Source organism: Poecilia reticulata, unplaced genomic scaffold (assembly GCF_904066995.2).
Source record: "Poecilia reticulata unplaced genomic scaffold, P_reticulata-male-v2 Scaffold_30, whole genome shotgun sequence".
Classification (NCBI taxonomy): Eukaryota; Metazoa; Chordata; class Actinopteri; order Cyprinodontiformes; family Poeciliidae; genus Poecilia; species Poecilia reticulata.
This window is the reverse complement of record NW_027675128.1, coordinates 245,682-317,770: the sequence shown is the minus strand read 5'-3', so window position 1 is coordinate 317,770 and position 72,089 is coordinate 245,682. Positions and strand designations below refer to the sequence as shown.

General features: G+C 40.0%; 1 protein-coding gene, 2 long non-coding RNA genes and 2 pseudogenes across 6 annotated transcripts; all 5 read left to right on the top strand.

The window, feature by feature from the left end:
* The first annotated feature begins 521 nt into the window (after positions 1 to 521).
* Positions 522 to 2,374, top strand: LOC145550272 (NACHT, LRR and PYD domains-containing protein 3-like). The gene is made up of 3 exons (XM_081604325.1): positions 522 to 549; positions 1,227 to 1,508; positions 1,932 to 2,374. Exons 1-3 carry the CDS (start codon positions 522 to 524, stop codon positions 2,330 to 2,332), a joined length of 711 nt encoding a protein of 236 aa, XP_081460451.1. The 3' UTR covers positions 2,333 to 2,374.
* A 1,024-nt stretch (positions 2,375 to 3,398) lies between these two features.
* On the top strand, positions 3,399 to 6,647 carry LOC145550269 (NLR family CARD domain-containing protein 3-like; annotated as a pseudogene). Its single transcript, XR_014086178.1, has 2 exons — positions 3,399 to 4,230; positions 6,572 to 6,647. The product of XR_014086178.1 is annotated as an NLR family CARD domain-containing protein 3-like (transcript).
* Positions 6,648 to 29,399: 22,752 nt separating this feature from the next.
* Positions 29,400 to 65,050, top strand: LOC145550271 (NACHT, LRR and PYD domains-containing protein 3-like; annotated as a pseudogene). Its single transcript, XR_014086180.1, has 8 exons — positions 29,400 to 29,442; positions 30,112 to 30,393; positions 30,824 to 32,639; positions 59,747 to 59,926; positions 60,872 to 61,045; positions 62,810 to 62,979; positions 63,489 to 63,641; positions 64,139 to 65,050. The product of XR_014086180.1 is annotated as an NACHT, LRR and PYD domains-containing protein 3-like (transcript).
* On the top strand, positions 33,938 to 40,219 carry LOC145550280 (uncharacterized). 2 transcript variants are annotated; one of them, XR_014086189.1, is made up of 3 exons: positions 37,300 to 39,034; positions 39,527 to 39,641; positions 39,736 to 40,219. It is a non-coding gene; the product is annotated as an uncharacterized LOC145550280 (long non-coding RNA). The 2 variants fall into 2 exon arrangements; XR_014086187.1 differs by having other exon boundaries at positions 33,938 to 39,641.
* Positions 65,051 to 65,977: 927 nt separating the features above from the next.
* LOC145550288 (uncharacterized) lies at positions 65,978 to 67,348 on the top strand. The gene is made up of 2 exons (XR_014086195.1): positions 65,978 to 66,203; positions 66,972 to 67,348. It is a non-coding gene; the product is annotated as an uncharacterized LOC145550288 (long non-coding RNA).
* The last annotated feature ends 4,741 nt before the right edge of the window (positions 67,349 to 72,089 follow it).

Genomic DNA, 72,089 nt, shown 5'->3' with positions numbered 1-72,089 from the left:
TTACAAATAAAAAGTTAACTAAAACTCTGAGATTTGGTTGTGAAAGCTCAGATGTTTAAGTTTCTTTTATACCAAGAAAACTTTCCTCCACTCCAACCATCGCTCTAGTTTTTAAAATAATTTAGCAATATTTGTGTAATTATTGGTTCAATCACAGTAATAATTTACGCTTAATAGTAACTCTATTTACATGTTTTATATTTTAATCACAGAAATCTTTCACTGATATTTCCAGCCTTCATTTTCCCCTTTAGTCTGAACTTGTTTTAATGAACAAATCAAAGTTCCTGGTGAAGTAAATAAATCTACTTGTTGTTAAATCTTTAGCTATTTTTGGTTCAGTGCTTAAAGTCTGTCTTTGTTCATATAATATAAATGAAATGAGAGTTTCTTTAGAATCACTGCAGCTTTTCCTTTTGGGTTGGTGGCAGGATTTTGACCTTTGACCCAAATGGCTTTTGTGAGTCTTTTCATGAAATAAAGTCTGACACATAATGAATCTTCATTTTTTCCAGGAAAAGATGGCAGAGAAACAGGAAGAGGATTTCGGTAAGTGATCAGAAGCAGAAATGAAGAATCTTAAAGGAACAAACTGACCAATCACAGCCTGTGTTGCTGCCATGTGATGAAGCTCAGCCTCGGTGTCTTTATTGTTTTCATGCTTCCTGTTCAGTGAAGCTCTGGTGAAACTAAAAGGAACCGAAGTGAAGAACAGGCCAGCAGCTCTGATACTTCAGGAATATTTACTATATACACTGATTAACTTATCCAGTAATCACATCATTTATTAATAATATATCTCAGACATTCTGTGTCTTTTATTCCAACACTTGGTGTCAGAGATGCTAAAGTTTAGAGATGGAGATGAAGAAAGAAAAGTGATGAAAATGTTAATCAGTCAATATTTTCATCACAATATTCACCAATAATATAATTGTATTTTTCCTAAAATAGTGCAGCTCCATATTTAGAAGGTGTTTCTTTTATTGTTCTTCCTGCAGCGAGGAAAGAAAGTGATGAACCAGAAACTTCATTTGGTCTCATGTAGACAGAATCAGTGGTCGTCACTCAGCTATGAGGCAGAAACACAACAACAGGTTTAGACCTGAGGAGCTGATCAACAGACTCTGAATCTCTGGATGGAGCAACATGAATAGTTGATCTTCATCACGTTTTTCTCTCAGACATCAGTTTGAATTAATTATGTTTCTGATTTCTGCCTGTAGAGAAAATACTTTTCAAGGTTCGCAATGAGTTTGTGGAAAGAGTTTCTGAGGAAATCCTGAATCAGCTCCTTGATGGCCTTGAGGCAGATGGCATCTTTAAACGTTCAAAGAAAGAAGAATTTCTTCAAAAGGACCAAACCAGAGCAAACAAGGCCCGGGACACCATCGATGCTGTGATGAAGGAAGGACAGAGAGCCAGTAGATTGATGATCAAACGTCTTCTCAACATAGATCCTACCCTGTCCAACCCGCTGAGTTTGTCCTCCGACTCCTCTGATTTAGGTTAGTCCCTTCACCAATCCTGACTGGGTGGAAGTGAACTCATCCAACAGTGACTAATTATAACAAAATAAATGGAGCATTATGGTTGCACTCCACCTGCTGGGCTGTAGGTCAGAAACTATAGAAAAGATTTCCTGTAGATTGGCAGGAGGTGACTCTTAGTGTGAAAACACTTTGAATGTTCAGCATGATGTTTGTAGTCCAGTCAATTTATTAACAAGCAATTATTAACCATAAAGCTCCATGAGTCGTTTTCTTCATGATTTGAATGTTTCATGTTTCTTCTGAATGAAATCCTCCTCATGGTCTATAATTTGAATGAGTTCTTTGTTTAAACATCCTGATAAAGAAACAATCAAATTCAATAAATTTAGTCTTCATTTGTTCAAGTGTTTCATCTTGTGTTTTTATCTCTTTGTTCAGATTTTGATGATCGATGTCAACATGACCTCAAAAAGTCTCTTCTGGACACGTTCCAATCTATCTGTGAAGGCGTTGCAATACGTGGAGAGAAAACCTCTCTGAATGATATTTACACAGAGCTCTACATCTTAGAAGGAGGAACTGCAGGGGTCAACCAGGAACATGAGGTCAGACAGATTGAAACAGCATCCAGTAATCAAGGATCAAAAATAAACCTGGAAGACGTCATTAAACCCAACCCTGGTAGAAAGCAACGGATCAGAACAGTGCTGACCATGGGAGTGGCTGGCATTGGCAAAACACTGTTAACACAGAAGTTCACTCTGGACTGGGCTGAAGGCAGAACCAACCAGAACATCGACTTCATATTTCCATTCACTTTCAGAGAGCTGAATAATTGAGAGAAGAAACTTTTAGCTTGGTGGAACTGATTCATCACTTCTTTGATCAAATTAAAGACGCAGAAATCCGCAGATTTAAAAAGTTTCAGGTTCTGTTCATCTTTGATGGTCTGGATGAAAGTCGACTTCGTCTGGATTTCCAGAAGAATCCAGTCCTGACTAACCCTTCAAAGTCCACCTCACTGGATGTTCTGCTGACAAACCTCATCACTGGGAAACTGCTTCCCTCTGCTCTCCTCTGGATAACCACACAACCTGCAGCAGCCAGTTTGATCCCAGATAAACCTATTGACAGGGTCATAGAGGTCAGAGGGTTCACTGACCCCAGAAGGAGGTGTACTTCAGGAAGAGATTCAGAGATGAAGAGGAGAAGGCCAGCAGGGTCATCTCCCACATCCAGAAATAAAAAGTCTCCACATCATGTGTCACATCCCAGTTTTCTGCTGGATCACTGCTAAAGTTCTGGAGGAAATGATGAAGACCAGAGAGGGAGGAGAGCTGCCCAAGACCCTGTGTAGCTGCTCCCCAGCATTCGAATGAATTGCGCGGTCTCGACGGGTGAATTTTCCAGGTTTGTTTATTTTCTTTGACTGGATCATCAGACGTCAGTCATCACAATCACCTCAGACATCATCACCGGACATCACCACCGGACATCACCACCGGACATCACCGTGAAAACTAAAAACATATACAATTATTAGAATATAAACATAAACTTACAACACAAACAACAAAATAAAACGTACCTCGCTGCTTTCACAGGGGAACACTAAGTGTTGATTGTGCCAAGCACATCTTTGACAGTTCATTCAAGTCATTCATTGGTACAATGATTTGCCAGCTTTTATAGGGTGCCCTCATTAGCTATGGCAGCCCGTGAGGTACAAAAAAAAACTTTACAAAGTGCAATCCAAATAAACAAAATACAAACCATCAGTGGTAATCAAACAGACAAATATCATTAAACAATCTGCAACATACTTAAATAATTTACAATGAATAATTACAAATTTGAATAATTTAGGAAACTTAATTAAAACGATTCACTATCCATTACACCCTGACTGAGATGTATATAGAGTTCCTGCTGCTTCAGTTCACAATCAAGGAGGAAAAGTATGAAGAAGGAGCTGAAGAAGCTCTAGAGAACAAGAAGCTGATTGAGTCTCTAGGTAGTCTGGCTTTAGATCAGCTGCTGGAGGGAAACCTGATCTTCTATGACAAAGAACTCAAACGGTGCGGCATCAACATCAAAGATGCTGCGTTGTTCTCAGGAGTTTTCACTCAGATGTTTAAAAGGAGAGAGGAACGCGCAACATCTCCGTCTACTCCTTTGTTCATCTGAGCATCCGGGAGTTTCTGGCTGCCGTCTACATGCTCCACTGCTTCACCAGCAGGAGGTCAGAGGTGATCAAGATGTTCCTGGGAGAAAAATACAAAAACACTTCTCTAGATGAGTTCATGAAGAAAGTGATGAAGAAATCGCTCCGCAATAAAAATGGCCACCTGGACCTGTTTGTCCGCTTCCTTCATGGTCTCACTGTGGAGTCGAACCAGAGACTCTTAGAACATCTGCTGGGTCAGACAGAGAACCGTCCAGAAACCATCCAGAGAATCATCACCAACCTGAAGGAGATGAACACTGATAGAATCTCTGCTGACAGAAGAATCAACATCTTCCACTGTCTGGTGGAGATGAACGACGTCTCATTTTATCAGGAGATCCAACGGCTGCTGGATTTAGGGAAGGAGCTCTCAGAGACTGACTGTTCAGCTCTGGCCTTCATGCTGCAGATGTCAGAGGTTCTGGATGAGTTGGACCTGGAGAAGTACAACACATCATCAGGTGGACGACAGAGACTGGTTCCAGCTGTGAGGAACTGCAGAAAGGCTCGGTGAGTCCAGATGTTTTCATTGTGTGAATGCCACCTCAGCACTATTATCCTCCTGTTTCTTCTTCTTTCTTCAAGTTGATTCTGGATGTTTTTGACCTTTAACCACTTCCTTCATCCTCTGGATGATTTTAGCAATTCAAACATCTAAACATTCAGTTCATCCAGGACAGCTGCAGCTTCTGGTTTTTAGACATTTTGATCTTTTTAAAATATTTAACTTTTTATCAGTTTTCAGGTTGAAATGAATAGAAAACCCTGAACTCTAGAAAATGTTTGTTTTCTCTAAGATCCAATCAGCCAGAGAGACTTTTTAAACTTTAAACTTCTCTTCACTCATTGAGCTGCTGCTCCATAATTCACCTTTTAGGATCTTTGACTGAATTGTTTAGATTTGATGGAAATTTGGACCATTAAAATAAACCATTGCATTAATTATAAACTTTGTGAACAGTGTTGATCATCTTCATCCCGTCATCATCCTCACCTCTTCCTCCTCCCACTAGTTTCCTCTGAGTTTGTAACCGAGACCAAAATGTGGTGATTGTTGTCTGGTTCCAGAAAAAGTCCTGGTTTCTGTCAGATCCTCCCAAAGCTCTGAGCATCTGCTTCCAGAGCTGGAACCATTTCAACTCTTCATCTGACGCCTTTGTTGAAGCTGTTAGCTGTCCTCCATGAAGACCTGCAGAGACATGAGCTTCACCTCTTTAGACATCCCAGCCTCTTTAATTCCTGGAGATCTTTCACTGCTTCACCATGAAGTTGCTGCTGGACCCAAACGCTCCGTCTCCTCCAGGGGTTTTGCTCTTCAGCTCTTTAGGAGTTTATCAACAATTTCTTCTGACGTCCAAACCTTTGTTCCTCTGAGACGATGGACAGACCACTGCAGAGACATGAGCTTCACCTCTTTAGACATCCCAGCCTCTTTAGTTCCTGGAGAACTTTCACTGCTTCACACACAACTGGGAGCATCATGTGTCTGGTCTGCTCCCAGTTTCCTCTATGGCATTGTGATGGACTGAGTTAAAACAGGAGGAGTCACAGGATATTAATTAGAAAAATAGGGTTTTTTATTTTAACCCAAAGATTATAAAAGGACAAAAAGATGAACTGAGCTCATAAAAGAGGTCAAAGAAACAAAACTGAACTCTGGCAAAAATGTAAACAAACTGGCTGCACAAACAAACATAACTGACCTAACAAAGAAATGACACACAGGGTTTATATACTGGCTGATCAGACCAATTAAGACACAATAGGGGCAACTAAACAGAATACAATTACAAACAAAAACAAATAACAGTACAGCTAAGTTTGGCTAAACTAAAGACTCTCAAATGAAAATCAAAAATATTAAAGTTTAAATACTAATATTTACTTAAATACAAAACTTATCTAAACAAAGAAACTACAAATTTCCCCTGCCAGCAGGAACTAGTGGTGTAGTCCAATCAGCACTTAAGCCTGCTGAGCCTTGGCCTCCATCTTTTGTCTGGCCACTCCAAGGCAGGTAAGTACCGGCAAAACACAAACAAAAGGTCAGTCTCAAGCAAACAAATTAAACTTAAGTTGATATAAATACACATGCTAACTAAATGTGCGCGCCAACATAAAGAACAAATGTATCCAAATCAACTAATAAATGTTTTACTGAAGCTAAAGTGTTGTGTTTGAATGAAAAACAAATTGTGCATAAAAGTTACCGACTTCAAAGTGTGGCCATGGATTTGGCCATCACAGGCATCATTTAATCATCTGCTGCTGGGAGCCGCGTTTCTATAGAATATGCTACTATTATTACTGATGAGGAGGATTCTAGATGCTGCAGCAGCAGATATGGGCTAAACAAACCCAGAGAGGCCAGAGGTCCACAGCAGGCTGGACTTCCTGCTCTGCTCACTTCATTTATAACTCACTTCCTGCTTGGTGGAAGATCTCAAGGAGCCAAACGGTCTAGTCCAAGTCAGAGCTGTGAGCAGCTCCTCCTCCTCTCCATCATCTCCAGTAGTTTCCTTCATCCAGCTCAGTCAGCCTCTGCATCAGCTGCTGCAGCTCCTTTGAGGCTCTGATGCTGCAGAGAAACTGAACTTTCCTTCACAGATGATAGAAGATCTTCAACATCTGACTGAGCTGAAGGTCTGAGGACATGAAGCCTGGACCAGAACCAGAACCTGGACTGTAGTCAGGAGCTGCACAGACTCTCTGTCGGGTCAAACTCAGGAAACTGAAGATCAGATGTTGATCAGATGATGACATCATGATGACATCACTGTTATCATATTTTATCTGTTTATGATCCAGATTGATTTCATTAGAACTGAATTTATTTCTTCTCTCATCACAGACTTGGTGGCTGTTTGATCCAAAAGGCTGAATGTGAAGTTGGCTTCAGCTCTGAAGTCCAACCAACATCTGACTGAACTGGAATAAATCAGATCACATAATGGAGGTGGAGATTCTGATATGAAGAATGTGTCTGAGAGCCTGGAGAGTTCAGTCAGTAAAGGGAAGAATCTGAGGTTTGTTTTCTCTATTTATACAATAAAATCATTCATTGATACTTTAATCCTTAGTTTAATTAATATTTAGTTGTAATATTTTAAAAACATTGTTTAAATGTCAGATTTAATTCAAACAGTTTACCTTATAAATAATTATTTCCTTATTTCAGACTTTGAGATTATTGAACTTTGTTTCAGTTTTTAAAATGTTTCTGACTGATGAACAAACTGAGTAAAATAATCCAAATGAAGTTAATTAATGATGGAGATGTTTCAGTTTGGTTGGTAAAGATTCAGATGGTTTTATTTCTGATTCTCATCTTTACATCCAGAATGAAATGTTGATCCTCCAGTCGAGCCACAAACACTGACCAGTTCAGATCACCATTAATGAAACATCTAAGAAGTGACTGATTGTAGAAAAGCAAATCTAGATGAGCTGCATGACAGTGAGGTTTGCAGCAGCAGATTCCTCCCTGTCCTGAAGCTGTGGTTCTGTTGGGCCGGGTCAGAGAGGAACCGTCCTCTTCAGTCGGTTGGAGCCTCGTCTCTGTGATGAAGCTTCATCAGGTCTCGTCTCCTGAGGAAATAATGGCCTCCATTGATTTCAGCAGCTTTAAGAAGAACCCAAAGCCATTCATGGATAAACTGAGTGGTTCTGATCCGGTTACCAAGTCGGGTCTCCAGCTGATGATCAGAACCAGCAGAAATAGCTCAGCTCATCCAGGCTGCTGCTCAGAGAAAACTGAGTTTCTTTGTTGATCAAATGTTCTGGTTCTGCTGGTTTGGACTCTTTAACCCAGTTTGACTGGATCAGATGTTAGAATCAGTTCATCAAGTTTCTTTTACATTCAGGGAAATTAATTTTCTACATTTATTATTTATTTGTTCATATTTCAGTTTTAACTGCATCCTGTTGGCTTGAGCTCATCTTTTATTCTTTATTCAGATTGATGAGCTGCAGTTTGTCAGAGACCAGCTGGACGTCTCTGTTCTCAACTCTGAAGTCCAACCCGACCCATCTGACATATCTGGACCTGATGAACACCAACCTGGAAGGTTCTGGACTGAAGGAGCTCTGTGGTTTTCTACAGACTGAAGGCTGCAGACTGGAAACATTGGAGTATGTAATTATATAATTATTGATATTTCAGTGAATAATTATCTATAATTGATCATAAATCAAAGTTCATTTCTTCTGATCTAATAAATATTTTCTGAGTTTGTTCCTGGATCCAGAGTTTAATTTAGTCCCTCTGAGTTGGACCTGCTGATCTGAGGTCAGAACAGGACAGCATTCGGACCCCCAGTGTGTAGAAATCCCCCTCAGGTCAAGCAGGTCAAAGGTCATTCAACCCAGTCTAGAAAAGTGAATTCCTGGAATCTGACAGGAACAAATCAATAATCAATGATTGATGCTTCAACACTTTGATCAGAACCTGGAATGATTTTACTGACTAAAATCCTCCAACACATCATGACCCAGTACCAGGTTCTGGTTCTGGTTCTGAAGTCAGCAGGTCTTTATTGAAGCAGCAGCTTGTTGGCTTTAATATTCATGAGAATCTTTAACTGGTTCTGTTGGACTGGTTCACCTGCATCCTGTTGGCTTCAGCTCATCTTTTATTCTTTATTCAGGTTGATCAGCTGCAGGTTGTCAAAGATCAGCTGTGATTTTCTGGCCTCAGCTCTGAAGTCCAACAGCCTCCGTCTGACAGAACTGAACCTGGAGGAAACAACCTGAAGGATTCAGATGTTCAGCAGCTGAAACGTTTTGTAGACTTTACGGTAAGTAAATGTTTGTAGTGAGTCCAGCTGCTGTCAGCATGTTGAGCTAAACCCAGTTAGCATCAGAGCAAAGCTCCAGTGTTCCCAGTAAAGCTGCAGCTTCTCAGTGGGAGGAGAATGGTTCAGGCTTCCTGATTGGACACAGAGACAGCAACCAGCCAATCAGAGCAGCAGCAGCTTGCTGTGTTTGTGTTGTGTGAAGATGAGTGTTGTTGCTGTGTCCATGTCTCCAGGACGTCCAGCTGGACTCCAGCGTCCAGCCGTCCAGCATGTCTAGAGACAGTGGTCCTCATTCATCAGACTGTGGCAGCAGCAGATCTGATCTCAGATCTGCTTGTTCTCTCAGTTCAACAGGAAACAAGTGATCAGGTTCATCTTGGTCACAGCTCTGAGATCAGTCTGACTGCAGCCTGGAAACCGTCTACTGGATGTGCTGCGTCACTGACTGCTGCAGGAGAGGCTGGAAACACTCACTGATCTGATCCTTCTTCTCTCTGCAGGTCTGATCTCTGTAAAGTAGAGAACGGTCTCTGTGTCCTGCTGATCCTCAGAGGTTGAAGCTGCAGCAGTTTGAGTCTAAAGAGACTCTGACTGGATCCTGATGATGACCTCTGACCTCCAAGATGTCTGTCATTTAGTGTCTGATGTTGTTTGTCTCTTTGGATCAATAAAGATCCGATTCAAACTGGGCTCCATTTAGAGGCTTCATGGAGTTTTGATCTGAACTGGATTCAACTGGAAAGTTGATCTTTTTTCTCTCTGGTTCATTTTCATCCTGGAACCAGAAATGGTCTGAGATGGAAACATGGGAATCATTTCAGTTCAGCTCTGAATCATGAAAGACATTCAAACCTCTTTTCTCTGCTGCTTCTTCTTCTGCTGACAGGAAAATGTTCCTCAAAGCTCCACAGATAAAAAGATGCTTTACTGGAAACTGCAGAGAAACTTCAGCTTCCATCACAGAAACCAGTTGAACCAGTTTAGAACTGGATGTCCCACAGAAACTCTGATTGTTTTTGTGTTTACTTTTTTACCCTGGTTTGATGTTCAATGATCAAACTTAATGAGACATTTTACATGTAATACAGTTTTTAAATAGTTAATATTTACTAGCAAAGTTTAAACAAAGTTGTAAAACAAATTATGTGACTGCAGCCTCGGATCACGTCATCGGGGCGGGGCCAATGGAAGCAGCTTTATGTACGTCCAGCCGCACCAATGCCCGCTAGCATCACAGCTAACATAATCATTTAGTAATACATTACGTGGGAGTTCTGGGCTTTAATATCAGCATTTGCTTTTATAAAAGTACTGTAAAAAAGTCACTCAGATTTAAAGACTGTAAATCAATTTAATTAAAAAACAAGAGCGATCCAGAGAAGTCCTGTCAATTTTCACTTCCATGCTTGTTTGATATCTTGCTGACTAGAAAGATACCAAGCTGGCAAACTATTGCTTAATAAAATGTATAAATCCTGAATCACTAAGATAAACTACAGAAATTAAGACTAAATTATAAAAGATATAACACTGTTCTGTTCACATTGTTACATTAGTGATTTGTAAAACTTGAGGGCAGAAGAGGAATTGATGTTTGAACTGAAATAAATATAAATCTGCTTCTGGTTTGTTCATTTGCATGAGAAATTAAAATAATTAATAAAAATAAATATATTCTTTGAGAGAACAAATCAGCTTCCAGTTCAAACCGAATACTTTAAAAAATATATAGGAAAATGTGTATAAAACAGTGATTAAATAGTAGCTTCATAAATGTTTATATCTCAAATTAAGGTAGTAAATCAGATAAAACAGAACCTGAGTTCTGTTTAACACTGCAGTACTGCGTGTCGCCGCTGGGTGTCGCTCTATCTCCATTTTATTCCTGCCTGTCTAACGGAGCAGATTAAGATCAACCTGATTGATCTACAGGGAGTCAATCATTGGTTGGTTCTCATCCTGTTTGTTGTCCTTCATCTTCTGAAAACATCTGTATGGTTTTGGTTTTTATTAAACTGAAGAACATCGATTTGTTTCAGCCTCATCATGTTCTGGTTGGTTTTTATTCTTCTAAATATCATCTAACAAATAAATACTTTTCATAAAGACACAATTAATAGAATAGAAATTAAAACTGAGAATGAGAGATTCTAATGTTTTATATTAATGGCAGTGAAGTGTTTGTATTGGTGTTGGAATCAGAAACAAATAAAATATTAATATTATAATTATTTCAACAAGTTTTGCTTAAATAATCCAAAACTTCACGTTTTTTAAAATTCTTTATCATGTGTCTGAAAGTTAAACTCCAAACTTTTATTCTTCTTTTTAAAAGGAATTATTAAAAAATAAGAAATGAACTTTTAAATATTTTATTGGTAAATTTAACATATTAAAACTTTGTAGCATATAAAACAGATTCATTCTGGACATTTTGCAAACATTTTTCATCTAAATATTCATGAATTAGCAGTGAAACCTGGGCTTGTATTTTAAAGATAATCTCAAATTTCTGGCCATAAAGAGAAAATAAAGTAAAACTTTAAAATAACTACAACCTTTAGCTTTCAGTGACATTAAACTTTAGTTAAGTTTCAATCCACATGCAGAATGACCTGCTTTAATGTCCACCAGGGGGCAGAGTTCTCCACACAAACAGTGTTTCTATCACGCTTCATAGATTCCAACAGGGATGCTCAAGTGGGGGTCGGGGGCCAATTGTGGCCCTCGATGGACTTTGTTTGGCCCCAGGCTGTATTGTATAGGATGCCAATTTGTCTATCAGATGGTCCATAAAGAGAAAATAAAGTAAAAACTTTAAAATAACTACAACCTTTGGCTTTCAGTGACATTAAACTTTAGTTCAGTTTAAATCCACCTGCTTTAATGTCCACCAGGGGGCAGAGTTCTCCACACAAACAGTGTTTATATCACGCTTCATAGATTCCAACAGGGATGCTCAAAGTGGGGGTCGGGGACCAATTGTGGCCCTCTAATGGACTTTGTTTGGCCCCAGGCTGTAATTGTAAAGTGATGCCAATTTGTCTATCAGATGGTCGTCAATTGAGTCACATTTGATTGTCCAAAATTACTGAAACTCATTTTGTCAAAAGTCCAAGAGCATTCAAAAGAAATGTCCTTTCACAAGGATTTAGAAACACACTCAGATGCGCTACTTATATTTCCGTTGAAAACTCAGATGACACAGTGGGGCTCCAGTGACGTGAGAATCAGAAGTCACCAGCCCGGTCCGATGTAGTTCTGGACAAGTCATGGCACCAATGTGGCCTATGTGGTTCTGGTGGCTTCTATCGGTGTGGCAATGAATGACAATGAGCTGCTCAAGTTGGCATCAGCGGTTTCTTTAATTCTCCATCTGCATTTTACAGAACGGGCATGGAGGTAAAGTCAGTCTCTGGCATAAAACAAGCTCCTCGTCGGTGATCCTCATGGCTCTGAGGATTACCCATAATAAGGTAACCACAATAAAATCATTACAAATTGCAGTGATCGCATAGTGGGTTTTGTTTTACAGTAAAAGAACAACCAGTGAGTGTCTTATAGAGAAAATAAAGTAACTAATTAAAATATTCTGAAAAATAAAATAAAATGCTGACATTTTATTTACTGGAAGCCATTTTTATGTTTTAGTTTATATAAACTTGCATTTTAGAACAATGCAGAAACATAAATGAACCGTATCTTTATATAAAACTGTTAATATAAAACTCAGCCTCATGTTAACCATCTGCTACAGGAGATTTGGTAAAACATCCCTGCATTTCACAAAACGGGCATGGAGGTAAAGTCAGTCTCTGGCATAAAACAAGCTCCTGCAAGGAGAAGCCATAGTTTGCAGTAATAACCTGATGAGCAATTAACCCAAGGGCTTCAACATATAAACTATAAATTTCTCCAGCAGCAATGTGTATATCATCTACAACTAAACGGTGAATTTCAAAGGTTGTAGTGAAATTTATATTTTCCCTGTTTCTCCTTTTACCGTTTCAGAATAGAGTTTTACCATAGGACACTCCCAAAATATGTGGGAAAAATCCTCCATGTGTCCACATTTCTCCCAGCAGAGGGCGCTAGCATTACTATCATAACTGGGTGTTACCTTTGGGGTTTTAAAAAATCTCATTCTTAGTTTCCAGCTAAACTCTCCCCAGTTTGGACTCGGGCTGAAACGATTCCTCTAATACTTCAACTACCTCGATTACTGAAAATCCTCGAGGTAAATTAATTTGCCTCGAAGCTTTGTTAATTAAATTGTAAAAATAATACTGTTAAACTATCCAGCGCACTGCGGTCTAGCCAGAAGGTTTTGTGTTGCACAATGCAAACTTTTGACGTGTTTGTGCCATAGTTTGTAACTACGGAGGGAAACGGAGATGCTTAGAAGAAGGAATGAAAGCAACAAAAACTGTCAAAGTTTGGGAACATTTTAGTCTTAAGAGAAAAGACAACACATGATAGGTATTTTTCCTTTTGAACCTTTATTAAAAGAATCACAGACAACGTATGTGAATTTTATGACCAAGCTTTTGCAAAAGGAGAAGACTCAGCAAACTGCTCCTCTGAGTCGTTCACAGAGCGTTCTGCCTCACTCTGCTTGAGCAGGCCTTTTGTTTGGGAAAACATAGTCAGAAAAGATGAACAATAAGACAGGCGGCGAGCTCTATCTAACACACAGGTCATCTAACTCTTTCCCTTGAGAGCGAACTCCGGAGGGAGCAATCAGTTCACCGGAACACCGATATTCAACACAACAATCAAAAAGTATTCGCATCACGTCATTTACTGACTCACATTAGACTGAACGTTGATTAACATTAGACTGAATATGACTAAAGTAAATAACAAAAATGATAATACCAAAACATCTCTGACATTCCCCCCTTTTTATTATTTTACCATGTGTGTAAACTTTCTTCAAAAGTTGAGCAAAGAAAAGAAAAAGAATAGGTCCAATAAATGCATGATTTTTTCTTCTAATCTAAACATAAAAAATACAATGAAATAAATGAAAAAATAAAAGAAACAGCAAAAATCAAATGCAGTCTTCTCATCACTAGCAGCACTTGTTTTCACATTTTCAGTGTGGGAATCATTCAGCAAACAAATTAATTTCTCATTGATTACAGCACTTTGTCATCAGAAATATTCAAACAAGTCATCTTCATTTGTGTCATAGGTTATTTTCATCAGCTGATAGCTGACCACAGCAGTGTTGAATGTCTTACGTATCAAACGTCGAAGGCATGGAATGACGCATCCTGTAAACAGGCAAAAAAGAATCAACACAGTCAAAAACGGTGTTACAATCTTCAACAGTAAATTCCACCATGGTCCGGAAATGAGCCTCGAAAGCAAATCAAAAGAAGATGATCCTTGTGCTGCTCCTTCCACGTAATGCTTAAGCTCCTCCAGCTCATGTAGAGCATCAGAAATAGTCCCACCAGTTCCTGTTTCGTCAGGAACGAATGTACAGCACGCTGAACCAATGATTTTGCAGACACCACCTTGAGAGGCTGTGTGCAAGTCCAGCACAACACGATTTTGTAAAACCATGTTTCTCAGTTCAGTCAGCACTCTCACGATGCCATTGGTCAGCTGACGTGTGCTGTTGATGAGTCGCAGTAATCCATAGCTGTGATTTTCAACGTGATCTCGAACCTCTCCTACTCCGACCCATGGAAACAGGCCTTGCATGAACTTTTCTCCACCATTCCAGATTTTAAATTCCCAAGGAACTCCAGTGTCCACCGTGAGGCCTCCCAAGTGTTTGACCTCTGGTATAACTGCACGCTTGGATCGGGCAGCTAGAACATGATGTCCTTTCCTGATGAATGCAATTGGGCTGGTTAAGGGGACCAAGGCACACAGTCCTCCCCAATAGCGTGGCAAGACCATGTAAGCTCCATTTCCACACAGGAAGTACCAGTCTGCCATCACCCGAGAACCATAGTTTCCAGGCACTATGGCGCTGCACAGTGTTGTCTCCTGTCGTCCTCTCATCCGATGTGAAACTCCTCTCCTGAAGCAAGTTGTCACAGTCTGGGTTGTCCTTCCAGACTTTGCAGTCGGGGGTCGCCCTTTGACCCCTGCAGGCAATGCAGTTGATGTAATTCGGTGTCGTTTTGCAGTAGGTGTAAACTTTGTTACTGTCGAGAAATCTGGTATGCGCATGTGAGATCTGTCCAGGTATACGCAGAAAAATGGAATAAAGACCTAAAGGATAACAGTATACCCTGAATGATGATTAAATGACGATTATAAGTGATAAGTAATTATAAAGTGATAATATACGTTCAATGAAAAAATGTCTGTAATGAATGATCAAAACATGTATTCTGTACCTTTAATCAAGTGAATGTTATAGTAATGTATACTCTGTACTCCTAATCAGTTGATGTTCTGTACTTATACTCAAGTGAATGATAATGGTTTACATTATGAAGGGCTGAAGGTTGTACTTTTGAGTTAACTAACAAACAACATGATTTTATAAAAAGTCAGCATGTATTATTAAAAATCATAGATACTGAGGTGAAGGAAAAAAGTACTTCTCACTGAGCAAAAGGCTAGGGACCGAAGGGTGAGTCATCAAATGAGGAAGGAAAACAAGGGTGCGGCAGAGTTGGAAACAGATGGTCAACGGAAAAAGGGAACTGCCCCGATGAAGCGAGGAGGTAGAAATGAGTCATTGGAAAACTTGAGAAAGAGCCCGGTGCTTTCCACAGGCAGCCCTGCCTTGCATGACATCAGGTGATGACGTAATGCGATGGGCAGGATCCATGGAAACACAGAGCATAAATACTGATGTACGGGACAGAACAGGGGTTCTTCGTCTGCAGCGCAGAAGCGGAGTCATCAGAGGGAGCTGACTAAAGACCAGCAGAGGATTACACCGAGGGACCAAGGGAAACTTATTCCACGACTTCACGCTGCCTAGAAGGGACGAGCTCCACCCGCCACCAACCCTGGTTCCCGATCCGACCGAATCCTCTGCCTCTACCCAACGCTCTCAACCCCGGTGCAGCTGACTTGGAGAAGAGACGGAGGTCTTTCAAAGACAAAGAGTCTGCACGTTTAATGGAAAGCGTGAGTCTTCTCTCCGCTTCTCTTCAGTAAAGAGGACTTTGCTCCGGCTGGACAAAGACTCTGACCAAGGACCTCAAAAGATTACAGCTGCCGAGACCAAAAAGACCATCGGGTATGAGTTGACCAGCTTCTCCCAAAGCCTCGCTCAGTGAATTTAGTGAAACAGGTTAGGAATAAGAACAAGGAAAGGAGGTGATTAATCCTAGTTGATTTCATTATATTTTTGCTTCTTTTATAACTCTTGGAAATTAATCTGTTGTTATATGCCCCTGCCAAAGCTTGCTTAATAAAATTATAATTCTAAAATTCTAATGAGAATTGTGAACAGTGAGTTTAATTGTGTCAGTCTTAATTATTGTTGGTTCTCCTAATTGTGGTAAAGTTAACATACATGATTCTAAGGAATGGATGGCTTTGTGTTTTCCTCTGGTGAGTGTTAAAATAATGACCTTGGGACTTAAATCTAAGTCACTAAATTTAATCTAGCCGTTAACAAGTGCCGTTATTTTAGGAAAGGAGCTACCGTTAACAGGAGTGGTTGTAGGGGTTATGTCGCTGTGAGGGCTACTCAGCGGATTGCGCCTCAACTGTAAAAGGTCGTAACTTCTGGATCGAAGGTAGTCAGAGCTAGACGAGTCCTTTCCGACCCCAGTTTAAACAGATAATTCTCCACAAACTATCGCTAGGGTAAGACCCGAGTTTCTGGGGGTTTTCCGGACCTGTTGGACAGAGAACTGGGCAGTAGTGAGTCCAAAGAGTTGTGAGGAGTGGGCGGGACTTACTATTTGGTAGTAACAGACATGGCGTCCCTGGGTGGGCCCCACCCTAATGAGTAGGAGGGCCCTACTTTGACCAAGTCAGTAAAAACAGACGAGAGGCTCTGAATAGCTCACTTGGGAGACCAGCTCTTAGGAAATAGAGTTGGGAGTGACTGATGAGGCTTATCAGTCGCGACCCTTGCAGTAACTGTACAGCGTGCAGGCGAGGGAGAAGCTTCCACTGAGGCTGAATAGCTATATCCAGGAGGGAAGCCAGTAGCCAACCTAGCCTAGACCCATCCCTGCTCTGAGGTACCCTGAGAGGCTTTGGGGGATAGGCGACTCGGAGACAAAGACAACCATGGATGCTGAAACCGAAGCATCAGGGCTCCCGCCAACATCGGACATGGATCTGGATACCAGCCCCGACAGAACCGAGAGGGAAGAACGACTTCGCCTCTCCCAAAGTTGGTCACGGCAACTTCCAGTGAGGCTGATACTGTTGGGCGACGGGTACGACACCTGGACGATGCCAAACCAGCGGATGCTCTGCCAGGCCCATCTTGCTGGAAACCCAAAGGGATCACGAATCCTGATGGAAGTGACATTGGAGCATCAACAGATCTACTTATGCCCCAAGCTCAAGGACAATCACCGGCTGATGATCGCCCGGTGCCCGGTGAAAGTCGTCAAAAGGACGGAAGTTAAAGAATGGCTAGAGTGGTTCACCGACCTCCTGAAAGAGTGGCCTGACGGCCAACTACGGATAATGGACAGCCCGTCAAAGAAGTACGACGGCATAGTAAAGCTGGCGACGTTGGCTGCCGGTGTGGATGGGATCCTGGTGGACCATTTGGCCCGACAAACGTCCCGCTACACCGAATGCGCAGAAGTCTTGGAGAAGATTGAATTATACAAGAAAAAGAGAGAAGAGTACCAAGCCCGGGGCCTTGTGGACTCGGAGGTGTCTGAACCTCCGTCTCGGCAAGGTAGCCGAAACCCGTCGCCCCAGCCGGTACGGCCCCTGATAGATCTAACAGCGGATGACGATAAGGAAATCCAGAACAAATCCCCTGGGCCGTCGGGCCAGGGAATCCCAAGTGGAACACTGGCTCGGGACCCCGAGGCGGAGCAGTGGGATAAAGTGATAAAGGAATGGTCCCTCTGGAGTGAACCGAAAAACGAGCCCCTGCCGCAGGCCCACAGCACGGAGAGAAGGGCACCAGCTTCACCGCCGCCGCCATCGGGAAACAGCTCGGACAACGAGGAGAGCGACGCGGACAAGGGCAAAAGAGGAACTTATAGCCCCAAGAAAAGGACTCAGAAATCAAACACCCGGAGAAGGCCCCGAGAACTGCCCCCGCTGCCAAAAAAAGCACTCAACATCAAAATGCAGACTGGGCTCAAGGTGTATCAACTCATCGGAGAGCCTTGGGGGATCGAAGGCGACGGGTTGATCGTATTCACGGATAAAAAATACAAAGTCCACAACCGAAAGTTCAGGTCAGAACTTAAACTCCAGGCTGGGGACGATTACCAGAAGGATCTGCACCGACTGAGAGCTGCGGACAGTAGGATGACGGATAGGGAGGTAGTCACATTAAATGGCTACAACCTGACCTATGGGGAGATTATCCTGGTCCCTATTGACGCTTATAAGAAAGGAGATAACCTCGAAGATTACCGGAAGAAGATGTGGCACAGCTTGGAGCGGGGACTTATAACCGCCCATAACCGACGCATGAGAAGGGTTGTGGTGAGCGTGCAAGGACTAAGGTCACCGGATCTGCGGGGAGACACTGCCCAGTCGGTCGCGGAGAGAGGGGTAATGTCCATAGTCACAACTACTGGCCACTTCTTCACTATGCGTGAGGTGGTGGTAGTAGTTGACCCCTACCTACACCAACTTCAGACCGAGCAAGGCGTGCGGAAGGCTGCAGAGACGGAGAGGCAGTACCGCGCCGAACGCCAACCTCCGGAAACCAACGACCACCCCTGGGGGGTCCAGGGAAATGACCTCCCAGATGACACTCCGGTTGGACCAGCTAAAGTCATCAAGACGGCGAAAGTAAGATTGAGAACGTATCCAGTCGAACCGGCGGACCGGGCAGCAGAATACATCCGGAAGCTCTCGATTGAACCGGAAGACGAAGGACAACAAAACCATGATGTGGACAAGCTAAAGAAGGGACCCCAGGTGGACGCTGAAGACGGAGTTACGAGACCAGCAAAGATTCAGCCGCTGAATGGCCCCTGGAATACACCCCTTCGACAGTCGCAGTTTAGCGACATCAGCGACCCAGAAGAGGAGCAAGGGCAGCAGGAGGGCGAGGACCGTGCGGAGGAGGGGGGAGAAAGCGAGCATGAGAGCGCTTTTTCCGACCCCAGTTTAAACAGATAATTCTCCACAAACTATCGCCAGGGTAAGACCCGAGTTTCTGGGGGTTCTCCGGACCTGTTAGACAGAGAACTGGGCAGTAGTGAGTCCAAAGAGTTGTGAGGAGTGGGCGGGACTTACTATTGGGTAGTAACAGACATTACACAAATTCCAAGATAACATCCCAAGAGAAACGTGTCCGTCGTTGAAAACACAGCTCCTCAGAGACCTGGGTTTAGCTCCTGCTAAAGAAATGTCTCTGGTATTTTCCATGCGGTTAGTGAGAACAGTTGAAACGGGAGTAGAGACACATCTGCTTGTCATCAGTGATGTGTCCTGCACGCAGACCTGAGTTGTGTGTTGCGATTGGCAGCTGCGCACACACATAGCAGTTCACCTCTTTCTCCTTGTGAGCAGTCCTGTTCATCAGCTGCCACCACAGGTTGGTGCTGTAGTCATGTGGGTGGAAAGTGATGTCACTTCCTCCTCCAAACATCAGACATGCTGCAGTCACAGCGCAGTAGAAGATCCATCTGGCATATGGAGTCCCCATTGCTGCTGGGTGCGCAGAGATGTCAAAACCCCCCAAACTAAAGAGTGAGAATCTTAAGCGTTTCTTCACCGGGTTTGAGACAAACCACCCTTAAAAATGGAACCCCTTTGCAGCCCGGGCTTCCTCTCTACTCAGGATTAGGGGTCCAACACTCTCTGCAGCTTGCAGTGACTGAGATGTATCCAGCTGTGTCTTTCATCAATCTTTACAGCTGTTGGTGTTGTCATCAGCACCTGGATGATGACAACTGGACAATTTCCCACCGTGGACTCGTCCAGGTCTTTTGTTTGATGACTTTGACGTAGACCCAATCTCCTGGCTCGATGGGAGCGGCCTCCTGTGAAGGAAGAGAATCAGAAGGCAGTAAATTTGCACAGGACACTTCCTTCAGTTTAAGAGTTCTGATCGTATAATCTGCTAATGTTTGTTTTTCATCTGCTTTCTGTAAGTCTGGAGCAAACAGAGGCAATCTGTAAGCTCTCCCATGAATTATTTCAAAAGGTGTTAAACCATTTGCTGTTGGGGTGATTCTCATATAGAGCTTCACCAAGGCTAAACATTCTGGCCAGGGTCAACCAGTGTCTGCCATGCATTTTCTTAATCTGCTTTTCACAGTACCATTTGTTTTTTCCACAAGCCCTGCACTCTGTGGGTGATAGTTTTTTAGCCACTTATTACCCAACATTTTAAGAAGTCATTTCCTTTGCTGCATAATGTACATTTAATTTATTCTGGCGTTAGGTAAATGTATCTTGAAGGAGAATAAAACTTAAATAAAAGTCCAACAAGGATATTCATTTAGAATCAAAAATAACTCACCCTGTATTACCATGATAGATATAATGAATGTAATAAAAGTCATTAATGAAGGGGAAAAAACTCAACCCAAACTAAGTTTAGTTTCTGGTTCACAGAGTATGAAGTTAAATTTGTTTCCCAATTATTCAATGGAAAAAAAAAACTAACCTCAGTTAAGTAAAATAAAATTGTAATCAAAACGTTTGGAATTGTAATGATTTTTTAAAACAAAAAGTTTTGTTTAAAAGACTTCTTTTAAACTAAATAACTCATTTTTACCAAACATAAACATTTATTTGCACACATCATAAATCTTGTGTTGTGATTTTAGGTCCTGCTCAAGACGTCATGTGAGAATCACAAGCAAAACTTTGAGTCACAAACAAAAACTAGAATAGCAAGAAAATATTTTTGACAAGCGCAAATAAGTTTGTTTTGCAAAAAAGAAAGTTAACTTTATGAGTCAAAAATGTGTGATTTAAAATTTTTTAAAGTTTTTTTAAGCAAAACTCAGTAGGCTTTTCTCATGGTGACAAGCATTAACAATTCAATTGTTGCTTTTTTTTTTTTTTGCAATTCCAGGTTAAAGTTTGCTGCAGCTCTGCTTTCCTGAATGGACCATCTTCATCTCCACTGCAGCAAAAAGGCAGATCTTTTTATATAGATTACAGTCACTAAAAGGTTGCATTGAGCCCTTGTTCATATTTTTAATAGTGTAATTCTGTAAAGACAGCATATGCCTGGTGGTCCGGCTCTGATTTACATATCTTGTTAAATTGCGGGTTTGAATATTGCCAGAGGTGTGACCAAGTCACTGTGTTGCAAGTTTCAAGTAAGTTTCAAGTCTCTGTCCTCAAGTCCGAATCAAGTCTCAAGTCAGGAAGCTTTAATTCCAAGTCATTTTATTTTATTTTTTTTATAATTTGCAATTATACATAAAATTCAAATCATAGACCATTTGTTCCTTTTAAAATCTGTTTTAATCTCAAATGATAGAACATGTGCAGCTGAACACAAAGTATAAAAAACATTTTTAAATTGGGCCTCTTTATTGCGCAGTTCTGTTTAACTTGATATTTAATAAAAAAGACGAACATTTTTCTGCATTTATTTCTAAGTATGTTAGTTTCAGTCCTCCGTAAATATGGGCCAGATATTCTACACACAAAATTTATTTGGGACAGTCACTGTATTTGGTCTGTTTTAACAAATAAACCACATGAAAAAATCAAAATCATTGCAAATAAAGTGGAGTGGTTTGAATTTGGATGTGATGGTAAAATAAATATCTGTCAGGCCAAGTGGGTTAAATCTACAGCCAATTTCACATCAATATGATAAAAACATGTTGTGTGAATCAAGCTGGTCAGAATCACTAAACAAAAATAATGAGCTCATTATTTTATGTCTTACTCAGTTTACTATCCCACTTAGTGTTATATTCAGGGTCAGTGACTTTGTACAATGTTTATTTTTACAGAAACTTTTGAAAAGATATTTGTTTTCCAGCAAAGCTATACTACTTGGGTTCTGTGCGACATATGACAGTCAGTCAGTGCATTAAGTCAAAAACAGTTGACTTAATGCACTGACTGCAGTAAACAATATACTGTCAATATAATTTCCCAACGTAATTATCCCGACGGCTTTAAAACTTTTACAGTCATATTTCAGTTTTAGATGTTATATTTCATTATTATTTTTACACTATCAGAAGCAGTATGTTAGAAAATGCAGCAAACAAAGACATTTCTACGTTATATTGAAATATTGTAGAGTTAAATGTGAGGCCGACTGTGTGACAGATGAACCTCGACCCAAACTGAAGAATGAGGAAACATTCCTGCACAGCAGAGACACAAACTCATAAACATCTTCCAGTAAATGCCTACTGCACGTTCAAACTTGTAGCAGTGTGATGCCTCCAGGCTAAAAGAGGCCAAAGCTTAAAGAACATTATGTTCAGAATGAAAGAGGTTCAGGTGAGAATCAAAGTTTCCTTCAGATCAAATACACCAACCGTACTTAGATGATACTAAACCGGCTCATCATCATGATGGACAGAGAGACTCTGTTCCCTGAGTTCAGGTCCAGAATCTGCTTTCTGTTCCGGAGCCCCGCTCACTATCCACCGGCTTCCTGAGCTAATAACACGGTGCACATTATTTATGGAGGCATTTGAAGGACCGGATTAATGGTAAATCATCACCATTTTAACCCTGAGTACACATGCTAACACGAAGTTAGCTAAAGTCAACTATCTTACAGCAAAAGAAAAGCGCCACCTACCGTCTTTGTGAAGCTTCAAATGCAGGACAAAGTTGGACAAAGTCGTGGCATCTCCATCCGATATTCTCTTCTTGCATGTTTTACAAGTTGCAGTTTGTTTTTTATTCTTAAGTTCATAATCTACGTAGCCAAAAGAAATTACTCGCATATTTGAGCGGTTATTTCGTCTTTCGTTCCCTGAGCTCTGCAGCGTCACCGCGTTTTTAAAAATCCTGTTAATTTGATTGGTTGAGCTGCAGCTACGCACACATACATACATGAGGATAGAGGAGAAACAGAGGGACGGTCTGCGCATGTTGATACGGAATGAGTGAAATTAATTAATGACGCCACTTTATAAATAATGTGTTTTAAATTTTAAGACTTTGAGTAAAAATATCAAGTCTTTTCAAGTAAACAGCTTCAAATCGAGTCAAGTCCCAAGTCAATGGCATGAAAAGTCAAAGTCAAGTCCGAGTCTTTGAACTTTTTTTCAAGTCAAGTCTCAAGTCGTGATTTTAACGACTTGAGTCCAAGTCATGTGACTCGAGTCCAAGTCATGTGACTCGAGTCCCCACCTTTGAATATTGCAATACTTTTCTATAACAAAATAGACCTGCAGAAAGAAATTACTAATAAAATATCTCACATAGGCATAGTGTTATGCTCTATATGGAGATCTTCGTTAGCTTTGATTGTACATGTCACATTTTTTGTAATTTATCATTGTTTATTAAATTCTGAAAGCAGTTTGTTAATATTCTGTCCTACAATGTGGTTAGATGGAGCCTTTTTTGTTGTTGAGCACCTGCCTCTTTAGTGGCCTCTGCACGGGCCTGGTACCATGACATGCGTTGTTTTGTGTTATCTGTTCAAAGGGAATTGTTATTAATATTATTATTATTATTATTATTATTATTATAGACGTTACTATTTCTCCCCTACTGTGTAATCAATTAAACTGTACGGTCAGTTTAATTTAAGTCATTAGAGCTTAAAGTATATTTGTTCATTATAACATGTCCATGTTAAATTATTTAACATAATTAATCCTCTCTTAATTATTGACTCAAATAAATTATTGCCCTTGAAATGTAGCTACATTTGAGAAATGTTCTTTTATGTACATCTGTTTTCTCTAAATTAATTGGTGAATTGTTTAATTTGGCAATTTGATACTGTCACAGTTGGTGAGAGTTGATACTATTTACTGAAGTGAAAGTTATGTGGTTGTTTGATAACAGAAGGACACAAGAATATGATTGTACTAATGATTTCATCATTTCAAAGATTTTTAATAAAGAGACAGAGTTTGGGGAAGAAGACGGCAGTCGTTCTTTTTTTTCCACTGACGCTGTTCATCGTTACAGGCTCTCCACCAAGATCAAAGGGGAAGCAGAAACACAGCAGAAGAAGAAAAAACAAAACATAATTTGTTACAATGTGAGCTGAGACGTGTAACATCAGTAACTTCAGTGTTACACCTCTGAAATATGTTTTGCAGTTTCTCTTATTGTGATACAGTAAACGGTTCACTTGAACATTTAATTTCCTGATAGAATAATAAATCTACAAACTAAATGTACTTACAGGAGAATTTAATTCCTTGTGTTTTACTTTGAAATAATCTAAAGGAAGTACTATTCCCATATCAGCTCTAGCTTCACTACGGTTGTATTTACACATGGAGTCCACTAGGGGGCAGAAGGCTGCGTTAGCAGTTAGCTATACTGGTCCAAAAGTTACTGGATGATAAAAAGTATTTCCTCCTTTCTGGGTCTTTTCTTCTGCCCAGATAATTTATTTATATCTTAATAAATCCAGTGGACATGCAGAGGAGATAATAATGTTCCTGTAAAGGTGATCACACTCAAAATACGTTTTACACCAAGATTGAATCTTTGCAGGGAAAGAAAACTAAACAAACTGACGGCTTTAAAAATCCGTGTACGGTTCGTTCTTTGGTTTTATCGTTTCAAAATAAAATTGGAAAAACCAAACAAGCATGTGTTTTTTTGTTTTTAAAACGAAATTAGAAAAACGGCAATTGCAAAAAGAAAAAAGAAAACGAGCTGTCAAATTAGCTTTTCATTATTTCATTGTTGACAATCGCTCTGACCCGGAAGTTCTCTCTGTCCGGTTTACACAGGGGCCGTATCACACATACACATTATGCTCTGTCCCGCACACTTTGTTTTTCTACACTCGTCCAAAGCGACATGTAATTAATTTGATCATACCTTCACACAGATAGCCTTTAACTCCGACTTTGTTTTGTATATGAAGCTAATGGCTGCTAAATGCAGCTTCCCATTCAGTAAATATCTAAAGGGCTAGTCCGTCCATTTTTTTTTACCAACCTTTAATCTGCTCTGGTTTAAAAAGACGCTCAAAGAACATTCTGCCAGTCATTCAAACCCTTTAAGTTTAAGTTTTTCCTTTCTGAATAGCATTAGCAAAGCAATTATAATCCGGTATGTCATGAACAAGCATGCAAAAAAGGTTATCCAAAATATACAATATCCTGGATAAATATTGTATATTTATCCAAAATAAATATAGAATATATTGTATATATAAAACATTTATATACAATATACTAATAGATTGATAGTAGTATCTATTTCAGGTAAATACCTGGAAATAGATACCAGAAATAGAAATCTATTTCTATTTCTGGTATTTAAATCTATTTCTGGCAGAAATAGATTTATTTCTGCCAGAAATCTGGCAGAAATAGATTTATACCAGGTAGGAAATGTTTGAAATAATTTGCCAGATTATTAAAAGCTTAACTAAATAAATGTTTGCCTATGGAAGAAGATTTTGGAAAGAAAAAAGGTCATCATTCTGTCTTTAATCTCAGAATTCAGACTTCAATCTAAAAAAACCCAAATCTTGTACATCAGTAGGTGTTAGAAAAATGATATAGGCTTCTTCTCTTCTGTGGTTTAACACCTCACAATATCTTTTCACATTTTTATAAGATGCATATTACTGTCCAATTAGAAATGAAAACCTCTGTGCCCTTTATGAGACTATTTATCCATCCATCCATTTTCTTCCGCTTATCCGGGGTTGGGTCGTGAGCCCAGACTTCCCTCCCAGCCTCTTCTTCCAGCTCCTCCGGGGGAATCAAAGGCATTCCCAGGCCAGCAGAGAGACATCGTCCCTCCAGCGTGTCCTATTTATTATAACTTATTAGACTCAACTGACTAAACATAATGAACAATTTTTGAGTTGATACTTTTCATTATTTCTTAGCTCTGGATTTATAAGCAAGAAACATTAAAAGAAAAAAGTATTTAATTTGTATCAACCTTTATGTAATCAGAGCTTTAAACTCAAATCTTACAAAATAAACAGACAAAACATTTTCATAAATTTATTTATTACAATAACATACGCAGATATTCAGCCAATGTTTGGGGAATCGTGAAAAAATATTCCTATAATTTATGTATATAAAAGATGAGGAGACAGTGAAGAAGACGATGTCAGGAGGAGGAAGATGATCACTGGGAGATTCTTGGAAGCTGCATCCAAACCTGAAGCTGAGGCCTCTCCTCCTAAGAGCCGCCTGTATGAAACAATAAAAAATATATTTAAAAAATGTTCACACTGCACATAAGAAGCCAATCGAAGGGAAGAATATATTTCACACACATAAATAATATGAATTTACAAACCACAAAAAGATCAGAGGAAGGGAATATTAGTAACTAGTATCGGATGATGTCAATGATTAGAAGATACTAACATCTTCAGAAATATCGAACTCTGCAGAGAGGAATATTATATTTTGACACACGTATCAGATAGTATATATGCAAACACATTAAACTCTTCATGTCACACTTTGAGACGCTACGATCAGATATCAAGCAGCAGAATAGACAAGGTGACTTGTCCAGACCGTGGTTAGCGGGGTGAACACACTCCACCCGGCCGCTGAGCCTGGAGCCGCCTGGAGCCGCCTGGAACCGCCTGGAGCCGCCTGGAGCCACCTGGAGCCGCCTGGAGCCGCCTGGAGCCGCCTGGCCCCGTTAGCGGAGCTACGCTGCTCCGAAAACGCCGGAGTATATTTCAAACCGTAAATTAAGCTATAAGGGCTACTTTCTAGTCTAAAAACATCTTAAAACAACTTTTTGTGACAAATTAATAGTGTACTTACTGTTTGTCGCTGCTGGAGGCGCAGTGCAATGGAAGCCATCTTGCTGGTCCAGAGACGAGACGGGTGTGGCTGCGGTGGAAAGCCACTCCCCGGTGCTCTGGCCTTTCAAAATAAAAACTTAACTAAAAACTCAGGCTAACCATTTTTCTCGGTGACCAGATGTCCGGTATTATATGTTTCTCACAGGAGCTTTACTTAAACTGACTTGCGGCTGGCAGAAAATCCTACAGTATATAGCCTGAAATGAACAAGCTTGTGTCCCTGCAGCCTGCATAATATGTGTGATTAGGTCCCTGCGCAAGCCGGACAGATAGAACTTCCGGGTCAGCCCGCTTGCCAAAAATGAAATAATGAAAACCGAAATTGACAGCTCATTTTCTTTATTTTGCAATTGCCGTTTTTCTAATTTTGTTTTAAAAACGAAAAAACAAAAAAGAACACATGCTTGTTTGGTTTTTCTAATTTTATTTTGAAACAAAAAACCAAAGAACGAACCATACACGGATTTTTAAAACTTTTACACAGTAATATTTCATTCTTAGATGAAATTCTTCATTTTAATTTTTACCCTTAATTTTTCCACTATCAGAAGCAGTATGTTAAAAATTCAGCAAAGGCATTTCTACGTTAAATTTAAATATTGTAGAGTTAAATGTGAGGCCGACTGTGTGACAGATGAACCTCGACCCAAACTGAAGAATGAGGAAACATTCCTGCACAGCAGAGACACAAACTCATAAACATCTTCCAGTAAATGCCTACTGCACGTTCAAACTTGTAGCAGTGTGATGCCTCCAGGCTAAAAGAGGCAAAAGCTTAAAGAACATTATGTTCAGAATGAAAGAGGTTCAGGTGAGAATCAAAGTTTCCTTCAGATCAACATTAAACAAGATTAAATAAATTAATAAAATCTGTATCTGATAATATGAACATATCAGAGTCGTGTCAACATGTGGAGAAACTTCAACATTTCAAGGTTCTTGGCTCTTTGGCTCAGATCAGAATAAGCAGAAACTATTATTAGATTTATTGCTCTTGTGTTTCTGAGCAGAAATTTGTTGGTTGTTAAAGTTTTTTATAGATAAAACTGAAAATCTCCAATAATTTAATAAAATATTGATAAAAAATACTAAATATATTTAAAACATAAGAACATTTAAACCAAAATGTGAATTTATTGTTTTAAACATTTATTTCCTGGTATCAATGATCAGACAGGATTCCTGTCATTTCAACAGGTGAACACACCTCTGCTGTCAGAGGGGGCGGAGCCTCAGGTGGGTCCGGTTCAGGTTCTGGAGAATCAGGTCCAGTTCTCCAGTTTGCTCCGACTCGGTTTGTGTGAACAGAAGGAGAATCTAAGGTGAGTGTTAACTCCACTTTCTACTGGTTTCCAGTCCTGACTGGGTTTTCTCTCTTTGAGCTGCTGGACAGAACCAGAACTGGGCCTGGTTCTGGTTCTGGTTCTGGTTCAGAGCTGCAGCACCTGATTTCAACCAGGAACTCTGAGTTTTCATCTGTAACCCAGACAACCAGCTGAGTTTGCTCCCAGTTTCATAGTGGAGTCAAAGTGGTACCAGAAGGTTCTGAGTGTTTGTGGGCCGGCTGAGATATCTGGGTTCTGGTTGGTGGATGGAAAATATTTCAATATGAAGTCAATAATTTATTGATCAGAGAGGATTTATCTGGGCTTTTATCAGTAGATTGAATCAGTCTGTGGTGACAGAGGACAACTGATCACATTTCAATCAATTATTGATCAATAATCAGTGATTATGGTGACATAACAACACAGCACCCCCTAGAGTATTTAAAAACATCCACAGCTGTTATTTAGACCTGAACAGTTAAAACATCAAAACCTGTAAAAACTATTGGACCCGATTTACACACCTAGTAGGAAGTTGGCCATTTTGGATCAAATGTTTTGTTTATTTTTCATTTCTTTATATTTTTGACATTTTGACCTTACAAGTAAAAAGTTAACTAAAACTCTGAGATTTGGTTGTGAAAGCTCAGATGTTTAAGTTTCTTTAATACCAAGAAAACTTTCCTCCACTCTGACCGTCGCTCCATTTAAAATAATTTAGCAAATATTTGCGTAATTATTGGTTCAATCACAGTAATAATTTACTCTTAATAGTAACTCTGTTTACATGTTTTATATGTTAATCTCTGAAATCTTTCACTGATATTTCCAGCCTTCATTTTCTCCTTTAGTCTGAACTTGTTGTAATGAAACAAATCAAAGTTCCCTGTGAAGTAAATAAATCTACTTGTTAAATCTTTAGCTATTTTTGGTTCAGTGCTAAATGTCTGTGTTTATGTAATATATGCTTTTCCTCTTTGGGTTGGTGGCAGGATTTTGACCTTTGACCCAAATGGCTGCAGTGAGTATTTTAGTTTCCAAGTAAACTGTAATGTGTTAAGTTGTTGTTTAGCCAAATGGGAACTGAAGTTGGGCTTTTCAAGCCAGAATAGCAGAAAACTAGAGGAGCTTTCTGCAGCTGATTCTGCCACCTGGTGGCAGGAGCCACACATTACAGTCAGATGGCATAAAGCAAGAGGTGAAGATGTTTACATCTCAACCTAAAGGAAATCAGACGAACAGTCAGGAACGTCATTTCTTGTAAAGAAAGATGTGATAAATGTATTTTATACCACAGATGTATTTTTAATAGTTTGCTCTGACATTGTAGCTTTCATGATTACATAATTATGTTTTATCTTTAGGGGTCTGTGCTTGTGTGTTTTAAATAAGTACTTTTAGGGTATTTATAGTTCCCATATCAACTGCATAAAATAAACTATTCATGAAATAAAGTCTGAAACATAATGAATCTTCATGTTTTCCAGGTAAAAGATGGCAGAGAAACAGGAAGAGGATTTCGGTAAGTGATCAGAAGCAGAAATGAAGAATCTTAAAGGAACAAACTGACCAATCACAGCCTGTGTTGCTGCCATGTGATGAAGCTCAGCCTCAGTGTCTTTATTGTTTTCATGCTTCCTGTTCAGTGAAGCTCTGGTGAAACTAAAAGGAACCAAATTGAAGAACAGGCCAGCAGCTCTGATACTTCAGGAATATTTACTATATACACTGATTAACTTACCCAGTAATCACATCATTTATTAATAATGTATCTCAGACATTCTGTATCTTTTATTCCATCACTTGGTGTCAGATATGCTTAAGTTTAGAGATGGAGATGAAGAAAGAAAAGTGATGAAAATGTTAATCAGTCAATATTTTCATCACAATATTCACCAATAATATCATAATTTCCTTTTTTCCTAAAATAGTGCAGCTCCATATTTAGAAGGTGTTTCTTTTATTGTTCTTCCTGCAGTGAGGAAAGAAAGTGATGAACCAGAAGCTTCATTTGGTCTCATGTAGACAGAATCAGTGGTCGTCACTCAGATATGAGGCAGAAACACAACAGGTTTAGACCTGAGGAGCTGATCAACAGACTCTGAATCCCTGGATGGAGCAACATGAATAGTTGATCTTCATCACGTTTTTCTCAGTTTGAATTAATTATGTTTCTGATTTCTGCCTGCAGAGAAAAAACTTTTCAAGGTTCGCCCTGAGTTTGTGAAGAGAGTTTCTGAGGAAAACCTGATTCAGCTCCTCGACGACCTGGAAACAGATGGTGTCTTTAATCTTTCGGAGAAACGGGCGATATTTGAAGGGAACCCAGTGACCACAAACAAGGCCCGGGAGACCATAGATGCTGTGAGGACGAAAGGACAGAGAGCCAGTAGATTGATGATCAAACGTCTTCTCAACATAGATCCTACCCTGTCCAACCAGCTGAGTTTGTCCTCCGACTCCTCTGATTTAGGTTAGTCCCTTCACCAATCATGACTGGGTGGAAGTGAACTCATCCAACAGTGACTAATTATAACAAAAATAAATGGAGCATTATGGTTGCACTCCACCTGCTGGGCTGTAGGTCAGAAACTATAGAAAAGTTTTCCTGTAGATTGGCAGGAGGCGACTCTTAGTGTGAAAACACTTTGAATGTTCAGCATGATGTTTGTAGTCCAGTCAATTTATTAACAAGCAAAGCTGTACCATAAAGCTCCATGACTCGTTTTCTTCATGATTTGAATGTTTCATGTTTCTTCTGAATGAAATCCTCCTCATGGTCTATAATTTGAATGAGTTCTTTGTTTAAACATCCTGATAAAGAAACAATCAAATTAAAATTCAATCAATTGAGTCTTCATTTTTTCAAGTGTTTCATCTTGTGTTTTTATCTCTTTGTTCAGATTTTGATGATCGATGTCAACATAACCTCAAAGAGTCTCTAAAGAACACATTCCAATCTATCTGTGAAGGCATTGCAATACGTGGAGAGAAAACCTCTCTGAATGATATTTACACAGAGCTCTACATCTTAGAAGGAGGAACTGCAGGGGTCAACCAGGAACATGAGGTCAGACAGATTGAAACAGCATCCTGTAATCAAGGAACAAAAATACACCTGGAAGACATCTTTAAATCCAACCCTGGTAGAAAGCAACGGATCAGAACAGTGCTGACCATGGGAGTAGCTGGCATTGGAAAAACACTGTTAACACAGAAGTTCACTCTGGACTGGGCTGAAGGCAGAACCAACCAGAACATAGACTTCATATTTCCATTCACTTTCAGAGAGCTGAATAACTTGAGAGAAGAAACTTTCAGCTTGGTGGAACTTATTCATCACTTCTTTGATCAAATTAGAGACGCAGAAATCCGCAGCTTTAAAAAGTTTCAGGTTCTGTTCATCTTTGATGGTCTGGATGAAAGTCGACTTCCTCTGGACTTCAAGAAGAATCCAGTCCTGACTAATCCGTCAAAGTCCACCTCACTGCATGTTCTGCTGACAAACCTCATCACTGGGAAACTGCTTCCCTCTGCTCTCCTCTGGATAACCACACGACCTGCAGCAGCCAGTTTGATCCCAGATAACTCTATTGACAGGGCCATAGAGGTCAGAGGGTTCACTGACCCCCAGAAGGAGGAGTACTTCAGGAAGAGATTCAGAGATGAAGAGGAGAAGGCCAGCAGGGTTATCTCCCACATCCAGAAATCAAAAAGTCTCCACATCATGTGTCACATCCCAGTTTTCTGCTGGATCACTGCTAAAGTTCTGGAGCAAATGATGAAGACCAGAGAGGGAGGAGAGCTGCCCAAGACCCTGACTGAGATGTATATAGAGTTCCTGCTGCTTCAGTTCACAATCAAGGAGGAAAAGTATAAAGAAGGAGCTGAAGAAGCTCTAGAGAACAAGAAGCTGATTGAGTCTCTAGGTAGTCTGGCTTTAGATCAGCTGCTGGAGGGAAACCTGATCTTCTATGACAAAGACCTCAAACGGTGCGGCATCAACATCAAATATGCTGCGTTGTTCTCAGGAGTTTTTACTCAGATGTTTAAAAAGGAGAGAGGAACGCGCAACATCTCCGTCTACTCCTTTGTTCATCTGAGCATCCGGGAGTTTCTGGCTGCCGTCTACATGCTCCACTGCTTCACCAGCAGGAGGTCAGAGGTGATCAAGATGTTCCTGGGAGAAAAATACAAAAACACTTCTCTAGATGAGTTCATGAAGAAAGTGATGAAGAAATCGATCCGCAATAAAAATGGCCACCTGGACCTGTTTGCCCGCTTCCTTCATGGTCTCACTGTGGAGTCCAACCAGAGACTCTTAGAGGATCTGCTGGGTCAGACAGAGAACAGTACAGGAACCAGGAAGGGAATGTTAAACAAAATAAAGAAAATATTCACTGGTTGTAACTCTTATGACAGAATCTCTCATGACAGAATCATCTCCAACCTGAAGGAGATGAACACTGATGATATCTCTCCTGACAGAAGCATCAACATCTTCTACTGTCTGGTGGAGATGAACGACGTCTCATTTTATCAGGAGATCCAACAGCTGCTGGATTCAGGGAAGAAGCTCTCAGAGACTGACTGTTCAGCTCTGGCCTTCATGCTGCAGATGTCAGAGGTTCTGGATGAGTTGGACCTGGAGAAGTACAAGACATCAGATGGTGGACGACTGAGACTGGTTCCAGCTGTGAGGAACTGCAGAAAGGCTCGGTGAGTCCAGATGTTTTCATTGTGTGAATGCTGACTCAGCACTATTGTCCTCCTGTTTCTTCTTCTTCCTTCAAGTTGATTCTGGATGTTTTTTTACCTTTAACCACTTCCTTCATCCTCTGGATGATTTCAGCCATTCAAACATCTAAACATTCAGTTCATCAAGGACAGCTGCAGCTTCGGGTTTTTAGACATTTTGATCTTTTTAAAATATTTAACCTTTTATCAGTTTTCAGGTTGAAATGAATAGAAAACACTGAACTCTAGAAAATGTTTGTTTTCTCCAAGATCCAATCAGCCAGAGAGACGTTTTAAACTTTAATCTCCTCTTCACTCATTGAGCTGCTGCTCCATAATTCACCTTTTAGGATCTTTGACTGTTTTTATAAAATAATTGTTTAGATTTGATGGAAATTTGGACCATTAAAATAAACCATTGCATTAATTATAAACTTTGTGAACAGTGTTGATCATCTTCATCCCGTCATCATCCTCACCTCTTCCTCCTCCCACTAGTTTCCTCTGAGTTTGTAACCGAGACCAAAATGTGGTGATTGTTGTCTGGTTCCAGAAAAAGTCCTGGTTTCTGTCAGATCCTCCCAAAGCTCTGAGAATCTGCTTCCAGAGCTGGAACCATTTTCCTCATCAGCTCTTCATCTGACGCCTTTGTTGAAGCTGTCCTCCATGAAGACCTGCAGAGACATGAGCTTCACCTCTTTAGACGTCCCAGCCTCTGCAGTTCCTGGGGAACTTTCACTACATCACCACGAAGATGGTGCTGGACCCACATGCTCCGTCTCCTCCAGGGGTTTTGCTCTTCAGCTCTTTAGGAGTTTAGCAACAATTTCTTCTGACGTCCAAACCTTTGTTCCTCTGAGACGATGGACAGACCACTGCAGAGACATGAGCTTCACCTCTTTAGACATCCCAGCCTCTTTAGTTCCTGGAGAACTTTCACTGCTTCACCCACAACTGGGAGCATTATGTGTCTGGTCTGCTCCCAGTTTCCTCTGCGGCATTGTGATGGACCGAGTTAAAACAGGAGGAGTCACAGGATATTAATTAGAAAAATAGGGTTTTTTATTTTAACCCAAAGATTACAAAAGGACAAAAAGATGAACTGAGCTCACAAAAGAGGCCAAAGAAACAAAACTGAACTCAGGCAAAAAAGTAAACAAACTGGCTGCACAAACAAACATAACTGACCTAACAAAGAGATGAAACACAGGGGTTTATATACTGGCTGATCAGACCAATTAAGACACAATGGGGGTAATTAAGCAGAAAACAATTACAAGCACAAAAACAAATACCAGTACAGCTAAGTTTGACTAAACTAACGACTCTCAAAATGAAAATCAAAAATATTAAAGTTTAAATACTAATATTTACTTAAATACAAAACTTATCTAAACAAAGAAACTACAAATTTCCCCTATCAGCAGGAACTAGTGGTGTAGTCCAATCAGCATTTATGCCTGCTGATCCCTGGCCCCCATCTTTTGTCTGGCCACTCCAAGGCAGGTAAGTACCAGCAAAACACAAACAAAAGGTCAGTCTCAAGCAAAAAATTTAACTTAAGTTGATACAAATGCACATGCTAACTAAATGTACTCGCCAACATAAAGAACAAATGTATCCAAATCAACTAATAAATGTTTACTGAAACTAAAGTGTTGCGTTTGAATGAAAAACAAATTGTGTATAACAGTTACCGACTTCAAAGTGTGGCCATGGATTTGGCCATCACACACTCCCCCACTTCCTGATCTTCCCTCTGGCACTGAGAAAGGTAATCAGCAGTGGTGTTGTCTTTACCGGGGATGTAGTGAACCTTAAACCGAAATGGCTGCACAGCAAGATATCATCTGGTGATTCTCCCATTTGTGTCCTTCATTCTTTCTAGCCACTGGAGGGCTCTGTGATCAGTCTGAAGTGTGAATTCTCTTCCTAGCAAATAATATTTAAATGAATCAAGGGCCCATTTAATAGCCATGGCTTCCTTCTCCACAGTTGCATATCGCCTCTCTCTTGGTAGCAGCTTGCGACTGATGTAGGCAACTGGATGTTGGTCCTCTGGTGGTCCCTGCAGAAGCACTGCCACAAGGCCTCTTTCAGAAGCATCAGTCTGCAACAAAAAGTCTTTTGCAAAATCCAGTGAATGCAAAACTGGATTCTTACTCCGAGATTGGCTAATGTCCTTAAATGATGCAATGGCATCTGCTGTCCACTGAATTTTAGTGGGACTTCTGGAGCCCGTCATGTCTGTTAAGGATGCTGCTCTAGCTGAGAATTTGGGGATGAATCTAAGGTAGAATGCAGCCTTGCCAAGAAAAGACTGCAGCTGTTTTCTGGTTTGTGGGAGCGGACAGGATGCTATTGCATTGATTTGATCAACTTGAGGTTTCAGAGTACCACCTCCAATGGTGTACCCCAGGTACTGTATTTCTGTCCTAGCAAGAGCACACTTTGCTGGATTGATAGTAAGGCCTGCTGAACGCAGCCGATGTAGGACCTCCTTTAGATGGTCAACATGCTCTTCCCAAGTTCCACTGAAAACCACAACATCATCAAGGTATGCACAGGTTAATGCTGAGAGCCCACAGAGTACCTGATCCATTAGTCTTTGAAATGTTGCTGGGCCCCATGCAGACAGATTGGCAGGACTGTGAACTCGAACAATCCCCAGGGGGTGCGAAATGCTGTCAGCTCCTGGGACTGTTTGGCGAGAGGCACCTGCCAGTAGCCCTTAGACAGATCAATAGTTGTTAAATATCTTGCTTCCCCCAGGTGCTCAATGAGGTCATCTATACGTGGCATTTGGTAAGAGTCAAATTTTGATATGGAGTTGAGGTACCTGAAGTCGATGCAAAATCTTATTTCGCCATCCTTTTTTGGAACCAACAACAGGGTCGCACCACTCACTTGTTGAAGCTTGGATGATTCCTAGAGACAGCATGAGGTCCATCTCCTCCTTCAGCTCCACCCGGAAGCGTTCGGGTATCCTGTAACTCATGCGCTTTATAACAGCGTCTGGTTTTAGAGCAATGCTGTGCTCCACCAGAGTGGTGCGGCCTGCGCACTCTTGAAATAAGTCGGAAGTAATAAGAGGTGTTACCTGAGACTGTTGCTCGCTGGTGAGATGGCTTAGGTCCAGCACAGAGGATGTTACCGAAGGCAAATAGTCATCAACTTCCTCCTCCACTCTGTGAATAAGCAACACCTCAGTTTCATTCTCCTTCCGTTGAACCCACTCCTTGAGAAGGTTAACATGGCGCATTCGACTCTCTCGCTGGAGACCTGGTGTAGAGACTTGATAGGTAGTAGGTCCAGTTTTTCTCAGTACTTCAAAGGGTCCCTGCCACTTTGCAAGCAACTTGCTGTCAGAAGTTGGCAACATTACTAGAACCTTCTGACCAGGAGCAAAACTTCTGTGGCGAGCTTTCTTGTCAAACCAAACCTTTTGGTATTTCTGAGCAGTTGCCATGTGACTCTGGGACAACTCACTCATCTGCTGCAGTTTATCCCTCATATGGAGGAGAAATGAAATAACATTGACAGGATCCTCTTTACTTTGATCTCCCTCCCATGCATCTCTCAGCAGGGTCAGAGAGCCCATCACATCATGACCATAAAGGAGCTCAAATGGGGAGAAACCAGTGGAAGCCTGAGGTATCTCCCTGTAAGCAAAAAGGAGGTATGGCAACCACTGATCCCAATCAGACCCTGTATCATTAACAAACTTACGAAGCATTTGTTTGAGGGTTTGGTGAAAACGCTCCGTCAGGCCATCTGTCTCTGGGTGGTATGGTGTTGTCCTCATGCCCAACAGCTTATAGACCTGTTTCAACAGTGTGGACATAAAGTTAGTGCCCCGATCGGTTAAAATCTCCTGTGGAAATCCAACTCTTGAGAAAAGCTGAATCAGTGAGGAAGCCACATGTTTTGCTTTAACAGTCTTTAGTGGAAAAACTTCAGGATATCTTGCCGCATAGTCTGTGATGACTAGCATGAAGCGATTTCCAGATTTACTTTTTTCCACCGGGCCAACTATGGCGTGTTAACAAAGGAGTGCATTCAGTCCAACTGTATCATCGTGATTAGTTTATTTCGCATCACATCAACTCTCAGCATCGACATTCCAGTAATCAGCGTCACCTGTGTATTTAAGCCTGACGCGCCCCGTGATGTCATCACTGGTGGCCATTTGTAGTTTTAATGTACATACCATTAACACCACATCTTCCCTCTCTAGAATCAATGGGTGGACTACCATTGATTCAACAGACCTTAGAGGATTATTCTGCCTCTGTAGCTGGAAGGTCTGTCTCTACCTAAGACTAGAAAACATTGTAAATAGAAATACTCATTTAATCATTCCTAAACTTTAGCGTAACATGTACACAAATTATTTCATTCCCTTTTACTATACATTCAATCTATCAGGTTTCACGATCCGTCTCCCAAACCTGGTTCTAGGAGTAGGTGAAAGTTCAGGAAGATTCTGCTGTGTAGGTTCTTTGGAACTCTGTTGAGCTTGTTCTGGAGCCAGGTCCCCTTCCGGTACTTCTGGCTCTGTCGAAGGCTCCATGGCAACCAAATGATGACGATTTCGCCTAATTGATCCATGCGGTCCTTCCACAATATAAGACCGTGGAGTCGAATGACTGGTAACCACACTGCAAAAACTGAAATCTTAGTAAGATTAAATATCTTAAATTAAGGAGATTTTTCTTGTTTTCTTTCTGACAAGATAATTTTTCTCACCAAGAGGGATTTATGTAAGAATATTTTTCTTATTTTAAGTGTTTTTGTACTTAATTATCTCAGTAAGATATAAAAGCTTAATGTTAAGAAAATATTACTTATTATGAGTAAATATGTGCTAGAATCTAGAATATCAATATTTACCAATCAAACTTCAAGTCTAGAACTTATTTTATATAAGTAAAAATTTCTTATTTCAAGCACAGAAAGCGAAATCACATACTTAATTAAATGTATTCAGATAATTAAAACAGACTATGTCCAAATGGAATCCTTTGTGTTATTGTCAATGAAAAATTAAAAAAAACCCAGGAACTTATATTCTTGTATAAGTTAGCAGAGTGTACAGGAAATTATAATTTAATATTTAAACGATTGACATTTAACACAACAATTTCAGAAACAATATCAGTTTATATATCAAGATAATTCTTGTCATGTTTGCATCTGCTATGGACCTTAATCTGATCTTCTTGATGCAAGATGTGGGACCTCTTACTGACATGTCATGAAATTTCTATTGATGTGTGATTTGAAATGGCTGGTATTCCACACAATGAGATTAGAATCAACAATATTGATTAGCTCAATGTCATGATAAATATTTTAACTTTTGGTTTATATTTCAAATTCTTACTTTATAAGTTACTAATATTAGTTTGAACAATATTTTATTCATCATGTTTGTAACCCCTTTTATGACATCATACAATCCACATGGGAAAGCGCCCAAAATGTCAGTGAGATAGTATTAATGTTCGATACAACAGATTTTCTTTCCGATCCAATACCGAGTAAAATTTAAGGTGGTATTGGCAATACAGATCCCATACTTTGTGCAAAAGACAATTAATTTGTTTCTTAATTAAATAAAAAATAAATGTAATCCATATCTTGGCTTCATAAAAAGAACACAATGTACTCTGATGCACTCATTTTAAACTCAGAAGTACATTGAGAACAATCTCGTTTACTATAAGCTATTTTAATTCAGCAGAAATATACAAAACATGAAAATGGAGTTGCAAACTAAAAAAAAGAAAATTAGTAAAGTAATAACCCTACTAAACACATCCTTGTTTAATTATTAAAACTACTATAAAATGACAGCTGAAATGGCTCCATGTCACTTTTTTTTATAATCTGTCAACATGTTCATTTCTGAGTGAGTGAGCGTCAGCAGCACGCTGCGCTTGGGCATTACGTCCTTACACATTACATACTCACCAGGCGGAAGAAAAAGTAGTTCCCATTAACAACGTTTCATTTCGGCAAGATCTCAATAATTTAGTTACTTTCTAACTTGCTCTTGTTAATATACATTATCTCAAATTACTAAAGTGTTGAAAGTATTGATCCTTGGATCTGACAATAGATTTTAAAGAATTAAGTTCTGGTATCGGAAGAATCGATATTTCAGTATCAATCCGCACATCACTAACGGCAACGCCAGAGATCATTTAACTGCCCTGATTAACGGTTGATTCAGTTGTAACAGCCTAACTAAGCTTTTATCTACTGTACTTTTATAAGATTTTCTTTTGGCAAATTCTCTAATCTCGGTTGGACATGGATGAAGATGGAGGACTTTTTTACGTGTATAGACCCTACAGCTGCTGTAGTCAGAGGTAAGTTTAAAGTTGTCTGTCTTTCTAAGATAAGCTAACTGAAGCTAGTTAGCATGTCGTGATATGCCAATTTTCATCCGCGGTTAAAGAGCCGCTCTTGTGAATATGAGCTTTGAACAGTTATTAACCACAATAGCTGTGGCTTAAAAATATCGACACGAGTTCTTGGTAGCTTCCGTTTTTTAACATAGCTAATATGGCTTCTCATTCGTAGCTTATGATTCGGGAAATGGTTAAAGGGCAATTCCGCCTAGTATTTCACTAACTGAGGGTGTTTGATGTGCTGTAATTTAAAAACTTAAATGCAATGAGTCTAAAAGCCTAGGTTAGATATTCCACACTGTTACCAGGATATTTTAAACACTATTTTTGATTGGTGAATTTAAGTAGTCCTAGTTTGATTTAATTAAAATGACTTTCTTGCCATCTTGAATTCATGTAATATTGTAATTGAGCACATAAACTAAAATAAGACTTGTTTTATTTTTCAAGTAAACCAAACTGTTGCCATGGTGAAGCCTATGCCAGACACATCTCCAATCACGTATTGCACCATCTACAAGAAACTTTGGGAATTGCAAGTGACGGCATCCTTCACATTCTTGAGGTAAGAAATTTATGATACTGATTCATCATTACACTGATTAGACCCTAAAACGTGGTTTGTTTTGTGATTGTTTTTCTGTCTGTGCTCCAATTAGCAGATGACCCAACAACTTCAAACAAGACCACTTTTCAGCTCTGTGGTGATCGTGAAACCAACTTTCTACTGGCCATTGGAACCATGCCTGCCCTGATCTTCTGAAAGGAGGACATCATAGCTACTACACCTTTCAGCATCCGTGTGTCTGTGGCCACTTCTCTCTGTGCTGCTGACAGATGTCTTGAGAACGCCGTCCGTAACTGAGGCAAGACTTCCACATATAAAAGGCTATGGCTTATTGGAAGAAGTTCATTGCGGAGGAAGCTCCTATTGTTGACATCTAATCCCAAGATTTTTTTTTTGCTTTGGACAATTTGGTTTGCTTGACTCTTAGTGCAGCAGATGTGTCAGATCGTCATTGTTCTGTCATTTTACAGGATTGTTTCAGAATCAGATGCCCATCCAGACTTTAAATTCTGACCAGTAGTCATGTTTTATTGTGTTTATGTGAAACTTAAACGTAATAAAGATGTTAAAAGTAATTGAACTTATGTCTTCATTTCAGCAAGCCAATAACATCTCTTGTTCCAGTATTCACAGGATCAATTTTTGGATTTTTGTCTTAGCATAAGAACCTTGAGTAAAGCTGTGACAAAATATATATTTTAATCCTATGCAACAATAAAAATAAACTAGATTTAGGTATACACTGCAAAAAGTCCCCTTTCAAAAACAAGAAAAAAAAAGTACAAAAATAGGGTATAATTTTCTTAAAATAAGAAAAATTATCTGCCAACAGAACAAGAAAATTTATCTTGTCAAGATTTTCCAAAACAAGAAAAAATATCTAACCAAGATAAACCTACAAATATCTTAAAATTAGTGTATTTGTACTTAAAACAAGCCAATTTTACTAATACAAATAGAATATATGAGATTTATTTTCTTAATACATAGAACATTTTTCTTAAAATAAGAAAATTTTACGCTATTTTAAGAAATTCAGTGTCAAGTAACATTTTCTTTACTTGAGATAATTTTTCTTAAAATAAGATAATATATCTTACTCGTATAAGTAAAATTGGCTTGTTTTAAGTAAAAATACACTAATTTTAAGATATTGTAGGTTTATCTTGGTAAGATATTTTTTCTTGTTTTAGAAAATCTTGACAAGATAAATTTTCTTGTTCTGTTGGCAGATAATTTTTCTTATTTTAAGAAAATTATACCCTATTTTTGTACTTTTTTTTCTTGTTTTTGAAAGGGGACTTTTTGCAGTGACTGCTCCACTTGTGCCTTGGACTTTAATCCACACACCTTGTCCTGGAGTGAGTTTGCTAAGAACTCTTGCTCTGTGGCGTAAATCATATCTCTCTGCATCTTGTGTCCTCTCTTTCTCTTTTTGAGCAACCATCCTACTATTCGGAAGAACTGGTGTCAATAAAGATGGAAGTGTTGGCACCGTCGTGCGAAGTCTTCTTCCCATAAGAAGCTCTGCTGGGCTTTATCCATTCCAAAGTGGTGTTGCTCTATAGGCGAGTAAGGCGAGATATGGATCAGCTGCTTTCTTCAACAAGTTTTCACCGTTTTAACAGCATGCTCAGCTTCCCCGTTACTTTGTGGGTATCTGGGGCTACTTGTAATATGGCGAAATCCATATAACTTTGCAAATGTAGCAAAAGCAGCACATGAAAACTGGGGACCGTTATCTGTGATCAATACTTCGGGAATACCATGACGTGCAAACACAGATTTCAAGTGGGGAATCACATCTGCTGATCTTGTGGGACTTAATTGAGCAATTTCCACAAATCTTGATGCATAGTCCACAACCAGAATATACGTTTTCCCTTGCAAAGTAAACAGATCAGCCCCAAGTTTTTGCCATGGTCTGTCTGGATACTGTGATGGCATCAGTGGCTCAATATGATTTACTTTCTCTCTGTTACAGGTGTGACACTTTAGAACCAGCTCTTTTAGCTGCTGGCTCAGTCCAGGCCACCACACTGACTGCTGCGCTCGTTCTTGACATTTCACCACTCCCTGATGTCCTTCATGTAGTTTCATGAGCACATCATTTCTCATAGTGGAAGGAATAACAAGTCTTTCTCCTTTTAACAAAAGACCATCCTTCACTGTAAGAAATGCCTTTTCAGCCCAGTACAGTCCAAGTGCTGGTTCACTGTTGTAGTGTGTAGGCCATCCTCCTTCACATAGCTGCATCACCCGCACGCATATGCTATCCCTTTTCAGCTCCTCTCTCAGCTCTTCAAGGTAGCTAGTGCTTGCAGGTAAGTTTTGTATCACACTGTCCACATAAATATTTGAGTCTTCAACCAACTTCGTTTCTGTTTCTGTTAAGTTTTCTGTCATGGGGGTACATGACAGAGTGTCAGCTGTCCCCAGATGTTTCCCTGCCACATATGAGATGGAATAGGAATATCTCATAAGACGCATTCTAAAACGCTGAATGCGCGGTGGAAGGGCATCCAACCTCTGAGAACCCAACAGACTCACAAGTGGTTTATGATCAGTCTCCATTTGGAAATGTTTGCCAATAAGATAATTACTGAACCTTTCACAAGCCCAGGTAAAACTCAAAGCTTATTTTTCCACTTGTGCATATCTCTGCTCAGTCTGTGTTAATGCTCGTGACACATATGCAACAGGTCTCCATTCTTGACCCCATTTTTGAAGCAGCACACTCCCCAGACCATAAGCTGATGCATCTGCTGAAACTTTGCATTCCCTGTTTGTGTCGTACATAGTTAACACTGGCGGAGATGAAAGCATCTCTTTCAGATCTTGAAATGCTTTGGCCTGATCAACTCCCCATATCAAACAGTTTTTCTTTGACAAATGATCCTTCAAAGGTTTGTCTCGCTCTGATAACCGTGGAATAAACTTCCCCAGCTGGTTAACCATTCCAAGGAAGCTTCTTAACTCACTCACATCTCTTGGTTCTTTCATCTTTCTCACAGCTTCTGTTTTATTTGGATCCGGGCTAACTCCATTTGCAGAGATAACGTGGCCCAAAAATGTTACGGTGTGTTTTGAAAGATCACATTTATTGATGTTCAGTGTAATATCAGCGTCTTGAATCTTTTCAAGAATGATATGCAGATGAGCATCATGCTCCTTTTGTGTTCTCCCCCACACTAACACATCATCCATATGGCATACTACCCCATCTAGCCCCTCTGTGACCTCTGTTACCATTCTGTTTTGGAAATGCTCAGGGGCAGACGCTATACCAAAGGGTAGCCGCTTGAAATAATAACGACCAAAAGGAGTAATAAAGGTTGTGTATTTTGCTGTTTCCTCAGTTAAAGGTATTTGCCAAAAGCCCATATTAGCATCTAATTTACTGAAGATTTTAGCTCCTCCCAGTTTACCGAGTGTTTCATCTACAGACGGAAGAATATACTTCTCTCTACACACAGACTCATTCAGCTTTGTGAGATCGACGCATATGCGTACAGCACCTGTCTTTTTGGGAACAACCACCATTCCTGAACACCATTCAGTTGGCTCCTCAATTCTGCTGATCACACCCAAACTTTCCATGCGGGACAGTTCTTGCTTGACTTTGTCCATCAAAGGAAGTGGAATCCTTCTGGGTGTTTTTAATGAGAATGGTTGAGCTCCTGGTTTCAGTTTGATGGCATAAGGCTGTCTCACTTCTCCCAGACTACTACAGAGCTTTGGATAGCTAGCTTTCATTGTTTCAGCAGTTATCTCATTTAATCTAGCTACAAGCTCCAGTTTCTGAATGGCTGGCCTGCCCAAAAGTGCAGTCTGCAGATGTTTTATAATATACACTGTCAGGTTTAACCCCTGACATAAGTATATAACTCTGCAAAAGAAACACGGAGACAGAGATTAGAATTCAACTCGCTGCGAGGAGAGGTGTTCGGAGATGCAACCAGTCACATGCCCCAAACAAACTCTGGCTTGCATTCCGCTCTCCCCGCTTTTTATTTGGAAAAACCCTGGTTACAGATGATTTCTAAAGGTGGGGGAGGAAACAGGCTGAAACTGGTTTACAGTATGCATTCCTCTTCCTTCTCCAGATGCCCCCAACTGGCCTTCTTCTCCTTATAAGGTAATGGTCAGCATGCATTGTTGACACCAGCAACTCTGTCTGCTGGCGTCCTGGAAGGGGGGTGGTTTTACAATCCACATGAAACAAATATGTGACACAAGTTTCTACTAAATCCACACACTATTCATAAACAGAAGAGATACTTTTATAGATAACTACATTATTTAGAATGAAAACTAATAAGTAGAAAAAGATAATATAACATTTATCCAACATTTCCCTCCTGTTTATCATAAAAGTATCTATTCTCAAATCACTTAGTGTCCTCTTCTGTTTCAGATTTTCAAACACCAGTTCACTATAAGTACTTTTATTTACACTCAGAGGAGAAAAAGGGTCAACAGTTATTGTTTACATCTAGCTCTTAAAAGTCATTAGGATCAGGATACAAGTCTGGCAGATGCAGTGACAGTTCTTCTCCATCAGGGTCCGCTGCATCTTCTTCTTCCAGTGCTTCGTCATCCAATGGCAACAGTGCATAAAGCTGCTTTTCCATAGGAGTTATTGCTGTTGTGATCAATCTATTTAGAAGTGCTCTTATACAAGGAATGCAACAACATCCACACATTGTTAAGATTGCTGCAAAGACAGCTATGGAAATTAGGACTGAGGCTACCAAGTCTTTGTATTTTCCAAACATATTTGCCCATGCATCCCACATCTCAGTGTCCACTCCTGAATGGTCTTTCCTTTTCTTATTCAGGCTTCTCAGGCCATCAATAGCCTTGGTCAAGGTACCATCTGCCGCTGTGTTGTTTGGAATTAGAACACAACATTCAACTCCGAAGAGACTGCAGACGCCTCCTTTCTCAGCTAACAACATGTCAACCGCAATCCTGTTCTGGAAAGCCATGAGGGAGGTAGCAGACAACTGAGCGTGTACGGCCTCAAATCCTTCCTGAGTTTTGTTGCCTAACCTCTGAACATTGTAGTGGATGTAGTTGATTCTGTCTACATTCTTGTTTGGTGTTATAGGAAAAAGCGCTGAGATTATCGGTATATTTTCAAAACCTGCTGCAACCTGATCAACTAATTTATATTCATCTGGTACTCCTCTAAGCACACCTATACTATCTATATAGGTAGGATCTTCAGCATCCTTCCATGCTCTCTTGGATCTTTTCCACTGGCCAGAAATAATGCTTAAAGTAGTCTGCAATAATTCCTGCACTGTTATAGGAACAATGGTAATGGGCAGTAACAAAATCACTGCTGCACAGAGTCCTGTTGTGTCGTGGGGAAGTCTGTCAAACAACCTGTCATCTCCACACCACCACCAGATGTCAGCCCTGGACAGTGGTTTGAAATCAGTTACATTCACGATGTCTGTACACTGAGATTTGTTTAGTTTTCCTAACTCTTGTCCTTTTCCAAGTCTTCTGATACAGGTGAAGTTTCCTTTTGCTATTTTCTTTAAAAACACAGGTTTCTGTTTGTCTGGTACTGACAAGGGATACACTGTATCCCATTCAGTGCAATTTGGTGGTGGTACTGTTTGAGTCATGACAGGTACTAAACATCCTGGTGTAATGGGAGCTGGTACTACACGTAAAATTGGACGTGCTCCCATGCATACTACACAATCCTGTTTAACTGCAATTGCAGCTTGTTCAGCCATTAAAAGCCAGTTATTGCTTTCTGCAGATATACCTGTGGTTACCCTAAACCAGTCATCAATAGGCAATTTATAGTCTACTACAACAATAGCTTTAATTCTTTTTTGTCCCCCTGCGGGAGTTAAATTTCCTCCAGTCTCGTTTGATGCCTTTGCCATGTTGGCCATGAACAAAGGACACAATCTTAGCTCCCAACATGGGTCAGTACCTGGTGCCCATGCGCATAATCTAATCCTTGAACATTTTTTTTTTTCATTTAGGGGCATTGCCGTTGAGTTGATGGTGAGATACACTGAGGTTGTGGTTACTGTTAAATTTGTAACAATTTTCCTCCATGTTTTTGCTAAATCCGTCCACCCATATGAGTCTGGCTTCCATGAGCGAGACGTAGTGATAAAAGTGTCTCCCCACCACGAATCCCTGGTGTTTCTTACATGACTATCCAGATAAAAATCATATCCTGCATACTGGGAAGGATCTCCTTTTCGCTACCTGGTGTGGTCTTATCTTAAAACTAAAAATAATTGTTATTACAATGGCTAGGATCAGTATCCCTAGTCCCAGTAGGACTTTATTTCTTTTGGTCAACATTGTAGATTATGATGATTTCCTAAGCACCTCTCGGCAGAGTTGTGGACAATCTTCACCAGGTTTGAGACAGTTGTATACTATAAATGCAACTCCCTTTGTAGCTGGACTTTTCTCTGGAGGTCTTTGAAATCCTCACAATACTACACTAAGTAAAAAAAAGCTATCACTACAACACTTATTACTATTACAAATTGAACACTATTATTAAAAATGTAATTTTAGTCATCTCTCCGTATCACCAGTTTGCAATGTGTATCCAAGTATTTCTTTCTGCTATCTTTAATGCAGTGCCAGTAGTCAACAATACTTGGTAGGGTCCTTCCCACTTAGGTGAGTGCCAATGCTTCTTCTTTATACTTTTCACTAGCACCCAATCTCCTGGTTCAACTAGTGAGGCTTCCTATGGCAGACAGATGGGAATTCATCATCAGATGGTGGTTGTTTCTGGTTTTCTAACATCTTTCTCATATAGTCAGCTAGATTACTCTCATCATTTGTTTCCCAGGAATTTCCAAAATATGGTAATCTATATGGTCTTCCAAACAGCATTTCATAGGGAGTTAGCCCACTGGTGCTAGTAATATTAATATGCAGTTTGACTAAATCTACACACTTTGACCATGGTCTACCTGTTTCTTCCATACATTTCCTCAACCTGTTTTTTATAGTACCATTCATTCTTTCAACCAGGCCTGCACTTTGTGGGTGATAAGCACAATGGTGTTTTAGGTTTATTTCAAATGCTTTCCCTATGTTATTTATTATTTGATTCACAAAATGCGTTCCATTGTCACTGTATATTCTCTCAGGTATCCCATACCTTGGTATTATGTCTTTGCATAGTGCTTTAGCTACTGTTAATGCGTCAGGTGTCTTTGTTGGGAACAGCTCAACCCATTTGGAAAAGGAGTCTATAATTACCAGACAATATTTTTTCCTTCATTTCCTTTTTCTGCATCTAATTCTATGAAATCCATGTGTATGTGCTGAAAAGGATATTCTGGTTTGGGAAACTGTCCCCTTTTTGGTCTTAAGTTTCCCTGTGCATTGTGTTTTGCACAGATGAGGCACGTTCTGCAAAAATTTTTTGAATAAGTATTAAATCCATAAGTAGTAAAGTATTTAGATACTAGTCCTACCATCCCCCCTGTTGAGACATGTGTATTACCATGGCTCAATATTGCAGCCCATTTGTATAAATTTTTTGGTAGGATTGATTTTCCTACTGGTCAAGTGTATATTCCATTCTTTTCTTTTGCCCCTTTTTTTAACCAAGATTCTCTTTCCTGTGTAGGTGACTGTTGTTGCATATCTTTTAAAACATCCTGTTGTAATGATTCAGTAGCATTCCATAAAACCTTTATTTCTCTCATTGCTGCTGCTTTTGCATGCTTATCTGCAAATGCATTCCCTTTTTATACAAAGTCTGTGTTTTATGTATGTGCAGCACATTTACAGACTGCTACGTGTTTAGGTAGCTGTACTGCTTTAATTAAATCTTTTAGCAGGTCAGCATGAGTTGTTGGTTTACCCGTAGATGTAATCATTCCCCTGTTTTTCCAGTACTGGGCAAAAGTGTGTATCGTGGCAAATGCATATTGACTATCAGTATAGATTGTTACAGCCTTATCCTTCATTAGTTTGCAAGCTTCTGTTAATGCTATCAGTTCTGCTGCTTGTGCAGATAGATTTTGTGGTAAAGCTTCTGCCTACAGTACTTTTTCGGATGTTACCACAGCGTATCCTGTTCTAGTTTTTCCATACGCGTCCTTTTTAGAGGATCCATCTACAAATACTATTTGTCCAAACCCTAATGGTGTATCAGTTAGGTCAGCTCTACATTTAGCTTTGGTGGTTGCTAAAGCTTCACAGTCATGAGGTTCTCCATCTTAAAAAAAATTGCTTCACCTCTTCTGGGAGGATTACAGAGGCTGCTGAGGTTGCTGACACATCAGAATACACATATGCTATGGTGACTTTTACTGGGGTTACTCTGTGTAATTGGTCTTCAAATTTCCTGTCCAGGCCTGGAGAGTTTTCGTACCACAAAGTAATGTGTAGGTCATCTGGATCCATTACATCTTGTGTTTCCTGATGTCTTCTCATTACTTTCAGCCCATCTGGTGTAGGCATCAATGCTAATCCCATTGCTACTAAGCCATCTCGTCCCAACAGATTTACTGGACAGTCTGGCAGTACCAACACTTTTAGTTCACATTGTTCTCCTTCTGGATCTGTTATCCAGATTGGCTGTGTTTCTGGTATGCTATTAACAGCTCCTTGTGCGGCCCTGACCATTATTTTTTCAGGGCCCAACCTCATTCCTGGTATTTTGTGTCTTATAGTTGTCCTGCATGCCCCTGAGTCACATAAAAAGATAATCTTTTTTCCCATCACTACTAATTCAACCTCTGGTCTAACTTTTTCTTCAAAAAATAATTCTTCTAAATTGAGCATGACTTCTGGACCTAAATCTAGTCATGCTTGATGTTGGTCTTTCCCCTGTGCTCCACTTTGACATTCTCTGGCAATGTGGCCCTCTTTTCCACATGTCCAGCAGACCCTCGGACCCCCTCCTTGGCGGGGTCCAAATCCACGGCCCCGGCCCCTCCCTCTTCCTCTACCCCTTCCTCGGTTCTTATCCCTTTGGTAGTACACTTCCATTTCATCTCCAGTGTCTTGGAAGAAGGTGGAGACAGGTGTGGATTTTTGTTTAGCTTTTGTTACTTTTTCTGCATGCAAAGCATGTGTCACATAGTCTCCCAGTGTTCCTCCACTCATTCCTATATAATGTTTATTTATCCACCCGTTTATCTCGGGTCTAGAGCCTGCATGTAGTGCATTTTTTAACTGCTGACAGTATGGCCCATGGTCAGCACCGTCCTCCTGTAATCCACTGTGTGTTTTAAACACTTTTTCCATTCTAACACGGAAATCATCAAAAGGTTCTTCTGGTTTTTGTTTACACCTACTGATTTCAGTGTAGTTTGCCTGTCTTCTATACCTAGCTCTGATCCTGGTGAGCAAATGTCCCACTTTAGTGTTTAAAGTGTCACTTCCCTGCTCTTCTACCACCAGGGGGTCATTTACTCTATTCATTGGGTCATAATCCCCTTTAACATGATACCAGTCTGGACCGGTTAACTGCATCCAGACCTGTTGTACCTCAGCACCATTTAAGCAGTAGGTTCTTCTAAGATTTTCCATATCCTCCACACACTGCTCTACGTCTTCTTTAGGGTGTGGAATGCCATCTACTGCTCTCTTTATATCATCCTTTGTCCATGTTCTATAAACACTTATAGTTGGGAGAGCTCCATCTTGGCCTGCCCTTGGGTTTGGCATTTCAATCATGGGAAATAAGTCCTCATCTCCTGCATGGAGGTTGGGCATCTGAGGTGGGTTAGGTGATAATAGCCCTCCCAACCTATGAGACCATCCCCCCACTGATCCCCGTGATCTGGTCCTTGTGGGTGTTGGGCTCGAATCATATGAGGGTGGTCTATCAAGCAAGCCTCTGCCTTGTGCTGTTGCTATATATGATGTGTCGGGGGTGCTTGGTGTTGCTGCTCAGCTGCAGCCTCCTGCACCGCACGCCTTGCTTCTCTCATTAGAGCTGCATACACCGTGCTTTCATTGTCATCTTCTTTCCTATGAAACATAACTGTACCTTTGCTACTTTCCCCTGGTTCCTTCTTACAACCTGTCTTTTCTGCCTTATATTTCTCCTGTCCTTCTGCCTCCCGCTCTCTCCTTTCTTCAGCCCTTCTCTCTTCATCCTCTCTCTTTCTTGCTATTTGGAGCCAGACTTTTATCTGCTCATAACCTTCCTTTGCCATTTGCTTCTCTTTTCCATTACATTTTGTTTTAATTTTGAACTAAATTTAGCCCAGTGTGGTTTCAACACCTACTGTGTTCTAAACACTGGGATTTTTACAATAGGGTGATGATAATTTAGATTGTGGTAAAGCTCACTTCAACTCAAAAAGAGTGGAGCTTTCTTGCCTGCATGCATCCACAAAATCTCATCACTTGGTTCCTATTGTTTTTTGGTATAAGAGTTCTGTCTAGAGTCAGAAGTCTTCACTCACACACACAATCACACTTTTAGAACGCGCTTCTTTTCTCTTAACTGCAGTAGGGGACTCCGCCGTCCCACACAGAATTTAACTAACTATCAGTTAGAGGAGTCTGCCCTCCCTGCGGAATTTAACTACTCAGTTTACCTGATAGTGCCTAGGATTCTCAGGGTTTTAATTCTACGTGCTCTACACGTCTCATTCAGGCCTTTTTTTTAACAGAAAACTACTCACTGTCTCCCGTGCTCCTGGATCACTCGTCAACCATCCGGGGTCCAGCCCCACAAGGGCAACCAGTCCTGGAAAAGGATTTTTAAGCTGTGGCCACAGACTTCACCTGGATCCCCTTGCGTGCTGGACCAACCTTCAGGTGTCTTGAGATCCGGCTCGAAGGACCAAAGTATATGTCAGGTTTAACCCCTGACATAAGTATATAACTCTGCAAAAGAAACATGGAGACAGAGATTAGAATTCAACTCGCTGCGAGGAGAGGTGTTCGGAGATGCAACCAGTCACATGCCCCAAACAAACTCTGGCTTGCATTCCGCTCTCCCCGCTTTTTATTTGGAAAAACCCTGGTTACAGATGATTTCTAAAGGTGGGGGAGGAAACAGGCTGAAACTGGTTTACAGTATGCATTCCTCTTCCTTCTCCAGATGCCCCCAACTGGCCTTCTTCTCCTTATAAGGTAATGGTCAGCATGCATTGTTGACACCAGCAACTCTGTCTGCTGGCGTCCTGGAACGGGGGTGGTTTTACAATCCACATGAAACAAATATGTGACACAAGTTTCTACTAAATCCACACACAATTCAAAAACAGAAGAGATACTTTTATAGATAACTACATTATTTAGAATGAAAACTAATAAGTAGAAAAGATAATATAACATTTATCCAACATACACTTTCATGTATCACCTTGTCCCCTTTTCTCATTAACATCTCAACAACCCCCACAATGTCCAGTGCATTTCCCCAGGTCCTAGCAGCTGTCTAGTGACTTTCTTCAGAATGGGAGAACTTGTATCTCTGTAAATGTCTTTAAACCTGGTATATGGCAAAACTGTAACATCAGCACCCGTATCAATCTTAAATGAAATAATTTGGTTATTTACTTCAACATCCATCCTCCAAGGTTCATCTCCGTTTGTAATGCTGCCTAAAAACAAAAAATCGTCTCTTTCCACAACATGTACAGTCTTGAGCGTTCTACACACCCTCTTATAGTGTCCCTTTTTTCCACATAGATGACATTTTTCCCCATTAGCTGGACAGTCACGTTTGGGATGGGATGGAGAACCACCGCACTTATAACACTGCGGAACCTCTCTTTTTGCACTTATAGAAGTGTGCATCTTGGGTCAATATTTAGTCTTACAAGGCTTAACACCGCTTTCGTACACTCTGTCGACAGATTTGCAATTAGCCATTTCTGATCTGGCATCAGTACGCAGGCAGGACTGCTGCCGCTTCACCTCTTCACTTTGTCTTGCTGAAGTAATGGCTTTTTCTAATGTCAAATCTGGATCGAGTTGCATACGTTCCGATAGCCTTTTATCTTGAAGTCCCACCACCAGTCTATCGCGAATCAGTTCATCATGTAGCGCTCCATACGCACAATGTTCTGCTAGCGCATACAGTGAAGTAACAAAGGCATCCACGGTTTCATGCTCTTCTTGTTTGCGCATGTTAAACCGGGCTCGCTCATAAATAACATTTTTCTTGACAACGAAGAAAGCTTGAAAACCCTCACGAACTCCTTGATACGTGTTCCTGTCAGCGTCAGATAACGCTAATCCCCGCAGAACATCGTCAGCTTCGTCTCCCATGCAATAAATGAGCGTGTTAACTTGATTCTCCTCAGAACTGGAGTTCAGGTTACTTGCCAGACGAAACCGTTCGAATCGCCGTATCCACTTGGACCACTCCTGCGGCTTTGTGAAGTCGAAAGACTCTGGCGGCTGGATACTGAACGTTGCAGATGGACCCGCAGAACCAACTCTCTGTACGTCGTCCTCAGCCATGTCTCCGGTAGCCGAATAAAGTTACAGCCTCACGACGATTTACAGCACCACTCCTGACACCATGTCGTGTTAACGAAGGAGTGCATTCAGTCCAACTGTATAATCGTGATTAGTTTATTTCGCATCACATCAACTCTCAGCATAGACATTCCAGTAATCAGCGTCACCTGTGTATTTAAGCCTGACGCGCCCCGTGATGTCATCACTGGTGGTCATTTGTAGTTTTAACGTACATACCATTAACACCACAAACTACATACATCCCAAGATGCAGAAAAGGTGTGCCAATAATGGGAAGGGGTTGAAGTGGTGCTTTGGTAGGAACTCCAATTGAGGTTTTCTGGCATTCAGGGCAGCTTCTGCAAAACAGGGCAACATCTGATCTTAAAGCAGGTCAGAAAAAATGCCGCTTAATGCGAGCAGTGGTCTTATACTTCCCAAGGTGGCCAGCCCAGGGAATAGAGTGTCCCATAGTAAGCACTGTCTCACGAGCCTCCTTAGGGACAACTAACTGCTTAAACTGGCCGTGTTGATGATATAAAATGCCATCTTTTTTTTTTTTTTTTTAATAGAATTTATTCATTTCATTTAAAACAAAACAGATGCTATACATACAAAAAAGAATATACAAAACACAAATAAAATGAAAGGTAGCAGAAGAAGAATAAAATTCTTATTAATATCTGCCCCTTTTTTCCAAAATAAACAAATTCAAACAATTATAATTTTCAATTAATAAAACATAACAAAAAAAGAAAAAAAAAACATCAACTCCTTCTTGTACAACAATTGTTATGATTGCACATTATACAATTGTATATGTCTTCAACAACTTAACTTTTATCATTCTCTTAAATATATCTATCGAGCCAGCATTTTTATAATCACTTTCCAGATTATTCCACAATCTTATACCTTGTACTGATGTACATCGGTCCTTCAAATTTGTTCGAATCTTGGGCTTTACAAACATTTCAATACCCTTAAGATTGTAGTTACTTGCTCTCTTAACGAAGTATAATTGCATATTAAGAGGTAATAAACTTTTATGAGCTTTATACATAACCTGCAAAATATTGTAATCAACCAACTCATAAAATTTCAATAATTTCAACTGACAAAATAAAGCATTTGATGGGTGATTATAATGTTTTCTGGTGATACATCTTATTGCTCGTTTCTGTAAAATATAAATGGGATTTGTAATTGTTTTACATGCTTTCCCCCAGACTTCAATACAGTAAGTCAGGTGTGGAGCAATTATTGCATTATATAACATAAATAAAGCTTTGTCATGAAATAAATCCCTTACTTTGTACAATACTGCCATGGATTTGGCTATTTTTGTTTTTAAATAATTTACATGGGGTTTCCATGTCAGCTTTTCATCAATGATAACACCCAAGAACTTAACCTCATTGACCCTACAGAGCTCAACATCATCGACTTCAAAAGGAAGATCGATAGCTTTATTTCTTTTACTAAATATCATATAATTCGTCTTATTCAAATTTAATGATAATTTATTTAATTTAAACCAAGTTTGTATCTTAATAAATTCTGTTTGTATCATCTCCATCATTTGTTTTATATCTTTTCCTAAACAGAAAAAGTAGTATCATCTGCAAATAACACACATTTAAGAAGCCCTGACACATTTACTAAATCATTCAGATATAAAAGAAACAACTTTGGCCCAAGTACAGAACCCTGAGGAACCCCACATGCATGTAATGTTGCGGAGTTCAGATCTTGCATCATTCACCTGCACAAACTGCTTCCTATTATCCAGATAACTAGATACCCACTGTAAAGCTGTACCTCTTATGCCATATCTATTTAACTTTTCCAGAAGAATGGTGTGGTTAATGGTGTCAAAGGCCTTCTTCAAATCAACAAAAACACTAACACAATACTGTTTTTGATCAACAGCTTCTGTTATTTGTTCAATCAAGTCCATGATAGCCATTGATGTAGAATTTCCAGACTTAAACCCATATTGACTGCTACTTAATATATTGTGTTTATCAATAAATAAATTTAATCTATTTACAAATAATTTTTCCAAAATCTTTGAGAACTGTGGTAACAAAGAAATTGGCCGATAATTTGCAAACAAATTTTTTCTCCATTTTTGTAGATAGGGATTACCTTGGCTATCTTCATGCCGTCTGGAAATACACCATTTTGAAATGATAAATTACAAATATATGTAAATGGCTCAATAACATAATCCATTATATCCTTTACAACCCTCATATCCATGTTCACCCAGTCTTTTGATCTTTTGCTTGCAAGATTTTTTACAATATTCTTTATTTCTTTTTTGTCAGTTCCATCAAGAAAAATACTGTTGGTACCACCCGTGATTGTATGACTCAAATTTATATCTATTTTTGGTATTTTAGCTGCAAGACTAGGACCAACATTCACAAAATAATGATTAAATTCATTTACAATGTCGTTCAGGTCGTGTATTTCATTGTCTTCCTTTACAAAGTGCTGTGGTATGCCTGCATATCCTTTATGATTTTTCAGAACACCATTCATTATTTTCCATGTTGCCCTCATATCACCATTACTTCTATTTAATAAATCACTATAATTTTTCTTTTTTTACTGTCTTATATTAAGAACTAATTTATTTTTATACTTCTTATATTTGTCCTCCGATTCTTTTGTTCTTAATTTCAAGAAACATGAATATAAGTAATTCTTTTTTTACAAGCATTTTTTAAGCCTTTTGTCATCCATGGTTTGTTGACAGTATTGTTTTTTGTATAATTGTTTTTTACACAATTTTTTCCATACAAATCTTCTACAATATTCATAAACACATCATATGCTTTGTTCACATCATCAACATATACATTCTTCCAGTTCTGTTTTTTTAAATCGTCTTTTAATTTATCCAAAGCTTTTCTTGATGTGTCTATTTTTTTTTCCTTGATTTTAATGTCTTTTGTAGTACTTTGAACATCTTTATAAATTGTAAAAATTGGTAAGTGATCACTTACATCAGTAATCAAAATACCACCTATTATCTCTCTGTTTGTTATATTTGTAAAAATATTATCAATTACTGTAGCATTGTGGGATGTGATTCTTGTGGGTCTTGATATCATTGGATAAAGATTTAAACTGTGCATTAAGTTTATAAATGTAACAATATGTTTTGAGTCAGTTTTATTGGCCAGGTCAATGTTAAAGTCCCCACACAAAACAATTTTTTTATTACAACTCCCCTCAAAGACATTTATAATTTTATCTGTAAAAAAATCTATGTTTGATTCAGGTGATCGATATACACAACTTATAATGTTTTTAGAAATCTTATTTATTATTTCAATTGTTACTATTTCCATAATATTATCTATAGTCTTGCAGTATATACTGCTCTTTATTTGTGTCAGATCCTACAGAGGCCTCCCTCCTGGCCTTCAGCAACAGGGCAGACAGTCGGATCATTCTGCTGCATTTGATGTTTGTGGGTATTGAAAACCCAGTGAAATATCTGGAGCCACTCCAGCTGAAGTCTCACCCAGCGCATGTTGACATTTCTTTCACTGCGTGGCTTCTGAGACTTTCCAGGTTCTGTCTGCAACTCGGCCTCGAAAAAAGGTAAAGCACCAAGTGTTGCAAAATGCTCATCTTTATTTTTAGCTTGGGCCCTGGTTACAGCCACATTACAGCTCTGCACATCCCTCAACAGGTCATAGATGACTGGCAGATCCTCCCCCAAAACTACAGGATAGGGTAGGTTATCAGCTACCCCAACCTTCAACAGATAGGGAGCCCCCTGCACCTCAACAAACATGTCAGCAGAGGGGTATGATTTCTCATCACCATGTACACAGCAAACTGATATAGTTTCAGAAGGGCATATACACAACTAGTGGGTACATGGTTCTTGTGCACTAGTCTGTGTGCTGCCAGTATCTATTAAAGCATTCATTTCATGTCCAGCAATCTTCACTGCAATGATTTTACTTGACTGTTTTATTTCAGGTTTAATATTCACATTCTGATGAGGCACAAAACACATTTGAGTTAGCTTACTTTGATTCTTGGGGCACATGGGTTTGGTGTGACCTTCTTGTCCACAGAGGTAACACACTGGAGGCCTTTTTCCTGCCTTAGAGGGCTGGTTTTCTCTTAAGAAAGGCTTACCCACACCCATTGCTAACTTTTGATGAGGCTGAGAAGGTTGTAACCGACGTGAATCTTTGGCAGCTCTCCATGCACTGTTGCTCCATGGCTGACTCCTACTTCTGGCAGCTACAAACACGTCAGCCAGAGTAGCAGCTTCTGCAGCAGACTTCGGATTGTGCTCCTTGATCCAGACCTGAAGCTCAGGACACAACATTCTCAAAAATTGTTCCAGAATAATCAGTTCACCAACTTGTTTCACAGTTTTATCTTTAGGCTGAATCCACTTCTCATAAAGTTCCTTCAGCCTTGAATATAATTCCTTTGGACTCTCATCAAGAACATCAAGGCAGCGAAATCTTTGTTGGTACGTTTCTGGATTTATATCATATTTTGTAAAAACGGGAAGCCGTTTGGATGAAAAAGAGAAACAAACAACTAAAAAAAAACATGAACCCTGTATGCGCTGGGTTTTTACTTTAGAACGACCAAGTCTCTGTTATTTCTCTGTCAATTTGATACAGTAGGGGCTTCCACACTAACCATATCTGTGTCCTCTGTCACTTTTATCAGCAGTTAAAACTGTTTAATCCGTTAACATGTGGTGATCTGTTTTTCCGTGCCGCCTTTAAACGCAACATGAGCGCTACGATGCTGGGTTTACACCTGTGCGGCAGTGAAGGAGACCTGCTGCTGTACGGAGCTGCACAGGTGTGTTAAAATCATGGAAGCAAACCAGCAAACGCAAAGAAATTTTCACAGTTTTCCCCCCAAACTAACAGACTGTTGAGTAAAGCTGCTTGATGCAGGTAAAGTTAGCTAAAAGATGACTAGCTAGAAAAAGTTTGGGAACCACTGATGTAAGGGAAATGACGTGAAAGAAGCACAAAATGTCTAACCTAATAATAAAGAAACATTGATCTAAAAACATTTTTACTTTCAGTTCTACTGTGTTGTGGAAATTAACGCAAATATTCTATGAAAACATAAAAAACTGCTAAAAACTGCATTTATATTGTATCTTTGTTTAAAAACATTAATAGGTTCTTGATCAATTTAGCCAGCATTATTAAGGAGTAAGGAGATCAAGGTTTCAAGAAAAATGGAAAAAAAGAAAAGAGAATCCCAAAGAGCCCTGCAGGAGAAACTGTTTGGTTTGATGAAACCAAATATGACGATCCCCCCCTCAAAAACACATTGTTCAACCACACAGCTATTTGTAGGGGGGAAGTAGAAACTACTGGGGGGGGCGCAGGACAAAAAGTTTGGGAACTACTGGCATACAAGTATCTATTTCTTGCTTGTTGCTCCTTGGTCAGTGTTCATAGTTCAGCGTCAGGGCTTTGCCTCAATTGCTATGTTTAATGGTGCAGACAGTGGTGGTTTCTGACATGAGCAACATGGGTAAACACCCAGGGCGTTATCTTTTTAGGGATGGCACAAGACCACCACAGACAAAACTCTTTGTTCTGCTTTGCAGCGATGGAAGCAATGCAGAACAAAGAGTTTGTTAAATTTAATATTGGTTAAAGTTATTAAGTATTTAATATCTATGTGTTTTTATGGGAACGTGGATCTTTCAGATCAATTTGAGAAGTAATCTTGATGATATTTTACATTTTATTGTGTCATGTAGCGCGGGACGCTGGTCTTGGTCTTGACTCGGTCTCGGACCCTAAATTTCTTGGTCTTGTCTCGGTCTCGATACACTCTGGTCTTGGTCTCGGGTTAGGTGGTCTTGAACACAACACTGCCTCAGGTTGAGATGTTGCTTGAATCTGATCAGTGTGAGTTTCAACAGGCTGTGGATCAGTTGATGTGGGCTCAGGGGGCGGGGTTGTCCTGGCATGCATTTCCATCTGCAAAAGCCGAAACTGGTGTTGCAAACACTTAAAGCGCTGTTCTTGTTGTGCAGAAACCTCTCTCTGCTTTTTCTCCCGAACTTCCTGTTGTCCCATGAACGCCTGAAGAATCCCAGCAATATCATGCAGAGTTGGCTCTCTGGTCTCATCATCAGTGGCTTCAGCTGCTGCTGAAGCTCCTTCTTCCATTTCCTCCCTCTCTGATTGCTGGGAAGCCTCTTTGGTCTCAACCTTGTTTCCTTTTCTTGGGCGCATACCATTCTGCATGGCTCAAAAAATTTGTTGGAGGGGGAGTAAAAAAATTGCTCACAAGAAGCAGAAAAAAGAAGAAATAAAATCCTGGCTCCTCAACTCAAAATCCCTCTTCTGACACCACATGTGATGGACCGAGTTAAAACAGGAGGAGTCACAGGATATTAATTAGAAAAATAGTTTTTTTAAATTTTAACCCAAAGATTATAAAAGAACAAAAAGATGAACTGAGCTCATAAAAGAGGTGAAAGAAACAAAACTGAACTCTGGCAAAAATGTAAACAAACTGGCTGCACAAACAAACATAACTGACCTAACAAAGAAATGACACACAGTCAAATGACACGCTAGGTTTGGCTAAACTAAAAACTCTCAAAATGAAAATCAAAATTATTAAAGTTTAAATACTAATATTTACTTAAATACAAACTTATCTAAACAAAGAAACTACAAATTTCCCCTGCCAGCAGGAACTAGTGGTGTAGTCCAATCAGCATTTAAGCCTGCTGAGCCCTGGCCCCCATCTTTTGTCTGGCCACTCCAAGGCAGGTAAGTACCGGCAAAACACAAACAAAAGGTCAGTCTCAAGCAAACAAATTAAACTTAAGTTGATACAAATACACATGCTAACTAAATGTGCGCGCCAACATAAAGAACAAATGTATCCAAATCAACTAATAAATGTTTTACTGAAGCTAAAGTGTTGTGTTTGAATGAAAAACAAATTGTGCATAAAAGTTACCGACTTCAAAGTGTGGCCATGGATTTGGCCATCACAGGCATCATTTAATCATCTGCTGCTGGGAGCCGCGTTTCTATAGAATATGCTACTATTATTACTGATGAGGAGGATTCTAGATGCTGCAGCAGCAGATATGGGCTAAACAAACCCAGAGAGGCCAGAGGTCCACAGCAGGCTGGACTTCCTGCTCTGCTCACTTCATTTATAACTCACTTCCTGCTTGGTGGAAGATCTCAAGGAGCCAAACGGTCTAGTCCAAGTCAGAGCTGTGAGCAGTTCCTCCTCCTCTCCATCATCTCCAGTAGTTTCCTTCATCCAGCTCAGTCAGCCTCTGCATCAGCTGCTGCAGCTCCTTTGAGGCTCTGATGCTGCAGAGAAACTGAACTTTCCTTCACAGATGATAGAAGATCTTCAACATCTGACTGAGCTGAAGGTCTGAGGACATGAAGCCTGGATCAGAACCAGAACCAGAACCTGGACTGTAGTCAGGAGCTGCACAGACTCTCTGTCGGGTCAAACTCAGGAAACTGAAGATCAGATGTTGATCAGATGATGACATTATGATGACATCACTGTTATCATATTTTATCTGTTTATGATCCTGATTGATTTCATTAGAACTGAATTTATTTCTTCTCTCATCACAGACTTGGTGGCTGTTGGATCCAAAAGGCTGAATGTGAAGTTTTAGCTTCAGCTCTGAAGTCCAACCAACATCTGACTGAACTGGAAATAAATCTGATCTACATAAATAGAGGTGGAGATTCTGATATGAAGAATGTGTCTGAGATCCTGGAGAGTTCAGTCAGTAAAGTGAAGAATCTGAGGTTTGTTTTCTCTGTTTATACAATAAAATCATTCATTGATACTTTAATCCTTAGTTTAATTAATATTTAGTTGTAATATTTTAAAACAACTTGTTTAAATGTCAGATTCTAATTTCAAACAGTTTGACCTTATAAATAAATTATTTTCTCATTTCAGACTTTGAGATTATTGAACTTTGTTTCTCAGTTTTTAAAATGTTTCTGACTGATGAACAAACTGAGTAAAATAATTCAAATGAAGTTAATTAATGATGGAGATGTTTCAGTTTGGTTGGTAAAGATTCAGATGGTTTTATTTCTGATTCTCATCTTTACATCCAGAATGAAATGTTGATCCTCCAGTCGAGCCACAAACACTGACCAGTTCAAACCATCATTAATGAAACATCTAAGAAGTGACTGATTGTAGAAAAGCAAATCTAGATGAGCTGAATGACAGTGAGGTTTGCAGCAGCAGCAGGTTCCTCCCTCTGTCCTGAAGCTGTGGTTCTGTTGGGCCGGGTCAGAGAGGAACCGTCCTCTTCAGTCGGTTGGAGCCTCGTCTCTGTGATGAAGCTTCATCAGGTCTCGTCTCCTGAGGAAATAATGGCCTCCATTGATTTCAGCAGCTTTAAGAAGAACCCAAAGCCATTCATGGATAAACTGAGTGGTTCTGATCCGGTTACCAAGTCGGGTCTCCAGCTGATGATCAGAACCAGCAGAAATAGCTCAGCTCATCCAGGCTGCTGCTCAGAGAAAACTTTGAGTTTCTTTGTTGATCAAATGTTCTGGTTCTGCTGGTTTGGACTCTTTAACCCAGTTTGACTGGATCAGATGTTAGAATCAGTTCATCAAGTTTCTTTTACATTCAGGGAAATTAATTTTCTACATTTTATTATTTATTTGTTCATATTTCAGTTTTAACTGCATCCTGTTGCTTCAGCTCATCTTTTATTCTTTATTCAGATTGAGGAGCTGCAGTTTGTCAGAGACCAGCTGGACGTCTCTGTTCTCAGCTCTGAAGTCCAACCCGACCCATCTGACAGAACTGGACCTGAGCTGGACCAACCTGGAAGATTCTGGACTGAAGGAGCTCTGTGGTTTTCTACAGACTGAAGGCTGCAGACTGAAAACATTGAAGTATGTAATTATATAATTATTGATATTTCAGTGAATAATTATCTATAATTGATCATAAATCAAAGTTCATTTCTTCTGATCTAATAAATATTTTCTGAGTTTGTTCCTGGATCCAGAGTTTAATTTAGTCCCTCTGAGTTGGACCTGCTGATCTGAGGTCAGAACAGGACAGCATTCGGACCCCCAGTGTGTAGAAATCCCCCTCAGGTCAAGCAGGTCAAAGGTCAGATCAGAAACACAGAGAATGAAAATCTCCCTTTATTGAAGATCCACAAATCCCACATTTAGTTTTAAATATTCTATTAGATGATAATCATCCAGTCCAGCTTTGAAGAGTCCAGGTGTTTTAATGATTAACTAGAGCAGATTAAAGATGCTGGTTGTAGTGAATAATTAGGTGGAATCGCCCTTTATCCATTTCCTGGATCTGAAGCTCAATCAGAAACCAACTTCAGCTTCGTCTGAAATAATCCAGAGCACTGAGTTTTTCTCTGAGCTCAACAGGCTGCAGGTTCTTCAGGACATGAGTATTCTGGTCCAGACATCAGAACCAGCAGAGGCTGCAGCACATGAATCTGGACCAGGTGTGTTAGGAGAGGTTCTGCACATGCTCAGACTAAAGGTTCACAGTCTGACAGAGAAAGTCGACCAACTCTGGATGAAATGGTTCCTAGAACCAGGGAAGCTTTCTGGGGACTCGACTGCCTGCTCATATGGAGCTGCAGCTCAGGCAGGAGTTTGATGTTGGCAGGAAGCAAAACAACATGGAAGCAGGTGATGAGTTTCCATTTTAGTGTCAATTCCACTGATGGAGCAAATGACAAGTCAGTCGTCCTCCAAACCACTGAGAGCAGCTTCCAGAGGAAATCTGAGTTTGTTCTGACAGTCAGACTCTATCAGGATGACCACAGTCTCCTGGACATGAAGGAGACAGAAATAATACAAAGATCATTCATTAAATACTGACTTTGTGAAGGTTATGGTGTTAAAGTCCTTCAGTTCAAACATCTTGATTCAGCTCTTATTTTGTAGGACAGGAAATGAGATCTTACCTTTGTAAAGCTTTGTGTGCAACAAGCTCCAGCAGTTCACTGAGTCATTCTCATGTGTTCACCTGGAAAATAGATTTAAAAATGACTCATCAGGTTGTTCTTTATGATAATGTTCCCATTTCTGCAGCGTCTCTGATGAAGGATTCAGAGCTGGAACTAAATGACCCACATCAGTCTGACAGAGAAAAGGATCAATATTTTCTAGTTGATGGTTCAGAAACTGAATCAGCACAAAATGAGAAAATGATCAACTTTCAGAATCTGAGCTGTAATGGATGTTGTAAAACTCTGAATTAGACGGATTGAAATGAACCGTTTCCATGTCATACTTGGCAACGAGCTGCAGTTAAAATACAACCAGCCAGAAAAACATCATTAACAGATTAATGAAGAAAAACTGGAGACATAAAATATCTGATGATAAATGATGGAGACAGGCCTGGAAGGAAACATGGAGGGAGAAAAACACCCGACTGAGTTTAAGATCCTGAGAAACTTATAAAAAAATTGGAGTTTCTTTGTTGATCAAATGTTCTGGTTCTGCTGGTTTGGACTCTTTAACCCAGTTTGACTGGATCAGATGTTAGAATCAGTTCATCAAGTTTCTTTTACATTCAGGGAAATTAATTTTCTACATTTTATTATTTATTTGTTCATATTTCAGTTTTAACTGCATCCTGTTGCTTCAGCTCATCTTTTATTCTTTGTTCAGATTGAACTGCAGTTTGTCAGAGACCAGCTGGACGTCTCTGTTCTCAGCTCTGAAGTCCAACCCGACCCATCTGACAGAACTGGACCTGAACGAAACCAACCAGAAGGTTCTGGACTGAAGGAGCTCTGTGGTTTTCTACAGACTGAAGGCTGCAGACTGAAAACATTGAAGTATGTAATTATATAATTATTGATATTTCAGTGAATAATTATCTATAATTGATCATAAATCAAAGTTCATTTCTTCTGATCTAATAAATATTTTCTGAGTTTGTTCCTGGATCCAGAGTTTAATTTAGTCCCTCTGAGTTGGACCTGCTGATCTGAGGTCAGAACAGGACAGCATTCGGACCCCCAGTGTGTAGAAATCCCCCTCAGGTCAAGCAGGTCAAAGGTCATTCAACCCAGTCTAGAAAAGTGAATTCCTGGAATCTGACAGGAACAAATCAATAATCAATGATTGATGCTTCAACACTTTGATCAGAACCTGGAATGATTTTACTGACTAAAATCCTCCAACACATCATGACCCAGTACCAGGTTCTGGTTCTGAAGTCAGCAGGTCTTTATTGAAGCAGCAGCTTGTTGGCTTTAATATTCATGAGAATCTTTAACTGGTTCTGTTGGACTGGTTCACCTGCATCCTGTTGGCTTCAGCTCATCTTTTATTCTTTATTCAGGTTGATCAGCTGCAGTTTGTCAAAGATCAGCTGTGATTTTCTGGCCTCAGCTCTGAAGTCCAACAGCCTCCGTCTGACAGAACTGGACCTGAGATTAAACAACCTGAAGGATTCAGATGTTCAGCAGCTGAAGGATCTTGTAGAGACTTTACAGTAAGTAAATGTTTGTAGTGAGTCCAGCTGCTGTCAGCATGTTGAGCTAAACCCAGTTAGCATCAGAGCAAAGCTCCAGTGTTCCCAGTAAAGCTGCAGCTTCTCAGTGGGAGGAGAATGGTTCAGGCTTCCTGATTGGACACAGAGACAGCAACCAGCCAATCAGAGGAGAAGCAGATTGCTGTGTTTGTGTGAAGTTGAGTGTTGTTGCTGTGTCCATGTCTCCAGGACGTCCAGCTGGACTCCAGCGTCCAGCCGTCCAGCATGTCTAGAGACAGTGGTCCTCATTCATCAGACTGTGGCAGCAGCAGATCTGATCTCAGATCTGCTTGTTCTCTCAGTTCAACAGGAAACAAGTGATCAGGTTCATCTTGGTCACAGCTCTGAGATCAGTCTGACTGCAGCCTGGAAACCGTCTACTGGATGTGCTGCGTCACTGACTGTTGCAGGAGAGAGGCTGGAAACACTCACTGATCTGATCCTTCTTCTCTCTGCAGGTGGGAGGACTGATGATCTCTGTAAAGTAGAGAACGGTCTCTGTGTCCTGCTGATCCTCAGAGGTTGAAGCTGCAGCAGTTTGAGTCTAAAGAGACTCTGACTGGATCCTGATGATGACCTCTGACCTCCAAGATGTCTGTCATTTAGTGTCTGATGTTGTTTGTCTCTTTGGATCAATAAAGATCCTCCGATTCAAACTGGGCTCCATTTAGAGGCTTCATGGAGTTTTGATCTGAACTGGATTCAACTGGAAAGTTGATCTTTTTTCTCTCTGGTTCATTTTCATCCTGGAACCAGAAATGGTCTGAGATGGAAACATGGGAATCATTTCAGTTCAGCTCTGAATCATGAAAGACATTCAAACCTCTTTTCTCTGCTGCTTCTTCTTCTGCTGACAGGAAAATGTTCCTCAAAGCTCCACAGATAAAAAGATGCTTTACTGGAAACTGCAGAGAAACTTCAGCTTCCATCACAGAAACCAGTTGAACCAGTTTAGAACTGGATGTCCCACAGAAACTCTGATTGTTTTTGTGTTTTACTTTTTTACTTCCTGGTTTGATGTTTTATTGATCAAATTAACGAGACATTTTACATGTAATACAGTTTTTTAAATAGTTAATATTTACTAACAAAGTTTAAACAAAGTTGTAAAACAAATTATGTGACTGCAGCCGATGACGTCACCGTCGGGTCGGGGGGCGGGGCCAATGGAAGCAGCTTTATCTACGTCACGCTGCTGTTCCAGCCGACACCAATGTCCGCTAGCATCACAGCTAACATAATCATTTAGTAATACATTACGTGGGAGGTTCTGGGCTTTAATATCAACATTTGCTTTTATAAAAGTACTGTAAAAAATAGTCACTCAGATTTTAGGACTGTAAATCAATTTAATTAAAAAACAAGAGCGATCCAGAGAAGTCCTGTCAATTTTCACTTCCATGCTTGTTTGATATCTTGCTGACTGGAAAGATACCAAGTTGGCAAACTATTGCTTAATAAATGTATAAATCCTGAATCACTAATAGATAAACTACAGAAATTAAGACTAAAGTATAAAGATATAACACTGTTCTGTTCTGTTCACATTGTTACATTAGTGATTTGTAAAACTTGAGGGCAGAAGAGGAATTGATGTTTGAACTGAAATAAATATAAATCTGCTTCTGGTTTGTTCATTTGCATGAGAAATTAAAATAATTAATAAAATAAATATATTCTTTGAGAGAACAAATCAGCTTCCAGTTCAAACCGAATACTTTAAAAATATATAGGAAAATGTGTATAAAACAGTGATTAAATAGTAGCTTCATAAATGTTTATATCTCAAATTAAGGTAGTAAATCAGATAAAACCGAACCTGAGTTCTGTTTAACCACTGCAGTACTGCGTGTCGCCGCTGAGTGTCGCTCTATCTCCATTTTATTCCTGCCTGTCTAACGGAGCAGATTAAGATCAACCTGATTGATCTACAGGGAGTCAATCATTGGTTGGTTCTCATCCTGTTTATTGTCCTTCATCTTCTGAAAACATCTGTATGGTTTTGGTTTTTATTAAACTGAAAAACATCGATTTGTTTCAGCCTCATCATGTACTGGTTCGTTTTTATTCTTCTAAATATCTAACAAATAAATTATTTTCATAAAGATACAAATGTAAATAGAATAGAAATTAAAACTGAGAATGAGAGATTCTAATGTTTTCATATTAATGGCAGTGAAGTGTTTGTATTGGTGTTGGAATCAGAAACAATCAAATATGTTAATAATGTTAATAATTATTTCAACATGTTTTGCTTTAAATAATCCAAAACTTAATTTTTAAAATTGTTTATTGTAACCTGCACAAAATAATCAACCCGTATTTTATTTTGGCGGGTCAAACTGACAGCACACTTTAAGATCCGGGTCACAGGTGACTCGGATCTCAATTGCTGTTGCTGCTGTCGCTGTGGTTAGCTGTTCGTCTTGGCGTCTTCTAAGCATATGGAAGAATAAGACTGGATCGAGCCTTATTAACACGGCCGAAGGACTAAATTGGGTGTTTTCTGTCGACCGCTCGACGGTGAGTCGTTGATTTACGTACTTTGTTAGTTTTTCAGAAATAGAAATGCAGTGGCGACACGCCCACTCAATTTATGTATTAGTGATTAAAAAATGGTCTTATTAATTAAAAGGTCATTTCCTTTTTGTTAATTTTGTGGCCGAATAGATCATATAACCTTAAAATGTTAAATAGGTCTTTTGATTTTTGTAGATTCGTCCTTTTAGGATAGTTTTAGTTACTTTTCATTAATTTTTGTAGACGGCCTATAGAACTCTGGGGTTGCTTAATTTCTTGGGAGTTGCGAAACAAACTAAAAGAGAAAAAACAATTGTTTATTGAAAATGATATGAAAGTCAATTAAGTTTAATTGACTCTGTCAATTAAACTTGGATACAATTTGAAAGTGCACTTTAATTTGATCTGTACCCTTGACTTGTAACTTTAATTTGATCTGTACCCTTGACTTGTAACTTTAATTTGATCTGTACCCTTGACTTGTAACTTTAATTTGATCTGTACCCTTGACTTGTAACTTTAATTTGATCTGTACCCTTGACTTGTAACTTTAATTTGATCTGTACCCTTGACTTGTAACTTTAATTTGGATCTGTAAACTTGATCGCGATCTTTAACTTGAAATTCATTTGAAAGATTTCTGAGAAATACTTGATGGAATATAGCTTTTTTTATTGTAATTATTGAATGTTTGGTTAATTTGGATAACAGTTTAACCCTGTTTAACCGTGAAAGTTAATTTGTTTTCTTTTTATTTATGACCTTATTTAGGTCAGGTTTTTTTTCCACCCCCTGTGTCAACCCAGGATGGCGAGCTACCCGGATCACCGCAGCTTTGCGGTAGGACTTAAATGAACCAAACTACTTCATGCATTCTGGATCTAATGCCCTGGATCATGGACTAAAAACAGTTGGATTATTGATTGATGGACCATTAATCACCTTGGATTCACGAAAGGACTTGAAATAGAAAAAAACGCTTGGGTGTCATCAGGGTTTATTGTTTTGTTGTTTTCCTTGTGTTTCTTCTTTGTTGTGTCTTTCGGTTATATTCATAGAAAATCACTGTTATTATAAATATTATTATTATTGAATATCTTCCTAAATATATGCAAGAATATACACTTGAATACAATAACTTGAACGTACTTTTTGTCTGATGGTGTTTTATTCACACACACGGGCTCCATAGCCGAACCTATCTGAGTGCCTGTTATTAGAATTGGCCGTAGTCAGGCGCCTAGCCTTAATTAGCGTTACACGTGGCGAGCTAGCCAGGAGCTTGTGTGTGTGAATATTTTTTGGGTTACCTATCATTTTTGAACATTTCTTTCAGTCTTGGGGATAGACAATCCTGAGTAAAATAAATAAGCAACTTTTCCGAAAGGTAAAAGACAAAAAACAAAATAAAAAAAAAAAGATATAATGGATTTTGTTGCGCAATCTGGTGTAAATGTATCACAGTCTGTGATGATTACTGGTGCTACTAATACCAAGGCCGATGTAGAAATACTTGATTGCTTGAGTAGGTATGGTAAACTTAATCGCACTTTGTATGTAACTGATTCCTCAAGCACTTTTTTTAAAACCTGATCGTTGAGTTTGCGGATTTAGATGCTTTTTCCGCGTTACAACAGCTTCTACCTTATACTTACACTTCTCAAACAATACTGACCATGTGTTCCGTGTCACTGTTTTGGCACTCGAATACGCAGCCACAGAGGGCAGCAGCAGCAGCCATCAGCCCGACTATATCGCTGAACTTAAGAAAATTGCTGATCAAAGCGGCCATCGTTTTGAAGATGTTCTGAAGACAGTAATGAGCCAGATAGGCCAACATTTGCATGCATCAGGAGCAGATGAAAATTTTGATGATGACTATGATGATAATGAGGAAGAGGATGGAGTAAAGGCAAAAGAGGAAGAGGAAGTGGATAAATTTACTGCTGCACGGCCAGTGCATACAGGGTCGGAATCAGGGTCATTATCCTCCCTTCCTCCTGCTCATTCCTCCGCGGACCAAAAAGCACGACCTCGTCAAAGCAAACTGGGCCAGCTCCAGGACTGTCGCTGTCCACCAATGATCTCAATCCACCTCAAATACAACGGGTTGTTGTTGAACATGTGGTCCGAAATACTGATTTGACTGGTCCAACCTCACTTCGTCTCCGTACTTTTTCAGGAAGGCTTCCTAAGTCGAGTAATGAAGCTGATTATGAGTCCTGGCGTTCCCAGATTGAGTCTCTGCTTGCTGATCCCAGTCTTTCTGCGCTACATGTCACCAGACGAATCACAGAGAGCCTGTCATCACCTGCAGCTGATTTGGTCAAAGGTTTGAGCCCCAACACAGTGCCAACAGTTTTGCTAAATGTACTAGATTCTGCCTTTGGAACAGTGCAGGACGGGGAAGAATTGTATGCACAATACTTAAACATCCTGCAGAATCCAGGAGAACGACCGTCCACTTACCTTCAAAGACTTCTGCTCACTCTCAACACTGTTGTGAAGCAAGGAGGAATCTCACCTGCTGACATTAATAAACATCTACTGAAACAGTTTTGTCGTGGGTGTTGGGACAACACTGTCATAACCAAGTTACAGCTGGAACAAAAGAAAGATAATCCACCATCTTTTTCTGATTTGTTGTTGTTACTGAGGACAGAAGAAGATAGACAATATGCTAAAGAGTCACTTATGAAAAAGCACATTGGAACGTCAAAACAGAAAGTTCACATCCAGTCCCAAAGTGCCTGTTCTTGTGGACATTCTACGTCCAATGAAGAGCTGAAAGAAATGAAAAAACAACTTCAGAAATTGCAGCAGCAAATGTCTCAACTTCTGTCCAGAAAGAGTCCAGCTGAATTCAAGTCCATGTCAAACCAGAACAAATCCTACTCTTCTTCACCTCTAGTAAAAACCAAGCCCAAGCCTTGGTACTGTTTTAAGTGTGGAGAAGACGGCCATCTTTCCTCCTCCTGCACAAATAAAGCAAACCTCAGTCTTGTTGAGCAGAAAAGAAACTGTTACATCAAAAGCAACAAGCATGGGATGCCAAGAATTCAAATCATTAAACTAGAAACAGTTTCTGTAGTGGGACACACAGAAGCTGTGTATATGAACAGTCCCAAAGAACGCAAATAAGAACACTGCCACGAGGTCTTGTCGGCACAAAGAGCACAGGTCAAGTTCAAGTAAAAGGAGATCAGTTCAACTGCCTCCTTGATTCTGGCTCACAGGTTACTACTATTCCTTACTCCTTCTATAATACTTACCTCAGGGATCATGAAATCAAACCAATAAACAACCTGTTGGAAATAGAAGGAGCTAATGGGCAAACAGTGCCTTACCTGGGATATGTAGAGATCAACATGACCTTCTCACCGGAATTTTTTGGTTTACCTGTTGAAGTTGACACACTTGCTCTTGTTGTGCCTGATAATAAACCGTCTCAACATCTGATTCTCATAGGCACAAACACCTTAGACGTTGCTTACAGAAAACATTTTGATACTCATCCTGATGAGTTATTTCAACCTACACTGTCTGGTTATATAGCAGTGTATAAGATCCTTCAACACCGCTATGCCCAGAGTTTGAATGACCTTACTGCAACTGTCACCCTGCAGTCCAGTCAGCCCCAAATCATTACTGCTGGCCAAACCACAGTTGTAGAAGGGTGTTTAGCTTCAAGATTGTGGCAAGAAGAAAAACAAGTCCTCCTGGAACATCCGAGTTCCTATGCCCTCCCTGGTGGGCTCATGGTAAAAACCTGCCTCATTGACTTGCCTCAACACCGGCCGTGTCATGTGCCAGTTGTTGTAAGCAATGAGTCTAACCATGAGATTCACATTCCAGCACGAGCAGTCATAGCAGAAATCAGCACTTTCCAGAGTGTGATCTCACAAGAGCAGCCAGTTCACAATTCAAACCAGTCTACAGAGTCACTACAACCATCTCAACCACAATACAACTTTGGAGACTCACCTTTATCTCCAGAATGGAAGCAGCGAATCATCCAGAAACTCAACAGTATTCCTGAGGTGTTTGCAAGGCACGACCTGGACTTCGGCCGGACAGACAAAGTTAAACATCAAATCAAGTTGTCTGATCCCACTCCTTTCAAACAAAGGCCAAGACCAATCCACCCTCAGGATGTCGATGCTGTAAGAAAGCATTTGCAAGAGCTTTCTGATTCCGGAGTCATACGTGAGTCTGATTCGCCATTTGCTTCTCCAATTGTGGTTGTACGCAAAAGAATGGAAGTGTACGTCTCTGTATCGACTACAGGAAGCTAAATCTTCAAACAATGAAGAACGCCTGATGAAAGTTCTCAATAAACTTAAGGACTTTGGGTTGAAGTTGTCAGTCGAGAAATGTGTGTTTTTTCAAACATCTGTGAAATACCTGGGGCATGTAGTGTCCCAGAATGGTGTTGAGACAGATCCTGATAAGATCAAAACACTTACCTCCTGGCCAGTGCCCAAAAACCTAAAAGAGCTGAGGTCTTTTCTTGGTTTCTCTGGATATTACCGCCGTTTTGTCCAAGGATATTCAGCCATAGTTAAGCCACTGCATGACCTGACTGCTGGTTATCCGCCATCCCAGAAGAAATTGAGACCAACTGTAAAACCAGAGAAGTACCTGAATCCCAAAGCACCATTTGGAGGACGGTGGACACCAGTGTGTCAGCAGGCTTTTGAAACCATCATCGAGAAACTAACTTCTGCTCCTGTACTGGCATTTGCTGATCCACAAAAGCCCTACACACTCCACACCGACGCCAGCTCCACCGGTCTTGGTGCCGTGTTGTATCAGGAGCAGGATGGAAAGAACAGAGTTGTGGCATATGCCAGCAGGGGTCTCTCGCGGAGTGAGTCTAAGTACCCTGCTCATAAATTGGAGTTTCTCGCTCTGAAATGGGCGGTGACAGAGAAATTTAATGATTATCTCTACGGTGCTCAGTTCACAGTTGTCACAGACAGCAATCCACTAACTTACCTGTTATCCTCAGCAAAACTCGATGCTACCAGTTACAGATGGCTTTCAGCTTTGTCTACTTTCACATTCAAGATCATCTACAGAGCTGGAAAGCAGAACATGGATGCTGATGTATTGTCTCGACGACCTCATGGTGAGCTGTCTGATGATCCTACCTCCAGGAAGGAACATGAACGAGTCCTGAAATTTGCCCAGCAACACCTCAACAAACCAGATTATGTCTTCATTGATCAGCACACCATCGAAGCAGTTTGTGCTCGTCACCTGGTGTACAGCTCAGATGTACATCTTGACCATGCTCTGGTGCTGTCTATGTCCACCCATGTCAACAGTCTACCTGACAGTTTTACTGATGATGACCAGTTCAGCTCCTCTTTACTTCCTCGATTCTCAGCAGATGACATTGCAGCCAAGCAGCGTGACGACCCTGTTATCCGCCATGTCATAGCTCAGCTGGAACGAGGAGAGTCACCATCACCATCGGTGAGGGAAGAACTTCCTGAACTGCCTCTTCTACTCCGAGAAGTAAGCAAAATGGAGCTCCAAAACAACCTTCTCATTAGGAGGAGACAAGTGGGAAGTGAACCAAGATACCAACTAGTATTACCTGAGGAGTATCGAGCTGTTGTGCTGCACCAACTGCATAACCAAATGGGTCATATGGGAATCGACAGAACTCTCGACTTGGTCCGTTCCCGTTTCTACTGGCCCAGAATGTTCATTGATGTTGTCAATAAAGTCAGAACCTGTGAAAGGTGTGTAAGACGCAAATCATTGCCTGAGCGAGCTGCACCTTTGGTCAACATCAAAACCACCCATCCTTTGGAGTTGGTGTGTATGGATTTCCTCTCTGTGGAACCAGATCGTAGAATCAAAGACATCCTTGTCATA

Excerpts from the sequence above, each read along its gene's own strand:
- LOC145550272 (XM_081604325.1), top strand. The coding sequence starts at position 522 with ATGGCAGAGAAACAGGAAGAGGATTTCG. Across the intron at positions 550-1,226 it reads GAAACAGGAAGAGGATTTCG|AGAAAATACTTTTCAAGGTT; the intron begins GTAAGTGATCAG and ends TTCTGCCTGTAG. Across the intron at positions 1,509-1,931 it reads CTCCGACTCCTCTGATTTAG|ATTTTGATGATCGATGTCAA; the intron begins GTTAGTCCCTTC and ends CTCTTTGTTCAG.